The sequence below is a fragment of the Vulpes lagopus genome, chromosome 20 (genome assembly GCF_018345385.1).
Source record: "Vulpes lagopus strain Blue_001 chromosome 20, ASM1834538v1, whole genome shotgun sequence".
Lineage (NCBI taxonomy): Eukaryota > Metazoa > Chordata > Mammalia > Carnivora > Canidae > Vulpes > Vulpes lagopus.
The window spans coordinates 13,983,644-14,055,732 of NC_054843.1; the positions used below are offsets into that span (position 1 = coordinate 13,983,644).

The 72,089-nt window shown below is 36.9% G+C and overlaps 3 protein-coding genes and 1 pseudogene across 3 annotated transcripts; 2 read left to right on the top strand and 2 right to left on the bottom strand.

Moving 5' to 3' along the window:
* Positions 1 to 14,640: 14,640 nt before the first annotated feature.
* On the bottom strand, positions 14,641 to 15,219 carry LOC121479572 (keratin-associated protein 13-1-like). Its single transcript, XM_041735275.1, has one exon. The coding sequence runs from the start codon at positions 15,166 to 15,168 to the stop codon at positions 14,641 to 14,643; it is 528 nt and encodes a 175-aa protein (XP_041591209.1). The 5' UTR covers positions 15,169 to 15,219.
* A 7,828-nt stretch (positions 15,220 to 23,047) lies between these two features.
* LOC121479588 (keratin-associated protein 23-1) lies at positions 23,048 to 23,292 on the bottom strand. The gene is given in 2 exon segments (XM_041735301.1): positions 23,048 to 23,175; positions 23,178 to 23,292. Coding segments are annotated over 2 exon segments (183 nt in total). The 3' UTR covers positions 23,048 to 23,107.
* Positions 23,293 to 46,170: 22,878 nt separating this feature from the next.
* Positions 46,171 to 46,605, top strand: LOC121479587 (keratin-associated protein 13-2-like). The gene has a single exon (XM_041735300.1). It carries the CDS (start codon positions 46,171 to 46,173, stop codon positions 46,603 to 46,605), a length of 435 nt encoding a protein of 144 aa, XP_041591234.1.
* A 19,027-nt stretch (positions 46,606 to 65,632) lies between these two features.
* LOC121479345 lies at positions 65,633 to 66,193 on the top strand (annotated as a pseudogene).
* Positions 66,194 to 72,089: the final 5,896 nt, after the last annotated feature.

Sequence of the window (72,089 nt, forward strand, 5' to 3'; positions counted from 1 at the left end):
ACCAAAACTGGAGCAGGAAGAAATAGAAAACCTGAACAGCCCAATAACCAGGGAATAAATTGAAGCAGTCATCAAAAACCTCCCAAGACAACAAAAGTCCAGGGCCAGAAGGCTTCCCAGGGGAATTCTATCAAACATTTAAAGAAGAAATAATACCTATTCTACTAAAGCTGTTCTGAAGGATAGAAAGGGATTGAATACTTCCAAACTCATTTTATGAGGCCAGCATCACCTTAATTCCAAAACCAGACAAAGACCCCACCAAAAAGGAGAATTATAGACCAATATCCCTGATGCATGTGGATGCAAAAATTCTCAACAAGATACTAGCCAATAGGATCCAACAAGTACATTAAGAAGATTATTCACCATGACCAACTGGGATTCCCCAGGATGCAAGGGTGGTTCAACACGCATAAAACAAACAACATGATATAACATCAACAAGAGAAAAAATAAGAACCACATCATCCTCTCAATAGATGCAGAAAAAGGATTTGACAAAGTACAGCATCCATTCCTGATTAAAACTCTTCAGAGTTTAGGGATAGAGGGAGCATTCCTCAGCATCTTAAAAGCCATCTATTAAAAGCCCACAGAGAATATCATTCTCAACGGGGAAAAACTGAAAGCCTTTCTCTTAAGATCAGGAACAAGACAGGGATGTCCATTCTCACCACTGCTATTCAACATAGTACTAGAAGTCCTAGCCTCAGCAATCAGGCAAAAAAAAAAAATAAATGAAAGGCATTCAAATTGGCAAAGAAGAAGTCAAACTCTTCCTCTTTGCAGATGACATGACACTATGCATAGAAAACCAAAAGATTCCACCCCAAGATTGCTAGAACTCATACAGCAATTTGGCAGTGTGGCAGGATACAAAATCAATGCCCAGAAATCAGTGGCATTTCTATACACTAACAATGAGACTGAAGAAAGAGAAACTAAGGAATCAATCCCATTTACAATTGCATCCCAAACTATAAGATACCTAGGAATAAACCTAACTAAAGAGATAGGATCTATCCTCTAAAAACTAGAGAATAAAAAATAATAATAAATAAATAAAATAATAAAATAAAATAAAATAAAATAAAATAAAATAAAATAAAATAAAAACTAGAGAATACCTCTGAAAGAAATGGAGGAAGACACAAAGAGATGGAAAAATATTCCATGCTCATGGATTGGAAGAATTAATATTGTGAAAATGTCTATGCTACCCAGGGCAATTTACACATTTAATGGAATCTCTGTCAAAATCCCATGGACCTTCTTCAGAGAGTTGGAACGAATAATCTTAAGATTTGTGTGGAATCAGAAAAGACCTCAAATAGGCAGGGGAATATTGAAAAAGAAAACCAGAGCTGGGAGCATCACAATGCCAATTTCAAGCTTTACTACAAAGCTGTGATCATCAAGACAGTGTGGTGCTGGCACAGAAACAGAAACATAGACCAATGGAACAGATTAGACAACACAGAAATGGTCCCTTAACTCTATGGTCAACTAATATTCGACAAAGCAGGAAAGACTATCCACTGGAAAAAGGACAGTCTCTTCAATAAATGGTGCTAGGAAAATTGGACAACCATGTGCAGAAGAATGAAACTGGACCATTCTCTTACACCAGACACAAAGATAAACTCAAAATGGATAAAAGATCTAAATGTGAGACAAGATTCTATCAAAATCTGAGAGGAGAACACAGGCAACACCCTTTTTGAACTTGGACACAGCAATTCTTGCAAGACATGTCTATGAAGGCAAGGGAAACAAAAGCAAAAATAAACTATTGAGACGTAATCAAGATAAAAAGCTTCTGCACAGCAAAAGAAATAGTCGACAAAACTAAAAGACAACCTACAGAATGGGAGAAGGTATTTGCAAATGACATATCAGATAAAGGGCTAGTATTCAAGATCTATAAAGAACTTATTAAACTCAACAACAAAGAAACAAACAATCCAGTCATGAAATGGGCAAAATACATGAACAGAAATTTCACCGAAGAAGACCTACACATGGCCAACAAGCACATGAGAAAATATTCTGCATCACTGGCCATCAGGGAAATACAAATCAAAACCACAATGAGATACAACCTCACACCAGTGAGAATGGGGAAAATTAACAAGGCAGGAAACAACAAATGTTGGAGAGGATGTGGAGAAAGGGGAACCCTCTTACACTGTTGGTGGGAATGTGAACTGGTACAGCCACATGGGAAAACTGTGTGGAGGTTCTTTAAAGAGTTAAAAATAGATTTGCCCTATGACCCAGCAATTGCACTGCTGGGTGTTTACCCCAAAGATACAGATGCAGTGAAAGACCAAGGCACCTGCACCCCAATGTTTATAGCAGCAATGTCCACAATAGCCAAACTGTGAAGGGAGCCTCTGTTTCCACTGACAGGTGAATGGATAAAGAAGCTGTGGTCTATGTATACAGTGGAATATTCCTCAGCCATTAGAAATGAGAAATACTCACCATTTGCTTCATTGTGGATGGAACTGGAGGGTATTATGCTGAGTGAAATAAGTCGATCATAGAAGGACATTATATGGTTTCACTCATATGGGGAATATAAAAAATAGTAAAAGGGAATAAAGGGGAAAGAGAGAAAAGAGTCAGAAAAATCAGAGATAGTGAAAGAACATGAGAGACTTCTGAGAAATGAACAACAGATAGTGGAAAGGGAGGTGGGTGGGGGGTTGGGGGACTGGATGACGGGCACTGAGGGGGGCACTTGATGGGATGAGCACTGGGTGTTATGCTATATGTTGGCAAATTGAACTCCAATAAAAAATATACCCCCAAAAATATTAAGTTAAATAAGTAAATAAATAATCTCCATTTTTCACCGACATGAAGACTGTGGTTCTCAGGCATTTGCAGTTTGAATCACTGGAGAACACAGAGAAAATATTCACATAACCTGAACCAAAAATCTTTACAGCAAGGATAATTGGCTTCCTTCTTATATACCATAAAGAAATGAATTCCATCAAAACATTCTCTTGGGATTCAAAGGTTTGGCTACTTTTCCCAGCCAACATTAGATGAGTTTAATGGATGTTATTCAAGCTTTATATTTAGTATTTTCTAAAAATATAAAGCCACAAGTTAGATTTATATTTAATTTTTGTTTTATGTGCAAACCTACCAGTATATCTATATTTTATTATTTTTTTTCTGCACTTCATATATATCCACCAACTTTTGTACTTTCCTTCTCCTATGATGAGAGATGCAAGGATTCACATGATATAAAGAATTGGGCTTTCCTAGTTTTTGAGACATTTCTTTATACAAGATTTATATAAATAGAAAAAAACTAAAGATGAAAATTTTATTTCAAATTCCCCAACCTCTATGAATTCAAAGCTTACTTTGTGCAACAAATTAATCTTGTATAAATATATACATAATATATGTGTGTACATGTATATACCCAATAATACTAAAAGAAATTCCTAGTCAATAAATATGTAATAAATTATAAAAACAATATATACAGATGCCAGGATCAATATGTTTATTTACTTAAAATAATTAGATTTTTTTTAAATTGAAGGTTATGTAATAATTAAACAATTTCCATTACCAATGCAGCTATATGATTTAAAACTTAGGTTAATTGCTTAATTTTACATTTTGCAAGAACCAATCTGAAACCTAAACTAGGTGGTCATAGAGTGGGTGGGCAATTAATCTTTGGACACCTTAAAGAGCGTTGTTTCTTGTGACAATAAGATAGTTAACATTCTGCAAAAAGATCTGGACGTTCAACAAGTTATTCTGTAGAAGCCAGATCCATAGATTGGCTTCTATGGATAGCAAAATAGCTGGAGATTCCAAAAACCAAAATAATTTGGGTAGCATAATCTGGATTCACAGCCCAATGCAGGGAAGCCACAGATTCTATAATGCAGGGTTCTGAAGCTCCTGGGCCAACAGCTAAGTGAGTAGCAGCTTCTAGGTCCATAGCCCAGAGAACAGCAGCTTCTAGCCCAAAGCTGGACCCAGCAGAAGTCATCCAGGAGGGACTGTAGAGCTTGGGGGTCCTTGGGTGATAGCAGGGTGTCCTGCAGCTGGTGGGCTCAGAGCAGGTCTCCTGACAGCCACTGTGGAGGGAGAAGCCCCAGCTGGCAGGTGCTGGGAGAGCAGAGGTCAGTGCGGTAGACCAGGTTGCTGGGATAAGAAGAGCCACAGGAGGAACCTGGGTAGTGCAGGTATCCCTCATAGGAGCGGGAGAAGTTTACAGAGCAGCAGCTGTAGGACATATTCATAGGATATGTGAGTTCAGCTGAGAAAACACTGAAAATACTGAATTCACAGTGAGAATATTCTGAGGTTTATTCTACCTTCTGGACTGTGGCATTTATATACTCTCAGCCGTAGGTGTTGAAAGCAACAAAAGCTTCATCCCTATATTTGTACTCCTTCATTTGCATAGTATTAATTCAATCATCATTTCTGTAATTGCAGTTGCATAGTTTCCTATCTATGGTATTTATGAGGGCTGTAATAAATTTTTGTTATAACAGAGAGCCAATGAACTATTCTTACATCAGAAATGCTATGGTCATTTTGCATAAATGGCCATGCCATTCTGGACAGGAATGCCCCTCCTTTTCTTCCTGGTATATGCCGTATGTGTATCTGATCCTCATTTTTATGGGGTGTGAGTTCCTTCTAAGGGTGGAGATTAAATGACTCTTTCTTCTTTCTTCTTTCTTTCTTTCTTTCTTTCTTTCTTTCTTTCTTTCTTTTTCTTTCTTTCTTTTCTGTCTTTCTTTCTTTTTCTGTCTTTCTTTTAATTTGGTTGTTTGGTTATTTTAGACTTGACAAAAAAGGCTTCAAAAGATTGAAAACTACTTGTGACCATTCATTTTTGTCCAAAACTTATTTTCCAAGTATTAAATATCAATACAGAGTATCTCATGCCCAATGAAGAAGGCCCCAACAATGTTACAAATTGAATGGAGAGAGGCTAGGAACCGAAGGAACCTTGGACAAGTATTTGGAAGCAATATATAAGAGCAGTATGTTGGAACAGAATTGCAAATGGAGATCAATTTGAGCCCATGAAAAGAGAATCAAAGAGCATTTATCAACTGAGGTGAAGGGAAGAAGTAAGTGATAGAGGACAGAGTGAGACATTCAGGCTTCTCTACCTTATTTTAAATTTATAATTTGTTGGATATAAATGTTATTCAAATCAAAACACTTCCAAAAGGATGAAATTTATGAATTTTTAAATACATTACACCTTTTTACAGTCTGCCTTTATAGACATCTCGCTCTTCTGAAATAGTCCTGTTTGGGCCTTGCAGCACCATCAACTTTTCTCTCACATTTTTCTCACTTATTGTCAATCATCTTCATTCTTCCCTGGACCATCTCCTTAAGATTAGTATTCCAGTGCAGGATACCTGAATGTCTACTTCTTTTTTTATCTTATTTTATTTAAATACAATTAATTAACATATAATTAACATATAATGTAGCATTAGTTTCAGATGTAGAGTTCAGTTATTCATCAATTATATGTAAAACCCAGTGCACATTTTTTTTTTAGCCAGTGCACATTTTATTACATGCCCTCCTTAATGCCCAACACCCCCCCACCCACCTCTCCTCCAGCAACCCTCAGTTAGTTTCCTATAGTTGAGTCTCTAATGGTTTGCCTCCCTCTCTGACATTGTCTCATTTTATTTTTCCCTCCCTTCCCCAAGATCCTGTATTGTTTCTTAAACTCCACATATGAGTGAAACCATCGGATAAGGTCTTTGATTGGTTTATTTCACTTGGTTTAATACCCTCCAGTTCCACCCACGTCATTGCACACGGTAAGAGTCCATCCTTTCTGATGTCTGAGTAATACCCCATATCTTCTTCTTCTTCTTTTTTAAAAAAAGATTTTATTTATTTATTCATGAGAGATACACAGAGAGAGGCAGAGACACAAGAAGAGGGATACGCAGACTCCCAGCAAAGAGCCTGATGTGGGACTCAATCCTGGACCCCAGGATCATGCCCTGAGCCAAAGGCAGATGGTCAACCACTGAGCCACCCAGGCATCTCATACCATATCTTTTTTTTTTTTTTTTTTTTTTTTTTTCTTAAAACACTGATCCACAGACCGTACATGGACCTTTGAGCACAGGAGGTGCTGAATTCTACAAGGGAGGATGCTCGGTGGTTGTAAGGTACATTTTCTTTCTTTTTTTTTTTTTTAATTTATGATAGTCACACAGAGAGAGACAGAGAGGCAGAGACACAGGCAGAGGGAGAAGCAGGCTCCATGCGCCGGGAGCCCGACGTGGGATTCGATCCCGGGTCTCCAGGATCGCGCCCTGGGCCAAAGGCAGGCGCCAAACCGCTGCGCCACCCAGGGATCCCTCATACCATATCTTCTTTATCCATTCATCTGTTGATGAACATCTGGGCTCTTTCCATAGTTTGGCTATTGTGGACATTGCTGCTATAAACATTGGGATTGGGTCCATGTGCACCTTTGAGTCACTATGTTTGTATCCTTTGGGTTATTAGCTGGTAGGGCAATTTCTAGATCATAGAGTAGCTTTATTTTCAACTTTTTGAGGAACTTCCATACTGTTTTCCAGAGTGGCTGCACCAGCTTGCATTCCCACCAATGGTGTAAGAGGGTTCTCCTTTCTCCACATCCTCACCAACATTTGTTGTTTCTTGACTTGTCAATTTTAGCCATTCTGACTGGTGTGAAGTGGTATCCCACTGTGGTTTTGATTTGTATTTCCCTGATGCTGAGTGATGTTGAGCATTTTTTCATGTGTCTGTTGGCCAGTTGTATCTCTTTGGAGAAATGCCTAGTCTAATGAGCTCTCTAAACTAAATACTATAGGACTCTCTTTAGGTACAAACAAAATATTCTCAGAAGAAATATGGGAATGTAAGAAGAAATAAAAGGTAGATGTGTGGGTAAACATAAACTACATTTGAGTACAAATTTACAAACGAATAATTGAAATTATTTTTGGTTTTAAAACATATGTAGAATTAAAATGCACAAGGACAATAATGCTTAAAAAGAGATGCGTTTCATATAAGGCATTCTAAGGTTTTAGCATTATTAGGAAAGTTGTAAAATAATAATTTATATTAAGACAGAAATAAATCAAGAACGTACATTGAAATTTCTAAGACATTCTAAAATCAATAAAACACTGCAAATATTACACTTAAATGGGGGAAGTGAGAATATTAAGGTTTTTAACTAATATTTAAAAAGCAGAAAAGGAAAGGAATAGCAATTAAAAAATAAAATAATAGGAAAATTATAGGTTTGTAGATATAAACTCATGTATATATGTATGTGCATATATACATATGAGTATATATAAAACATAAAAGGACTAAGAGGTCCAATTCAAAGATTTGGAATGCCATATTGAGGTAGAGATAGAAAAACCATAATATTCCACTTTTAAGAGTAAGTGATAAAGAGGCACCTGGGTGGCTCAGTCGATTAAGAATCCAACTCTTGATTTCAGCTCAGGTCCTGACCTCAGGGTTGTGAGATGGAACTCTGAATAGAGCTCTATGCTGGGTATGGAGATTCTGACTCTTCTCCCTCTTTCCCCTCCCCCATTCATGCTCACTCTTTCCCTCTCTCTCTCTTTCTCCCTCTCTCTCTAAAACATATACATGTGCATATATTTATGCATATTTATGTATGTGTGTCTATATATATATATATATATATAGACACACACACATTTTTTTTTTAATGAAAATGTTGACTCTGAGTTGTGGAAATAATGGCTTCCAAATATGTATTTGATTCTTATCTCTCTATTCTACCTATTTTTTTTTTCATATCTGTGGTTTGTGGAACTATCAGATTTCCATTATATATTTTAGCTCCTACTTTTGCCACCCATTTAGTTATTTTATGGAAGTTGCTATTCAACTTGTTATTAACCATCCAGAGGATTCAACTTTGATGAATCATCTTAACAAGTAACCAGGCATTTAAAAGGCATGAGTTGGAATATTAAAGCTGATGCCATCAGATAATGTGTTATCTATTTGTTATCTAGAAAGTGTTTCTGTTATATTTGCTCAATGTAGATAGGAGTTACTTGTGTCCTGCAAAAATGGTAAATACATCCACTGGGAAGCTATACCATGACCAAGAAAGAAGTGGAAGAAGAAGGCAGCTAATATCTGAATTTCAGACATTTTGTATTGGTGGTAAAGATATTTTCTTTTTCACAGACAACTTTTAGTACCTATTTTAGGTACTAAAAACCTATTTGCAATTCTTTGCTGCTGAGATATTCTCTCAATTTTTTGTTGTCTTTATTATCTTCAATTTTAAAGCACACATTTATTGAGCACAATATTATTCTAGGATGGCATCTGTGTTCTTTCAGAATTTTGAATATTTTATTCAATCGTCTTTGTAAGTAATTCATATCTTAGTCCTATTGTCACTTTTTTTTTTTTAAATCAGCTTTCTTTCTCAGATTTCTTAGAAATGTTTCTGTCATTGGTATTCATCAGATTTACTAGTATGTAGGCATGGTATTCTCTGTCTTTAACTTTTTGTTTGCAGCCTATATTGACTTTTTTGGGAAATTTTTTGCAGTTTCTCCCCAATATATTTTCTCCCTAATTCTTTTTCTTATTTGGTTCAGGACCCCAAATACAAGTATGTTAAATCTTTTCATTGTGGTCCATATTTGCATGAATTCCCTTCTCTACATTTTATCTCCATTTCTCTCCATGCACTAGTTTAGATAAATATTTCTCTTTTAAGAGTGATTGTGCCTTCTATCCCCCAGGTAATATTTGGCAATATCTGGAAAGATAATTCTGGCTTTCATGACTAGGAAGCCTCTGATCTGCTTTGTGTTCATTTCCTTCTATTTAAAATAACCTGGATGCATTGGGTGGCTCACTTGTTTAAGCATCCAACTTTTGATTTTGGCTCAGGTCATAATCTCAAGGTTGTGAGATAGAGTCCTGCATCAGGCTCTGTGCTGGGTGTGTAGCCTGCTTAAGATTCTTTCTTCCTCTCCCTCTGCCTCTAAACAAACAAACAAACCTGAATTTTGAAAGGAGTCTTCGTCATAGATCTATTTGAGGGTCGAAGGAAATAATGAGTAAGATATTCTTTGAACCTTGATTATAGCACTATTTAGGGATAATGTCTTTTTGTAATTTGTTTTTATTACTTAGTAACCTGCTATTTTTTATCTTAGTCTTATACAAGTTTAAGTACTTGGTCTGCAAAAGCTGAGAAAATTACCAAAAGAGTAAACATATATTGTCCCCAACTTTATAGTGAGGTCTAAAATAAATAGGTCTGTTGCTATAAAGTGCTTTTTTTTCACCTATATTTAGTTTGAGCTTTAGTAAAGCATTGATAAGGAATCACACACATTCTTTCCATACATAAAAAAAAGTGTATTATGTTAGACATATATCAACGGATGTGTGAATCGGGCCATTTTTAACAATAAGATTTAGTTAAACTCATTAGAGTTCATTTAAGGTTAATATGAATTTTTAGAGTGGCCTTTTAGTTTTTCTTTCCTTTACTATATTAACTATATAAGGCTAAATATCATTCTTGTTCACAGAATTCCTGAAGAATCTGTCCACTTCATAATCACATTCCCTCTGTCGACGTAGGTAAAAACCACATCATTTTTGAAGGATTCAAAATATATCCTAATTCTCAGACCTTCCCCATAAGACTCTAAAACTAAAAAAATATGAATGCCCAATAACTATAGTTTGAATAAGAAAAATATCCATAGTCCAAAGAAATTGTATCAAATTCATGGAATGCCTGGGTACCTCAGCGGTTTAGCATCTGCCTTTAGCTTAGGGCATGATCCCAGCCTCTGGGGATCGAGTCCTGCATTGGGGTCCCTGCAGGGAGCCTTTTTCTCCCTCTTCCTATGTCTCTGACTCTGTTTAGGTGTCTCTCATGAATAAATAAATAAATTTAAAAAAAAATAATTATATCAAATTCACAAGTTTTAGACTTCCAAATTTTACTCTGAGATGCATACTGAGCTTTTTTAAACCTGTTCAATCAAACTTAACAAAAATTCTACTCAATAATGTATAAACAAAAACATATAATATTGCAGAATAAATTAGTTTATTGGATTATAATCATTTAACTTTTTATCTATTTGGAGCAGGAAATAAATTAGCATGAACTCCATCCATAATGCTGATATTACACATGTTTTGGAGTTAAGTCATTAAATCAAAAACATGCAAGAATCAGTCTGTTAGACTATGCTTGATGGAAAGTAATTGGGTAAGGAACTGGTGATCAAAGTTTAAGACAGTTATCTCTGGGAATAATGAGCATGATGAAACTCTGAGTAGACATTTTGATAGCTTTGCTTAAATGTACTAGAACTCAACAAGTTGATTAGCAGAAGCCAGATAGACAGGTAGGTTGGCAACAAATCCCTGGTGGCTACTACAAGCAAAGTCGGTTGGGTGGCAGAAATTGGATCCATAGCTCAGGAAAGAGAAGCCACAGACTGTAATCTACCACTGGATCCACAGTCCCATGAATAGCAGCTTCTCGATCCATAACCTAGAGAGAGGCTGGTGTTGGATCCATAGATACAATATAAATTGACTGGCAGGGACTGCAGAGCATGGAGATCCTTGGGTGGTAGCAGAATGTCTGACAGGGGCTGGACACCACATCGGATGCTTAGCAGCTGGTGGGCTCACAGCAGGTCTCCTGACAGTCACTATAGCGAGAGGATCCCAGGTGACAGATGCTGGGGGAGCAGAGGTCAGTGTTGTAGACCAGATTTTGGGGGTAAAGGCCACAGGAGGAGCCGGGGTAGGTAGCTCAGGACACCTCCTCCTTCCACCCCCCCCAGGAACTGGAAGGAGAATTTTCTAGAGCAGCAACTGTGGGACGTGTTGGCAGGAGATAAGAGTTCTTGTTAGTCACCATGAGAAAATTCTGAGATTTTAAGATGATTTTGTGCACTGGATATTTTACATACTCATCAGTTGATATGACACAGTTACAGATACAGTCTTCTCATATCATCTGTGCATCCTCTTCTGCATTTGTGTAATTCATTAACCTTCTCTGTCATTGCAGTTGACTAACTTCATACCTGTTGTCCTTATGGATACAATGAATACAATGATCATTCCTATCTCAGTAATTCCAGAACTATTTGTCAGTAATCCTCAACCTTCTATGGCCAGGAAAGCCTATTCTTCTCTCACTGGCTATGACTCCATGTATATCAGTTCCTGCTTTGCTCCAGGATACTTTCTGTCACTTTTCTACTATGTCAACTGCTAAGTGACATAGCTTTATTTCTTATAAGGATACTTCTAGTGATTGATTCCACTTGTCACCACTGATTTACATTCTCCAAATTTATTCTCCATCTATCACATATTTTATAGCACTTCTCACATCCAATAGAAGGAAGAAAAATAACACATAATGGAATGTGGCTAGAAATAGGAAGGAGTCAAACATTTAAAGGCAAAGAGACTCAAAAAGACTAAACAGAGGTGGAGTCACAAGAAAAGTTTGACTCAGACCATTTGAAGAGGGAGCAGAGATGATGATGACAATGTAGTTATCTAGAAAAAGGAAATGAAGAGACAGGGATTTCAATGATCTCTTCTACCTATTTTTAGCCTAATGGATCTTTTAATCTAAATGACATTTAAAACAAATAGTATCCCAAAAATAATAAAAATAATAAAACAAATAGTATCACATATTTTAATTTTACATTATCCAAATTTTTAAAGAATCTGGGGCCTCCTCCTAGAACAACTCAGCCTCTCTACTGCTCAGACTGAATGAATTTTGTGCATTTTCAAAGTCATTTCCTTTCCTGTAATTTCCTCCAAAAATTTAAAATAGGTGTCCCTGTATGGCTCAGTTGGTTAAGCAACTCTTGATTTCAACTCAGGTCATGATCTCAGGGTCATGAGATTAAGACCCCCATCAAGGCTCTATACTGCCTGCTTAAGATGCTCCCTCTCCATCTTCCTCTGCCTCCCCCACCTCACTCTTTTTCTCAAAAAAAAAAAAATATATATATATATAAAATAGCCTTTTATCACTCTTCATTTTCTTTTGAATAGTACAATAACTGAGTATTAATTTCCAATGGGTTCACTATGTCAGATAAATTTGCACTGAAATAAATACTAACAGATTTTTGGAGGGCTGAAGGAAAATAATCTTAGGGGGAAACAGTTCCAAGAAAGATTAGGCATACTATTTACTAATTGTATTCTCTAGGAAGCAAGCACCAAGACACGGATAGAAGAAAAAAAAGTTTGTAAGAGTAGAATGAAAAAAGCCATTCTACCACTGTGTTCTAGTCACTGACCAGGAACTGCCACGAGGAGAACTTAACCTTGGCTTAAAAGCTGAGGTAGAGCCCAAAGAAGCCAACAGAGAAAGCTGTCTGCTGGCCTCCCTTGTCACAACCAAGCAGCCATTCCTTTTGTGAAGTGATGTGATGTGATGTGCATTCCAGTGCAGATCTGTACCTGTTCCAGTTCACTGGTTGCACCTTCAGGGTCAACTTGTCAGGAAAGAGATTCTTCATGGCTCGGCTATGGCTCTTTTTGCAGGGGAACTATAAAAGGGCAGTGCCAGTGGCATGAAACACAGTCCCCGTCCCTGCATTTGGTCTTGGAGCTGCAGCTGCTGCTCACCATCAACCTCCTTCACTATCCATTAGAGATTTGTCTCACCCTTAGTTACTACCTCTGGTGGTCATGGTGGATTTCTTGGTGGTCTTACCCAAACCTCATTCCTTAGAAGAATGAATCCTGATAACTGTACCTTTTTTCTTCCTAGAGTTGCTGCATTCAACAAGTTATGTCCACAGGTGGATGGAAGGTTCCAAGACCCACTCAAGGAGATCAACTGAGCTTCACAAGTATTTCCCTTTCCTTCATTGTGTGACAGCAACCCTACCACTTTCTACTAATCATAATCACCTCCCCTCGGATAGATGACAACTCCTTTTTTTTTTTTTTTTCCTTTTGGTTTCTGAAAACAAGGAGCCCAAAGTGCTCAGGCAGCAGTTGTAGTTGTAGTTCAATGAGATCCTCAGCAAGTCTGCCTTTGGGCGGCAGACTTTAAAATTCCAGCTACAGAAATAGGAAGCACAAAGTTCTTAAATGGGTCTTTAGAAGTGATAGGTGGATATTTGGAGCCCAATCTTTTGAGGATAGAGCCTCCACGCTAATACTTCAACTTTACAGTCAGTAGACCAATCCAATGTACCATCAGACAGGCAGCTTCAGAGTGGTGTGGGTTTTTTGATAAACCTGTGGATCTCACTTATACTGTCTCTACTATGAAGCAGATTTCCTGAGTGGATGCTACATTGTGAGCAATCCATGCTGGTAGAACAAGATATTCATTAACTCCTGAATAATGGTGCTGCTGAGGTAAGCATAAGAAGAAAACTCATACTCTAAATACATATCTATACATTTGAGAATGAACACTGACCTTTCCAGGGCAGAAGAGGACCAGGTTCAAATTGTAACCAAGCAGCCAGTTGGTCTTGAGGACTAAAATTATGCTGGGATTTTAGCATTAGCCTCCATTGCCAAGATTGGATATTCAGAGGTGACATTAATTATATCAGCCTTGTAAGTAGGAGCTTATGATAATGGACCCATCCATAGCTTCTGTGGTTTCTTGTTCAGCTTATCAGCATCATAAGGACAGCTGACAAAGGTAGGCTCACATTAACTGTCAGAGTCGTTTTATCTACTTGATTGTTTCATTCCTCTTCCATGGTGGATGCAAAAGAAGAAACACACAGATCACACTTTGCACCCACCTGCATGTGTCTATCTACATGTCTGTAAACCAGATTTCTTTGTACCGACTTTCTAATATTCTCCCTTCCAGGTCCCTACCTAGCTGATCAGGCCAACTGTCCACGAATCTAAGATGAATCAGATGTGTTTTTTCCTTTTGTCAGCAAACATCAAGGTCCCATATCCTTTGGAGTAAACATGCTCTATATTGCTCTGAGGTTATTATTCATATACAATTTATGCATGCAAAAAAAGAATTCCAAAAAAATATTTTAGAGAAAAAATTGTCTAAAGCCTCAAATAAATTAGTTCAGGTTTATCAATCTATCAGACTTCCAGAGTTTGTTCCCAGAGACTTAGTAAACATTAACTTGAATACCCCCCCAAGAAACAAAAGAAAAAATAAAATTACCCAATTGAAGCTAACAATAAAATAAGCAAAAATTTTGGAAGCCAAAATGAGTTTATTACATTATATTCATAAATGTTTTCATCATTCTTTTGAGTAAAGTATATCAATAAGAATCCCATTAATTCATTAACATTAGTTCATGTTTATTAACATAAATTCCATTAATTTATCTCACAATTTATTTCATTAATTCCACTAATTTTATAAATTCATCCAATGAGATTAAATATATGCTAGGGACAGTTTTTTGGCCAATACTTTCTGGCTGGAAGAAAGTTGACTGGATAGTATTTCTTGAAGATCATAAAGATGATGAACTCTCTGTTTAGAGGTTAGACATATTGCTCAAAATGTCTGGACCCTCAACAAGTGGATCTATAGAAGCCAGATCCACATGTTGGTCTGTAACAGGATGACTGGCAGCTCCTGGAGGTGAAGAAGGTTGGGCGGCAGAATCTGGATCCATAGCTCAGGGAAGGGAAGCCACAGACTCCAGAACCCAGGGATCTGAAACCCTTGGATCCACAGCCCCCTGAGTAGCAGCTTCTGGATCCATAGCCCAGGGAATGGCAGCTGCTGGACCCCAAACCCAGAGACCCAGAGCAAGTCGTCTGGCAGGGACTGCAGAGCGTGGAGGTCCTCGGGCGGTAGCAGGATGTCAGACAAGGTCTGGACACCACACAGGATGTCTGGCAGCTGGTAGGTTCACAGCAGGTCTCCTGACAGCCAGTGTGGAGGGAGGAGCCCACCTGGCAGGTGCTGGGAGAGCAGACCTCAGTGCGGTAGACCAGGTTGCTGGGGTGGGATGAGCCACAGGAGGAGCTGGGGTAGCGCAGGTATCCCCCAAAGGAGCGGGAGGAGAAGTTTCCAGAGCAGCAGTTGTAGGACATGTTGGCAGGAGATGTGAGTTCAGCTGGCTGACAGTGAGAGGATTCTGATGTTGAATGTCATCTGCTAGACTGGGGCACTTTTATACTCTTAGCCACGGGTGTGGCATTTTTTTACAGTTGCCTTTCCCACACTTGGAATCTCTCATTCCATATGTGTAATTCAATGATATTTTCTGTAATTGCAGATGATTCCTTCCATCTCATACTTACATAATTCATCATGTTGTTATAGCACCAAGCCAACGAACTATTCCAAAGTCAGAAATGCTATGACTGTATGTCATTAATGACAGCTAATCATGGCCAGAAAAGCCCCTACTCTTCTCCTTGGATGAGACTCATTTTGCCTTTGCCCCTATGTTGGCTGGGGAAATGCTTAGATCTAAAGACAGACATTGAGATTAAGTCTTTTTTTTTCCCCCAGTGGAATAGAGGCACCCTATTTGTCACCAATGATTGTCTTTTTGTAAATTTATTTCTTCCCCTAAAATTCATTTACATATATTACATTATATTACATATTGCCTCTCAAATCCAATGGTAAAGGGAAAACAGATAAGACAAATTGATCGAGAAACATGGTGGATCACAGAGATGAATCAGGACAAGTATTTAAGGGCAAAATGACTAAGTAAGACTAATTTGAAAGAGTCTCAGTGGATACCAATTTGTACATATGAGGAAAATCCCAAAGAGGCAAATAGTCTTGAGGTAAGAGAAGATAACTAGTGACACCATAGATCTTCCCATTTCTGTGTAATTCTGATAAAAATGGGTTCTGGATCAATGTAGTTTATGGCCTTTCGTATATACATTATCCCTTTGTAACCTGTCATTACAATGTGTCCAGTGATCTTACTCTCCTAGAACAGCTCTTATTACATATTTTTATCTTAGATTATTTCCTTCAATTGTCTCCTTCATTGTAAAAACACTTTTTTCCTACTACACTTCTTTAAGATTATCTTTCTACTATAAAATATTTTCTTTTATAGAGCTCTCCACATGAAGCAAACCTAAGCTAAAACAAATACTTAAGTGTTTTCTCCAGTTAGAAAGACAATTACCTCAGAGGGGAACTTGTAATTGAAGGAAACAATAAAAAAGATTGAAATATAAGTGAGCTGTCTAAATATTCATTGTTCATAACACTAATAAAGTGATTTGTGGTTCTGAATATACAGGTGGAAGTAAATAGTAATTGAGAATAATCACGAAAATCTCTTGAAAACTTACTAAAAATTTTAAAGATTATAAAATAATAACTTAAAAGGGTAAAGTTATAGCTTTAATCATTTTACTACTACTCCTGAAAGTGTGAAAATTTACTATTACATAAGTAAATGTGTAAGTAGAAATCTCGGTCTTAAAGTATCGATAATTAAATATAATACACTAAATAATCTATATAAAAGACTTAGATATCATATTGGACTAGAAATCAAAACTATTTTTTTAAACATTTTATTTATTTGATTGAGAGATAGAGATCATGAGCAGGGGGGAAGGACAGAGGGAAAAGCAGACTCCCCACAGAGTAGGGAGCCTGATGCAGGGCTCGATCCCAAGACTCTGAGATCATGACCTGACCTGAAAGTAGATGCTTAACCCACTAAGCTACATAGGCACCTGGAAATCAAACCTATTTTCTACTTAAAATAGGTTTTCCTAAACATAAGAAACAGAGAAAGGAGAAAGTAAAAAGATACATCAGGAAAAAAAAAGAAAGAAAGAAAGAAAGAAAGAAAGAAAGAAAGAAAGAAAGAAAGAAAGAAAGAAAGAAAGAGAAAGAAAGAAAGAAAGAAGAAAGAAAGAAAAGAAAGAAAGAAAGAAAGAAAGAAAGAAAGAAAGAAAAGAAAGAAAAGAAAGAAAGAAAAGAAAGAAAAGAAAGAAAGAAAGAAAGAAAGAAAGAAAAAGGAAAGAAGAAAGAAAGAAAGAAAGAAAGAAGAAAGAGAAAAGAAAGAGAAAGAAAATGCTACTTCCATTTTACTAACTTCAAAGTTTGCCATAAGATATAAAGCATCATGTTATTAGATGTAATACAAAGATATTTCTTAACAGTCATTCTGTCAACCTTCCAGGATGATAGCCATTATTTTTGTATTCATTTAGAGGTTACCCCAACACCACACCATCCAACCATCCAACAGAGTAGCCACTAGCCACATATATCAAGTTCAATTTACACCAATTAGAATTAAGTTAAAATTAAAATTTGTGGGATGCCTGGGTGGCTCTGTGGTTGAACATCTGCCTTCGGCTCAGGGTGTGATCCTGGAATCCCAGGATCAAGTCCCACATGGGGCTCCCTGTAGGGAGCCTGCTTCTCCTGCCTGTGTCTTTTACTCTCTCTGTCTCTGTGTCTTTCATGAATAAATAAATAAAATCTTTAAAAAAAATTTTATTCCTCAGTTATATTAGCCACATTTCATGTGCACAATAGAGACATGTGGCTGTGGGATATCATATATTGGAAAATGCAGACAAAAATATTTTGGGTGCCTGAGTGGCTCAGTCGGTTGAGTATCTGCCTTTGGCTCAGATCATGATCCCAGGGTCCTAGGATCAAGTCTCACCCTGGGCTCCCTGCTCACGGGGTAGTTTGCTTCTCCCTCTCCCTCTCCCCTCTGCTCATGCTTACTCTCTTTCTCTCTCTCTCTCAAATAAATAAATAGAATCTTTAGGAAAAAAAATATTTTCAGCAACACAGAAAGTTCTATTGGACAGCACTGCCTTAAAGTTCACAGCATGCCTTGTTGACTTGCTAATAGAAATGAATACTTTTATTATTTCTATTTCAGTGCAAGAATGTCAGAAAACTTGAGGTCAATTATCCTTATCCCAAGTCATGTACTACTATGTTAGGATTTTCTGTAATGCAATTTCATGTATGCTTATGCATATTGATATATATTTGCCTCCATGTTTTTATGACCAAAATTTGCTTAAATTTACCCAATATATGTGTATTTTATTATATATTATAATAATTATATATATATGACCAATTTACTGTACATTTTTAATTATACATAAAGATATATATATATCTTTTGTTTACTCTTCATTTCTTCTTACATCTTTTTCCATGTTCTGGGATTATTTTGCTTCTGACTATATATAATTTCTATTATATATTTTAATTATGAAAGGCTAGTAACTCATTATTTACAGTTTTGATTATCTGAAAATGCCTACATTTCTCCTTTTTTTTTTTTTTTTTAAGGGAGCAAGGCAGTGGGGAGGCACAGAAAGAGAATCCCAAGCAGGCCCCATGCCCAGCCCAGAGCCCGACTCCAGGCTTGATCCCATGACCTTGAGATCATGACCTGTGCCAAAATCAAGAGTCAGATAATCAACTAAACCACCCAGGTGCCCCCTCCTCATTTTTGAAATATATACTCATTAGTCAAGTACTCTAAAGTTTTCTTTCTTCAGAAATTTGAGGATATTTGTCTTCCTACTTTCCTTTTTCTGTTTAGAATTCAGCTGTCAATCTTACTATTGCTTTAAATCTGTCTCTTCATTTGTGTTCATCAGTTTGACGCCAATATATTCTCTTTGTTAGTTTAAATATGTTCTCCATAACAATCTCTAATTGTCTCTCAAGCTATATATAATGTATATCAATCCATTCAACAATTTACATTTAACGTATTGAATTTTTCTTTTTCTTTTTTTTTTTTTTTTTAGGGAGAGCAAGCATGAGTGGAGGTGTAGGGAGGGGCAGAGGAAGAGGGAGAATTTTGAGAGAGAGAAGGAGGATCTCATGACCCTGAGATCAAGACCCTAGCCAAAATCAAGAGTTGGACACTTAACAGACTGAGTTACCCAGGCATCCCTCTACTTGGTTCTTTTAATATGCTTCTCTCTCTCTTAAAATTTTAAATCTTTTTATTTCTAAAGTGAATTCTACTACCTGACATATATTTTGGATTTAGTTATTTCTTCACTTATTGAAGTCTGGTAAATTTCCCTAAGGTATCAGATGATCTATATCTATGTCATCTATCTATGTATACCATCTATATACTCATATATGTATAAAACTATACAATTATATCTATACCTCTAAATCTATACCTGCATTTATAATTTATATTTATCTATGTAAAGAAATAGTTTAAGGTCGCCTCTATACCATGATAATTTTTTTTGTAGTTTCAAGTTTTTATTTAAATTCCTATTAGTTAACATATAGTGTGATATTAGTTTCAGGTGTACTATACAGTGATTTTTTTTTAAAGATTTTATTTATTTATCCGTGAGAGACACAGAGAGAGAGAGAGGGGCACAGACACAGGCAGAGGGAGAAGCAGGCTCCATGCAGGGAGCCTGACATGGGACTTGATCCCGGGTCTCCAGGATCACACCCTGGGCTGAAGCAGTGCTACACTACTGAGCCACCGGGCTGCCTGTACAATACAGTGATTTAACATTTCCATACAACATCTGGTGCTCATCACAACAAGTGAACTCATTAACCCCTATCACTTGTTTAACCCATCCCCCTGCCCACCTTCCCTCCATCAACCCTCAGTCTGAGTTCTGAATATTTAAGAGTCTGTTTTATGGTTTGCTTCTGTCTCTCTCTGTCTTTTTTCACCCCTGCATTCATCTGGATTTTTCTTAAATTCTACATATGAGTGAAGTCATATGGTATTTGTCTTTCTCTGACTGACTTCTTTTACTTAGCACAATACTCTCTAGCTCTATCTACATCACTGCAAATGGCAAGATTTCATTCTTTTTCATGGTTGAGCAATATTCCATATATATATGTATATTATACACACACACTATATCCATTCACACTATGACTTCTCTATCCATTCACACATATTATATATATGTATATATATATATAATACACATACACATACTACACACAATTTATATATATACATATATATAATACACACACACACACATACTACAACTTCTCTATCCATTCATTAGTTGATGAACATTTGTGCTTTTTTCATAATTTGGCTGTTGTTGATAATGCTGTTATAAACATCAGGGTCTGTGTATCCCACTGAATCTGTATTTTGTATCCTTTGGGTAATAACCTAGTAGTGAAATTCAAATATCATAGCATAGCTTTATTTTTAATTTTTTAGGGACCTTCCATACTGTTTTTTAGGGTGGCTACTCCAGTTTGTGTACCATGCTAATCTAATCAAGCATTGACATGATTAGGAACTTAATTTCAGTTCATAGGAAGGGATAAATATTTAAGGTTCACCCTAGTCCTAACATATTGTTCAGAGTCTCAGTTTTGGTCAAAATCATTGGAAATTTCTAACTTTCATTTGGCGTTACCTGAGCTCATGAGTCTCATCAGCCTCTCTTTTGGATTCAACAATATCCCTAATCTAAAAGTAGTCACAAATTCTACGACTTTGTTGTTGTTAAAACCTCCACGACATTTTGGCCATAGTAATTTCCGGACATTTTCACATATATTTTCTTTGCCTAAATTTTCTAGACAAAAAAGAAATTTCCAAATAATATTTTCATTTGTAAGTATATTAATTTTTATCTTATTCCCCCTTAGGAATAAGCTTTAAATTCCTAACCAATTCTTGGATGAAATATTTATCTTATAATATATTAAAGAGTGGCTAGAATAGGTGAGAAATAAGAGCAAGAGTGTCCAATCACAAAATTACTTTACTTTAAATATTTATTTATTTATGTTAGAAAGCGTAGGGGGACAGGAGAAAAGCAGAAGGAGAGTCTTAACTCCAAGCTGAGTGCTGAACCCAACCTAAGACTTGATTTCATAGCTGAGATCAAGAACTGAGCCAAGACCAAGAGTCGGAGGCTTAACCAACTGTGCTACGCAGGCATCCCACAAATTTATTTTAAAAGTTTGAATGGATGCAATGGACACAAGAATTATTGCAATTTAAAGTATAATACCCCTAAATAAGTAACCAAAATGTGGGACGCCTGGGTGACTCAGCGGTTGAGTGTCTGCGTTTGGCTCAGGGCATGATCCCAGATTCCCATGATCGAGTCCCATATCAGGCTTCTTGCATGGAGCTTGCTTCTCCTCCCTCTCTCTGTGTCTCTGCCTTTCTTTCTGTGTCTCTCCTAAATAAATAAAAAATTTAAAAAAAAAAGAAGTAAATAAAATGTAATATCTCTAAATGATTGAGGGGCAGTTACTTAACTATTTTTAACCATGTTTGTTTTTCTCACACTGTATAAAATCTTCAATTGTAAGTTAACCAAATTTCCATTCATTCCTTGAATATAAAAATAATTTTCAGTCTTTCCTACTTTGCTTATTTTATTTCATCTGCCCAGATTTCCCCTTTGCCCCTTCTAATGCTGTTATGTCTTTGCAATTCTAAATAAATTTCACCTTTTAAGATGCTATGGGACAGGTATTCTTTATAAGTTCCTTATTCTTTCTGCATCTCCCTTTTCTTGCATTTAACATAACAGATTCATAATGGGTATCTTTCTCCAAGGGCTGTTGTACAGCTTAAAGAAATAAGGTGCAGGCACATTTACTAAACATATGTTAACTCTTTTTGTTCTCAGTTTTAGGTTCTTTATCAAAATCTATTTTTGCACTTTGTTATTCCTGAAAATACTTTGCCTGAGACAACAGACAATATTACCATGAAAAAGAGAAGTAATGTTTCCCCATTTTTTGTTGAGATACACATTAAATCATCACTCCTGATGGTATCAAATGTTAATTATCTTTTAGTTTGAAACATGAGTAAAAACCAAGGTGGAAATCATCCTTATGATTTTAGATTCTTCACTCAAATTTTGTGGTATTGTTCATTACACATATGGAGATAAGACCATGTTGAATACTCATCAGTGAGATGCAGGTGTTTATTACTTTTATCAAGAAATGGTAGGTGACTTCAAGCAAAATAACTTAAAATTCATACATAATCATTTTCATTTGTCTTCTATTCAATTTTTCTTTTATGTATAAGCCTAACCATATAAATGTAAATATTATTTTTGTTCTCTGCATTCCTTATATAACTATCAGCCAGTCTGCTGTATTATGCTTGTTGGCATTCCCACATCTTGTGAGGGAATCAATTTAATTCCTGAGTCAAATTTCAATTCATAAAAGTCTATGTACTTAAAGAATAGTTTACTACTACTTGTAGTTAAAGTGAGAAAAATATCTGAGGTCCCTCAAAATTCAAATCCTCAATTTCTTAGGATTTCAAAATATTTCAGGTACATATTGATCTTTTAATAATATCATCATTATCTATCACAATCAAAAGCCTAGTCAAGAAATAACTAACAACAATAAACATAGCTGGTTATCAGAACTAGTAAATTTGTTAGATTATAATGATTTGACTTTTAATATAATTTTGAAAGAAAATCCAATAACAAATTTTATCTCCAATGCAGACTTTAGATTTTATTTTCAATTAGTGCATTAATTACAGAATTTTTCAAATAAAGTCTGTCAGCCACTATTTGGGGCCAGAGACAAGGTGAAGATTTGATAATCAAAGATCTTCCTGTAGGTGACAGAGATAATAAAGTTTATGAGTAAAGGCATTGGTGAGATTGGACAACAAGACTAGAAATGTAATAAGGTGATCAGAAGAAACCAGATCCACATGTTGGTCTATAACAAGAAGGCTGACAGCTCCTAGAAGCCAAGTTGGTTGAGGGGCAGAATCTGGATCCATTGCCCAGAGAAGGGAAGCCACAGACTCTGTAACTCATGGGTCTTAAACCCTGGGATCCACAGCCCACTGAGTAGCAGCTTCTCGATCCATAGCCCAGGGAACGGCAGCTGCTGGACGACCCCAAACCCAGAGACCCAGAGCAAGTCGTCTGGCAGGGACTGCAGAGCGTGGAGGTCCTCGGGCGGTAGCAGGATGTCTGGCAAGGTCTGGTCACCACACAGGATGTCTGGCAGCTGGTAGGTTCACAGCAGGTCTCCTGACAGCCAGTGTGGAGGGAGGAGCCCACCTGGCAGGTGCTGGGAGAGCAGACCTCAGTGCGGTAGACCAGGTTGCTGGGGTGGGATGAGCCACAGGAGGAGCTGGGGTAACGCAGGTATCCCCCAAAGGAGCGGGAGGAGAAGTTTCCAGAGCAGCAGTTGTAGGACATGTTGGCAGGAGATGTGAGTTCAGCTGGCTGACAGTGAGAAGATTCTACGTTTGAATATATTGCTCCTCAAGTGAGGCATTTATATACTCTCAGGAATGGGTGTGGCACTTTACAGGGTCATCTTTTCCAAATTTGGAGTCCCTCATTTGCATATGTTTAATGCAGTAGTCCTTTTTATAATTGGAGTTCACTACGTCTCTTCATCTTTCGTTTATGGGTTCACTCATTTTGTTTTTACAGCTCTATGTCAATGAAGTAAATCTATGTTACAAATGCTATGATGGTGTGTAATTAATATCTACTCCATCATGGCCAGGGAAGCCCCTCTGATTTTTCTGGTCATGACTACTTACATGTGCTCAGCTTTGGCTGAGGAATGCTTTCTTCCTAGGGTGGGGATTACAGTGCAGTCATCTCCCTTTTGTGTCAGTGACTGAGAAGCAGAAATCTGGTCTTAAGGAACCTTCTAAAGATTGCTCCTACATCCAACCATTGATTCACACTCTCTAATATAATTTTGCATCTATTACTTCCTACTAGAAATGCTTACTATATCCAGTCTAGAGGGTTGTTATAAAAGTAAGCCAAGAGGATTGACAGAGACAATTAGAAGTGGGCATAATCCTGAACAAATATGTCTTTGTCTTTAGTGAAAAAATGTCTTTAGTCTAAAGACTAAAAAAATTTAGTCTTTAGAAAAATGAAATCTAATCTAAAGCAAGAAGAGACCAATATGAACACGTGTGAAGAAAACTGAAGTAGGAGATGCTATTGAGATGAAATGAGGAAACAAGGGACAGTGGTAGAGAGAGGGACAAGACTGTCAAGATTTTCTTCTACCCCATTGGGTGATTTATGAATATTCTACTTCTTAGTTCAGTCATATCAAATTGTTTCAAAATGAACTTAATTCATGACTTTTGTGAAATACATTTATATGTGTGAAACATTGTGAGGGCTACCCTCCCCCAATACCTCAAAATTTTGAATGTTCTCTGAGTATTTCCAAGGTCATGGCAGATCCTATAATTTTCTCCCTACTTTTGGTACATGCTTCTGTCCCAGTTTTCTTACTAGAGGGGATCCAGGTTATGTGAATCTTGAAGTTTATAACTTGGGGGCACTTTTTTTAAGAAAAAGAATACACCATTATGAACATAATAGTAGATAAAAATATGAACACTAATTTAGAATAAAACAATATTAATAAATACAAATTACAAGATGACAAAAACAAATATCACAAAATCAAGACAATAATATGATATCGTCATAGTCATTACCATCATCTATAACATTTCCTCTATTTTTATTGGCTACATAGTCTTTGATCACTTTTACATACGACAATAATTTTATAACATGATTTTCTTTACAAAGAATAGAATATAATTCAGGTTTTCTTCTAAAATTATGAATCAAAAAATTATTTTTGATGACACAGAAAAGTTCCTTTCAATATTACTATTTATTATTAATGCCACATCTGTAACATCCTGTATAGTTTCTTCTCAGTTGGTGCTTCAATCCTGGGATTATGATTATCTCAGTCTGGTGTCCCTGATTCACCTTCTTATCCCAGTCTGCTGGCCCTAGAGGTTGTGGACTTATGTAAAAATTAGCTATAGGGATGCCTGGGTGGCTCAGCGGTTGAACATCTGCCTTTGGCTCAGGGCGTGATCCCAGGCTCCTTGTCGGGGGCCTGCTTCTCCCTCTGTCAATGTCTCTGCCTCTCTTTCTGTGTCTCTTACGGATAAATAAATAAAATCTTAAAAAAAAATCAGCTACAAATGGCTATGGACCCTTGGTTTTAGCGATCTATCAGGTAGCAGAGTAATGTCTTGGTTCTAATCCTTCTTCTTAAAGTCAAAACTCTCTGAAGTGCTGAGGTTCATCAGGTTGATTCTAGAGGCTAGAGGTAGTACAGGCAGTTTTCTGGATCCACCCAGAGCTCCAGAACTACTTAAAGGGCAAATAATTGACTCTCAGACTACAGCAGCACAACTGGAGCAGTGGATTCCTCCAAACCTCCCTTGGAAAAAGTCAGACAAAAGACGACCCTCCCACCGAAGCTTCATTAGGTTAAATCTGTCTCTATCTTCACTTAAGTTGCTCTATCCAAGATGCTTGAACATGTGCTGATCATGTTCTGTCTGAGATATCAGGGACTCACGTAGAGTGCCCAGGTCTCTCTTCAATATACTTTCCATGGAAATGTCTCTACCCAGAGCCCTAACTTAACTTTCAATAATTGTATTGTTGTGATTTGTTATTGTTTTTGTTATTTGCCTCTGGTCCTCTTTAACTCCAAGTTTTTTTTTTAAAGGAAAATATCTGATAGATTTATCACATTTTTTGAGTATATTGCTGTTTTCTGCCCATTTCAAGATGAATACACCAATGTAACATACACCAAAAGTCAATTATGTGGTATCAGGCACTCAGAAAGTATAGTGCTATGGCTTAAGGATTGAGTTGCAACTCTATTTGAAAAAATTACAATACAATTCTACTGTATTTGCTTAAATTAACAACTTTTCCTCAATGTAAAAGTAGGTTTCACTGCAATTTTACAAAAGAAAACACTGTATATAGGACTTCTATAGTCCAAGAAATGGTGAAGTAACTTCATTCACATCAAAGAAATACTTTTAAAAAGTTTATGTTATGATCTTTTAAATTTCTAGATTTTTTTTTTCCTAACGGTTTCTAGCCACTGAGATAAAAGTGCACTCAATGCTGTGAACACCATGCCTTTCTCAAATAACTGTTTTTCAAAGAACTTCTTGAAAATAGTTGTCTTATCACAAGTAAGAGTGATTTTTGCTCACTGGAGATAGGACTCTATTAACCAAAATAATAAAGTCAGCAAAATTTGTCTATGGTGACACAACCTTTTGGCTGCCCTCACAGGCACACGATGTTGTCCTCTTCTCTATACATCTGACCTTCCTCACGCCAATGTGATAGTGTTGATATTAGCTGAAATAACAAATCACAAACTCCCAGATCCTCTACCAAATCCAGCCCACACAGGTTTGTTCATCACACAAGCATGGAACCCCCCCACAGGTTTTTTTTTATTAAACTCTAAATTACTCGCCAATACTTAAAAATAAAAAAATCATGCATATATGGATTTCTAACATCTTTTTAAAATTCTGAAAATCTGGCTATGCTGGGATCCTTGCTTGCAGGTGTCTGGAACTCACTACAAGCAGTTCCATTCATAGAGGATGGGCTCCCTGAAATTCCCAAGTTCAGCTACTCCTCTTTATTTTATAGCTATGGGGCCAAATTTCAGCTGTCATTAGTCATAAAGCATGTGCTGTCATTTTCCTGTATTAATTAAAGTCTCTTTCATAAATAAGAGAACAAGAGGTAAATTGAGAGGCTTTGGGTTTTAAGATATTTTGTGAAAACAACTTCCCTGTGCGCTTGAAGGATACTCTTCTATGTTTAATAGGAAAATATAATGCGTCTGTGTTGGTGGACTGGAATATAAAACACCAATCATGAAACAAATGACAGGTCAACCGGACCAACTCACTTATGCTTATGATCCTCAATTTAAAATACATGCCCGCAGAACTTGACATGGTTTTTATATACTGGGCAATGATTTAAATCAGTGGTGTCTTACTTCTGAATATGCAACAGAATTAACAAACGAATCATTTTAGAACATACAAACCAATCAGAAAATAAATACACAATTTTATAAACCCAATGATTGTTCTCCTCCTCAGGCTGCTCCATATGTGATTCTGATGTACTACCATGGTTAGATTAATGGGTTAACAAAATTAAACTAATTAAATTAAGTTAAATTAAATTATTAAACTAAAGGGTTAACATCTAGTCAGGAGCCCACAGGAGATGCTCATAGCCGTGTGACATCATACTATATGCCTGACAACTGTAACCATCTCTGTACAGGGATCGTCTTTTAAGAATATGAAGTATAACATTACAGAGAAAAGGAAATCTATTTTCTCTTTATAACGTCATAATTCTATTGTAATGGGCAGTTCCTTCTAATAATATGCTACACCCTCTCTTCTTGCTGCTGTGCAGATATAATAGCTGTTATGAATGCTGTTGTTTGGAAATGTTGAAGATGGATTTAGTAGCATTAATATCCATCCTGCAAGATGCAGCATCCTAGGGTTTGAACAAAGGCTCTGTGTCACTACCCAGTGACATTGTGCAGATGGCCTCATGATGAGTAGTAACGACTCACCATAAATACAGGAGAGAAGAATAGCAATTTTGACAGACTGTGATAGCTAAAATTGGAAAGCAGAATAAAAAAGGCATTTGAGTTAGAAATCAGATGTTAAATGTAAGAGTGGAACTAAAATGGTCTGTGGTAAATAGTAGGCACTCTATAGACATGTTAATTGAATGAAAAGGGAAATTTTCTTAATGTTTTAAATGTCTTAAATGAACTAGATATGTCACCTAAGAAAATTATGTAAATATTAACTACTTTTGTGTGTTCTTTCTTTGATTGGCAGCTTAATGAAGGTTGACTATATGTATCTAATGGACATGGAAGGTTTTCTACTCAGATGTCACAGGTCAGCTAAGACCCACGGGCTTAAAGTTTTCCAGATGATATCAAGTCTTGACCTAGTGGAAAGTAGTGGAGGAGGAGAAAAAGCACAGGTGAGCAGAAGTGTGTGTGTGTGTGTGTGTGTGTGTGTGTGTGTGTATGCAACTTCGTCTCCTGCCACAGAAGAGTTCTGGCCTCTTCCTCATGGTGGAATATCACCATCTCCTGCCTCATTTCTCTCTTTCCCCAGACTTTACTGACTGAAGGCAGAAGGAGTAGAATATGAGGAAGCAACTCCATATTTACTCTGCATTTATTCACCTAACCTCTGGAAGGTGACAAAGGGTTAGGGGAGCTCTCTCTGGAAGGTGACATAAGGTTAGGTGAGCCTCTGGAAGGTGACATAAGGTTAGGTGAGTTCTCTGTTCACAAATTTCCTTCATCTCCAGTTCTGGGGTAGAGGGGAGTGTACCTGTGTGGGCATGGGGTATGGCATGGAGAGAAGAACAGGAAAAGAAAAGGTAAAGAAGAAGAATTATGCCAGAGTACTTCTGGATTTTCAGAGGCTTCAGTAGAGGATACTTAAGGTTTCTTTGTCCCCTCAGCTTGTCTACTCTTATAATTAGGTAGGAGCCCTTGAAAGGAAGACAGCCTGATTCTCTCTGGAGGGGACCGTTTTAGTGCTGCCCATTTGGCTGAGCTTCATTGATGGATGGCTGGAGACACAAACATAGCAGAGGTCCTGGCTTCCCAGTGTCTGTTAAGGCAACTGGAGAAAGCGCCAACATCTGGGATGCCTCCAATCCAGGGTCTTGCTCTGGTTATCTCCTTTATTAGTGGAATAAACTGCTTAACTCCATTTACTCATTTTCCCATTTCTGTGCTCAAATTCTATGATGCTAAAATTTGGTTTTGGTGCCAAGAGACTAATGGGCAAGTCTCCCTTGCAAGTTCTGCCCCATTCAAAATAGACTAAGGTTTTGACAGGAGGGGTTAAAGGCTGTAAAACAGAGTTTAGCCTGTGTATTCTTTGAGAAACGTTTATATACAGGTTCCTTTTTTCTTGTTTGCTACCTTTCTTGACAGTGACTTTTTAACTTAATACCAGAATTTGATTCATTTTTAGAGAGTTGGAATTTATCTATCATCTATCTATCTATCTATCTATCTATCTATCTATCTATCTAGATTTTATTTATTTATTCATTAAAGAGGCAGAGACATAGGCAGAGGGAGAAGCAGGCTCCATGCAGGAAGCCTGATGTGGGACTTGATTCCGGGACTCCATGATCACGCCCTGAGCCGAAGGCAGATGCTCAACCACTGAGACACCCAGGTGTCCCTAGATGGTTGGAATTTAAAACAAACAACATAATCTTAGGGCATTCTGGAATGAACTATGATTACTCAGGATCTTAAACTCCAGTGAGTTTAAGTAATGCCTATTAAAACATACATGTCAGGATGCCACCAGCACAGTGCATGGCTGTATGTGTGTGTGTGGGGCGGGGGGAAGCACTTTCGTATTTGAGAAGAAGGTAACATGGAAGCTCAAAGCCCCAGTTCTGCTGTCAGAACGCCAGGAAGGTGAACCCTGGCACTATCTTTCCCAGCACTGTGATCTTGTGCCATCAGCTTGAGCTCTCCATGCCTCACTTTTTTTTTGCTCTGTTACATGGGAAAAAATAGTATCTCTTGCATTGGGTTACTATGAGAATTAAATGAGATAATAATATAAGTAAAATACAGTATTTCCTGGCAATTAGTAAAGAGTACACGTGAATCTTTGTTCAAAGAACCGAAGAAAACACTTCCCAAGTCCTACTGAGATATCAAATTTGAGAATCACTACTGTAAATATCTTAAATACATTTTTATTGCCTGAGTCATTCTTTTTTTTTTTATTGCCTGAGTCATTCTTCAACAAAAAAAGGAAGATGTTTATAATTAAATGAGAAACTTGAGATTCCAAAAAGTATGCTTGTTTAAAAATAAGAGCGTAGCAACTATAACCCTATATAGAAAGCACAGCTTTAAACCTTCACAGGACTAATCAACACCACAAAACTCGTGATAAATGACCTCCTAACTTAATGGCTTAATGCTGTGCTCCCATGCTGTGTTTCTTATCCTAGAATGTCCCTTTCTTTCTCATTTCCATACATCCCTTTCTCCCCCTTCCTTCTGTTTTTTCCTCCATCTTTCTTTCACACACCCTTTATCTTGGTTTTAGCCTTCTAAACTGGCAATACTGTCAAACCAAAGAAATGTTTCCATTTGTCTCATTCATTAAAGTTGACTCAACACCAAAGAAACAAACAATCCAATCATGAAATGGGCAAAAGACATGAAGAGAAATCTCACAGAGGAAGACATGGACATGGCCAACATGCACATGAGAAAATGCTCTGCATCACTTGCCATCAGGGAAATACAAATCAAAACCACAATGAGATACCACCTCACACCAGTGAGAATGGGGAAAATTAACAAGGCAGGAAACCACAAATGTTGGAGAGGATGCGGAGAAAAGGGAACCCTCTTACACTGTTGGTGGGAATGTGAACTGGTGCAGCCACTCTGGAAAACTGTGTGGAGGTTCCTCAAAGAGTTAAAAATAGACCTGCCCTACGACCCAGCAATTGCACTGTTGGGGATTTACCCCAAAGATTCAGATGCAATGAAACGTCGGGACACCTGCACCCCGATGTTTCTATCAGCAATGGCCACAATAGCCAAACTGTGGAAGGAGCCTCGGTGTCCATCGAAAGATGAATGGATAAAGAAGATGTGGTTTATGTATACGATGGAATATTACTCAGCAATTAGAAACGACAAATACCCACCATTTGCTTCAACGTGGATGGAACTGGAGGGTATTATGCTGAGTGAAATAAGTCAATCGGAGAGGACAAACAGTGTATGTTCTCATTCATTTGGGGAATATGAATAATGGTGAAAGGGAATATAAAGGAAGGGAGAAGAAATGTTGGGAAATATCAGGAAGGGAGACAGAACATAAAGACTCCTAACTCGGGGAAACGAACTAGGGGTGGTGGAAGGGGAGGAGGGCGGGTGTTGGAGGGGAAGGGGTGACGGGCACTGAGGTGGACACTTGACGGGATGAGCACTGGGTGTTTTTCTGTATGTTGGTAAATTGAACACCAATAAAAATTAATTAAAAAAAAATTAAAAAAAAATAAAGTTGACTCTCCTCTGTGCTTATTTTTAAGAGTAGTTAACCATTTCTATTCATTTCTCTTAAAATGCTTGCAGTTTAATTAGTTTTGTTGGTATTTTATTTAATTTTAGATCAGATAGACATCTTTGAATGAAAGGTTTCTTTTTTTATATAAATTTATTTTTTATTGGTGTTCAATTTGCCAACATATAGAATAACACCCAGTGCTCATCTCATCAAGTGACCCCCTCAGTGCCCGTCACCCAGTTACCCCCACCCCTCACCCACCTCCCTTTCTACCACCCCTAGTTCGTTTCCCAGAGTTAGGAGTCTCTCATGTTCTGTCTCCCTGTCTGATATTTCCCACTCATTTTTTCTCCTTTCCCCTTTATTCCCTTTCACTATTTTTTATATTCCCCAAATGAATGAGACCATATAATGTTTGTCCTTCTCCGATTGACTTACCTCACTCAGCATAATACCCCCCAGTTCCATCCACCTCGAAGCAAATGGTGGGTATTTGTCGTTTCTCAAGGCTGAGTAATATCCTATTGTATACATGGACCACATCTTCTTTATCCATTCATCTGAATGAAAGGTTTCTAGTTCCATTTAAAATTTTGGAATCTCAAGGGGCACCTGGATGGCTCAGTCAGCTAAACCTCAAACTCTTGGTTTCGGCTCAGGTCATGATCTCAGGATTGTGAAATGGGAGTCCTGCATGGGGCTTCTTGCCCAGCATAGACTCTGCTTGAGATTCTCTCCCTCTCTCTCCCCTTCTGCCCCTCCCCCACTCATACATGCTTGTGTGCTCTGTCTCTCTAAAAATAAGTAAATAAAAATATTTTAAAACAATAAAATAAAATTTGGGAATCTCCATGTTATAATGTCTTTTTGATCAAATATGCCCCAAGGCACACGATTTCAAGATGATTCGCAAATATGGCCTTGATGCAACTTTGCTCACAACTGTACATATCTGGTCTCTATAGTCATTAGTGTGTTGCTCTTACAGTGTACTTTAGGAATCCTGAGTTTTTTCATCCTGTCTTAATCTCTCAGACAGAGTGAACCCAGAAAGAATGACATTCTTACTGGCTTATAGTGGACTGGTGGTAATGTTTGTGAAAAAGAATACAAGCATTCTTAGTACTGCTTTTATTATTTGTATTTCTTGACAATTGAAAATATGTGATCATCACTTCAAGAACCAAGATTCTGCTGCCTGGCTCCTTAGGACAGGAAATAGAAAAGCACAGTATTTTGTCAGTATGAGACGCTAAGGAGTAGGATGTGGCCAGGCCCTGCAGCACTGCATGGTGATTACTGGATTACTGGTGAAAATAGTCACCTCCATCCTATATATGAGAAAGGAATGATCTATGTCTCTTTAGTAAATGAATAAAACATATTCAGTCCTGTCTGTGCAAAGGAAAATCAATTTCACTTTAATTAGATAACTGATTAGTGAAACCTCAAAGGACTCTGCTGGGTTGTTTTCCTCACATACTGCACCCAATGGAAAGGGTTTATAAAGTTCCTTAGGAGAAAATTCACTCCAGTTCCTCATTAAACCCAGGGAAAACTGAAGTTTGAGATAATATCTAATAAAAATCTTAAAATGCTTTCCCCCCACACTTTAATGACTACTTGTCCTTGTTATAAGTTAAATTGTGTCCCTCAAAATTCATATGTTGAAGTACTAAACCCCAGTATTTCAGAATATGACTTTACAGGAAGATAGGGTCTTTAGAGAAGCAATCAAGTTATATAGTGAGGTTATGATGATGGGCTGCAATCCAATATGACCATTATCATAAACAGATGAAATTTAGGCACAGAGATATTCATACATAGAAGGAAGGATCTGCTGAGACGCAGGGAGAAGATGGATGCATATAAGCCAAGGAGAATCGCCTGGAACAGGTCTTTCCCTCACCGCCCTTAGAAGGAACTAACTGAATGGGAAGAAATCAGAGAGAGAGACAAACCATGAGAGACTCTTAACTCTGGGGAACAAAATGAGGGTTGCTGGAGGGAAGGTGGGTGGTGGCATGGGGTAATTGGGTACTGGACATTAAGAAGGACACATGATGTGATGAGCACTGGGTGCTATATGCAACGGATAAATTATTAAACACTACATCTGAAAATAATGATGTACTATATGGTGGCTAATTGAATTTTTGAAAAGGAATAAATAAGGATAAAGGAATAAATGAGGAAAAATAAAAAAAGAAGACTCAACCCTGCCAATACCTTGATCTAGGACTTTCAGCCTCCAGAACTGTGACATCATGCATTTCTGTTGTTTGAGCACCAGTTTGTGGCACTTTGTCAAATTAATATACTCCATCTGTCAAAAGAGAGTCCTATCTCCCCAAGAATTGAATTACCACAATGATTGGTTCCCTTTGCCCATGCCTATCAGGTTTCTGCTGGTTACCAGGGAAACTTCCAGCCATCCTGTGCCCACTTATGAGTATCCTTCCTCACATCAGTCTTTTCAGGGGATGGGACTGTGAGCTTGGGGCTGTGGACTCTGTTTTCTAGGCCAGAGGCTGTGGATCGGGGAACTTCCCCACCTCTTATGATGAATTGGGCTTCTTTGACACTCCTGTTGTTTCTCTGGGAAAGGTCAGTCACCTTTTTCCTGACCAGTATGTGTTCAGAAGTCTATAAACCAGCATGTTGCATTTCTAAGATCTCAAACAATGAATTAAAAAAAAATATTGCTAAGGAAGTACTAGATCTTCTCAAGAACCACCTATCCATTTCTAAGAAATGAAACCTTCAAAAGCCATCTTCTGTCATTAACTGAAGCATTTTAATTCATCAATAATCTATGCTACAACTAGAAATCTACAAATCATTACTTCCAAAATTCTCTCTTTATTCCATACTTCACCCCCCACTTCCTTTCCTCTTCCTTTCTTATAACACAGTTAATTTTCTCTACTTTCTAGATCATCTCTTTCTAGTATGTCACAAAGGAATAGAAAGATGTTAGCTTATTTTACAATAATTTGCTTAACTTAACAGGAATCCAGCTCATGTTTCTATTTATTTACTTCAGTGTGTTTATGTATCATTAATCAGTTTTCTTTTGCATGAAAATGCATTGGTCCTGCTTTCCCTAAGGTATATCAATGATTTAAATGCAAGGTATAGAGTTTCTGGAGAATATGCAAGCCAGGTGCCCCAGATATTGAAATCACTGCTATAGTTAGATTTTTAATTATGTCTCCTTTTTCTCTTTTTTACTTCTCTTGGTCTCTTTCCAAAATGTGAGTCCCAAGCAAGATATATTTTTTTAAGCCCAGCAATGATTAACTTCTCTCCATTCCTAGTGAGATAAAGCAGAGTGCAGCTTAAGAAATGTGCTGAGAAAAGATCTTTCTTTTGTGCTACATGCTCCATTTGAGACCTAAGTGTTATCTCAAAGAAGCAGAATCCAAAGTCAACCTAGGATCAGAATATAGTTCTTGTCATCCAGAAATATATTTCAGGCTCCTGAGAGAGTCAGTTTTGGAAAATTTGGGAATGGATTTGCTACTAATAATCAGACTGTAATGACCTCATAGACTTTAGTCATTTGCTCACTTGTTTATGTATCTATACATTAATTTGTCTATTCAGAATTAGTAAATATCTATCCTGCTCAAGTAACTCATGCTTATGCGAGCAGATGAAATAAATAGAATAAGTGAGTGAATGGAGTGAGTGAATGAATGAGTGAATGAATGAATGTAAAGAATGGAGTTTAGAGTGAGACAAAAATGAACTTGAATCTTCATTTCATTACTTAGGTGAAGTGATCTTATAAAAGTTTTGTTTGCCTCTGCTTCTGCATCTGGAAAATGTAAATGATAATGTCATATATTTCTTAGGAGAAATAATTTAGAAGTGCAAAATTTCTGGTATAGAGTTTTTTCATACATATTGACCATATGTTGTTTCCTTTCTATCTAAGTTCTATGTTACCCCTTTTCCCTTTGTTTTGATCTCTCTTCCTGGAAATCTCTATTTTACCCAGGACAACTGTTTGGATGAAATTTTCTCAACTTTTTTAGTATTTGCATCTGGGATTTCCCCCAATGAGCTTGCTTTTGATTATTAGCAGTCTTTAATTTATCTTTTTATGAATTTGTATGCTCATAATCTATGACATGTCAATTAGAAATTAAAGTAACTTTCAGGTTTGACTCACAGTAAATTAATGAATGTTTTTTAACCAAGGGGGTCTTGTCAGAGAAAAAGCTAAGAAAGCCTTCAAGGGAGCCATTATTTGAAGGAGATCTAAAGTCCAACCCTTTGGAGTTACAGTTGAAGCAAAAGAAGAAGGATATATTTTAGAAAAGATAGAAGGATTTGTAAAAGATTAAACAATCAGAATGGAAATTTTATTTTTTTTTTATTGTTGGGGAGATAGAAGATTAGAGTATCATTGAAGCCTAGGGATGGCATGAAGTTGTAATAGATCTTATTGATTTTCCTGGTTTGGATGAGTAAAGCATAGACAACAGTGTAATTAAAATTTATTTTTAACAGCACTGAATAACAGAAAACCAAAAAACAGATTGTGAGCATGCCTGAATCCTAATCATTCCAATAGATCTCATTTTGTTCTCCTAATATTTCTTCATTCCTTACCCTGCTTCCAGTCTTTCACTCTACCATCTTATCCATCATTCTTGTTACTGAGGCAGTACAGTTAAGAACTAAGAGTAGACTCAGATAAAGCTATATGGTATATGGTCTCTGCTACATTGTAGATCATCTATAAGAGGATATAAATTATTGCAGAACTGCTGTGAGTTAAATAGGATAATTTATATGTACCATGTATAATGTTTAGCACATGGCCTGGGCCCTATAAAATTATTATTAAATATTACCCACTATTATTTTATTAAGAGAGAAAATTTAGATTCTGTATTGTCATTCAAAATTAATCATTTAACTCTCTATATTACCTGCATATTAAAAACAAACAAACAAACTAGAAATGCTTTTAGGTATGTTTCTAGTTCCAGAGAATTCTTCAAGGCTTTCATATAGCTTGAATGAGTTAATGATAGCTAACTCAGTGATGTCATAGTTAAGATATAATTACAAGTATAATGTGTAAAAACTCACATCTTACAGCAAATGGCAAACGTAGTTTTACAACTTTAAGTCAACAAATACATCCTAACAAGTGTGGTTTCCTGTAACAAAGATTCATAGTCTCATGTTTCAAGTCAAGAGTTCTTAAAACAATTATACTAAACATTTCAATATTACCAGAAATCAATTTGTACTTTTGGTAAGTAAATACATAGAATATATCTGTCATTATGATAAGATATAGAGCATATATAGATTTAATTTATATTGAATGGTACTGGCTTATGAATATCTTTAACCATTCTCTTTTATAAATAGACAAAAGTCTTGCTTAAATGGTGTTTTACCTTTTCAAAACACTTGTGTTGAGAGAAATTTTGATTTCCTTTAAGTGCTGTTGAGATTTTAAAGCTTGTGATTTTAAATATAATTTAATCCAGAATGACTCAAAGATATTAAAATACCCATAAGTTCCATATTATTAATATTATTGAAATAAAAGAAGAAATAATAAATCAACATAAGGAGTAAATAAAAGGATGACAAATAATTACATTTTTCTGATGAAAGAATTGTCTGCTAACACTTTAATGTCTGTCTGATAATGCCTTATTTGCTGGTATTATATAATGCCTTAATAACTATCTGTTACAGTTAAAACTATAATGTTTCCACTTGGCTAAGTTGTGGTGTCCAGTTATTTGTCAAGCATCAATCAAGATGTTCCTGTAATTATCATATAAATCAGTAGATTTTGAGTAAATCAGATTACTTCCATATTGTGGGTGAGCCTCATCCAATCAGTTGAAAGCCCTTCAGAGCAAAACCAAGGTTTCCTGAAGAAGGAATTTTTAAGGCTGCAACATAGAAACCCTGCCTGAGTTTTCATCCTGCCATATTATGGAATTCAGACTCACGACTTCCACCACAGGATGAATTTCCAGCCTGCTGGCTTGTCTTATATATGCTTCAAACTTATCAGCCCCACAACCATACAAGCTAATTTTAAAAAAATAATCTCTCTGCTTCTGTACACACACACACTCACAAACATATATGTCACATATGTATGTGTGTACATATACATATTTAATATAAACATACTATCCATACATACACATGCACATATGATTGGTTCTGTTTCTCTGGAGAACTCTAACACACTCTCTAAGAAATAGATGACTTTCTTCATGTTTGCTATCAGTATCCTCTAACCAAACTGATCATGTATTTCTTGAATCTTCCTTTTACTTCACTAGGGAGGAATGTACCTTGTTTAATAGTTGTTCTTTGGCAACTATTAAACAACAAAATGCAGTCATATGGAAACTGATTTGGAGACTGAATTATCAGAAAGTAAATTTTACCTTAAAGTCATTGAATTTCACAACTGTCAAGACCTTCAGCACCCATCTGGTCCTGCCTCTGATCTATGTAACAACCTAAAATAAACTGCTGTAATTCAGTGTTGTTTCCACCATCATACACTAAAACTCACCTTTATCAGTATAAAAATCAGATACTGTAATCTGTGGTTTCACACACTAGCATTCCCTTGGTATGTTTGGTAATATCTGAGTCTGTAAACTCTATCTGTATTTTGTTCAATTCCCAGTTAGCCTGTGTTTCTCTTTTGTCTACAGTGCTGAATTTAAACAATAAGGAACATAGAAGTTGAATGTAATACAGGACTCCCTTTCCGGTCCCTTAATTTTTGTTTAAGATTTCATTTATTTTTATTCATAAGAGACCCAGAAAGAGAGGCAGAGACATTGGCAGAGGGAGTAGCTGGCTCCTTGCAGGAAGCTCTATGCGGGACTCCATCCCAGCCCCCTGGGATCACGCCCTGAGCCAAAGACTGACACTCAAACATGGAGCCACCCAGGCATCCCAGGTCCCCTAATTTTTGTTTTCTAGATTATGCACATCTTTGAAAACTTTCAAGATGGGGATTTGAGAACTAAAGTTTGGAAACAGATAATGAGTTGGATATTTTCTAATTCTCATAGAAAAACCAGCTGTATTTATCAATTGACCAGGAGACTGAAGACTAAATCTCCACCAGATAAACGATCCAGCCAACACCCAGGTAATGATCTTTACTTGCAAGGTGAAACCTATCACCACATTCTGCACCTAAGAAACCCACAGCTAAAAGAGGCACTGCGAGCAAAGTAGGGTAGAAAAGTGACCATGAGTGTCTGCATAAAATGATGGAAAGGAGAGAACTAGGACATCTGTTCAACTGGAGCATGTATTCTGCTTTGAGGCTATCAAGTTTAATAAGATTCAAAAGATGTTTGATTTCCTTAAAATACTTTTAATAAAGAGAAACAATAAAATTTCATTTGAATGAACATCTGAGAGGGCAGGTATATTAGTATCATGGTAGAAATGATTAGCATGAAAATAAAACAAATGAGATAATACATATGGGGTTGTTGGTTTTTTATCTTCTGGATTCTATTGTTACTCCAACTCGTATCATTGAACTCACTTTGCTTTCCAGCCAGAATGGCCCTAGCAAAGTTTTATGTTGTCCATGTGGTCATGAGACCGGTCACCACTATTTCTGCATTTTTTTTTATAACACAAGCAGATTTATATGACCACTGTAGCTGGATTCTGAGGTCACTTGCCTGGACACCATAGGTGAAATGGGAAAACTCCTTGACAGATACCCACTAACAGCTCAATCAAGAATAATGAGACATCCTGGATAGCCCTATACTTATACAAGAAATAAACTGACAATTAAAAACATTTCAATAAAGAAAGCAAAGTCCAAGCTGAGTTGGCTTCATTAGAAAATTATTCAAAGCATTTGAAAAAATCTACATAAAATATTTGGGAAAAGAGAAGCATAAATACTTTCCAACTAATTCTATAAGGCCAACCTTACTTTGGTAGAAAACTAGACATGGACACTGTCATAAGAAAATCACAAACCAATACCCAAATGCCATAATAAACAATAGGCATTTAAAAAACCTTAGAAAATATGTCAGTAAATTTACTCCAGTAATGTATTAAAAGTATAATACATCATAATCAAGGATGTTTTTCCAAGGAATGTAAAGTTGATTTATTTTTTTAAGATTTTATTTATTTATTTAAGAGAGACAGGGAGCCAGAGAGAAAGTATGAACAAAGGAGAGGGGCAGAGGCAGAAGCAGACTCTCCACTGAGCAGGGAGCCTGATGAGGGGCTCAATTCCAGGACCCCGGGATCATGATCTGACCCAAAAGCAGACACTTAATCGACTGAGCCACCCAGGCACCCTACAAAGTTTATTTAATATTCAAAATCACCTAGTGCAATTTATCACATTAAAGGATTAAAAACTCAACTATATAGTAATCTCAATAAATATGAAAAAGTATTTGGGAAAATTCAACATGCATGTACTCATCGTGAAAGCTCCCAGTAAACAAGATTTAGAAGAGAATTTACTAGACCTAATAATTGGCATTTACAAAACCATACTATTAGTGTCATAGTTAAAGAAAAACTGAATGCTCAGGAAAAAGGCAAGGGTATCTGCTTTGACCGCTTCCATTCAGCATTGTATTGGATGTTCTACCTAATAAAATAAGACCAAAAGCAAAGAGTCATACATATCTAAAGGAAGAAAATTATCTTTGGTAGATGACCTAAGACCTGAAATAATTCACAAAAATCTGCTAGAACTAATAAATGACCTTCAACAGTCACAGGATGCAAAGTCATATAAAAATGTAATTCTATGTAAAAGTGATGAACAAATAGGAACTGAAATTTTAAAGTACTACTCAAAATAGCACCAAACCCACAAAGTACTTAGCTATAAATCCAACAACATGTTTTCAGGGTTTGTATAATGAAAGCCAAAACACATTGATGAGAGATATTAAAGAGTATTCAAATGAATGAAGAGATATATCATGCTCATGAAACAAAGACTATTAGGATTTCAACTCTCCCCCAAATTGGATGTAAGTTTGACATAATCCTGATGAAAAAAAGCATCAGGTTTTGTGTAGAAATTGGCAAATTCATTCTAAAATTTATATGGAAATAAAGAGGAACTCAGATAGGCAAATACTTTTGAAAATGAAGAACAAAGTTTGGGGATTTACAATCTGATGTCAAGGCTTACTATACAGCTATAGTAATTAAGGCATGATAGTATTGGATAGAGATGTGCATTAATGGAACAGAGGAGTGACCCTAGAAATAGTTCTATACATATATTATTAATTGACCTTTCAAAGGTGTCATGGTGATCCAGTGGGAAAAGGGCAGTCTATTCAACAAATGATATCAGAATAATTGGACATCCATATGATACACGCAAAAAAAAAAAATCTTTGACTCAAATTTTGTACCATATACCAATTATTTTTTTTATAAACTGAATCTAATCAAAACAAAATCCGTCTGGTCTTCAAAACACTTCAATAAAATGAAATGACAAGACACAAGCCACAACCTTGGAGAAAACATCTGAAAAACACCTGTTTGATAGAAGCCTTGGATCTGGTATATATTACAACTCAATTATACAAAGAGAAACAACTCAAATAAATTTTTTGAATAGATACCATTGAAGGAGAAACATGGAAAGCAAATAGCACATCAAAAGCTGTACATGATTATTATCATTAGGGATATGAAAGCTAAAATCACATGTGACACCACTACATGCCTCCTAGCTAGGCAAAATTATAATGGATAATGGTAATGATAATAATAATAATATGCATGGTGCTATTGAGGATTTGGAACAACTGGAACTTTCATAGTTTGCTGTTGGGAATGCAAAATGGTACAGCCACTGTGGCAAATGGCATAGCAGTGTTTTTGTAAGGCTAAACATGCAGTTACCATGTAAACTAGCAATCCCAATCCCAAGTATTTATCCAGAAAAAAAAACCCAAAACTTTTGTCTATGAAGAAGCTTGCATGTAAATGTTCATGGCAGTTTGGTCTCTAATAGCCCCAAACTGGAAATCATCGAAATGTCATGGATGGTGTGAGTGGAGAGCATACATACAGTGAAATGCCACTTAGCAATAAGAAGGAAGGAGCTATTGAACTGTACAATAACATAAATGAATCTCAAAAGCAGTGTACTCTGTGAAGGAATCCAACCACAAAAACTGTGTAATGGACAATTCCATTTACGGTGCATTTCAGAAAAGACTGTAAGGCAGAAATTCAGATATATGGTGGGAAGAGATTGACACAAATGAGCACGAGGAACCTCTGGGTGATAATGGAAATGTCCTGTATTTCCACTGTGTTGGTGGTTACATGACTATACATTTGTCAAAACTCATTGAACTGTATACCTAAAAGAGGTGACTTTCATTATGTGTAAATTGTACCTCAATAGAGCTGAGCTTTAAAAAAAAAAATCAAACTGAGTGGAGAAGTATATTTACAACATATGGAAGATGAGGGCATAAAATAAATAATATACAAAGACTCCTAAAAAACTAATTTGAAAGGGGAAATGACTCTATAGAATAATTGATAAAAGGTAATAATAAAAGAATAAACTTGAATGAGCCTGAGTTATATAACTAGCAAATGATGGAATCAGCATTCAAATCCAGTGATTCTGAGTCCAAGATCCCTGCTCCTAATTACTGTACTAAAATTGAAAATGAAATTGAAAAATACCTAACAAGTCTACTTCTAAGTGTTTATCTGATGGAAATCCTAGATGTAGGCCTAAGTACAAGTATGTTCTTTGTCACATGATTTGTGATAGTAAGAAATCAAAAATAATAAGGAAATAGATCAATAAAATTTGGTATTATGGAAGAATTCTATACAGTAATAACAAGAAAGAAACTAGATCTTTATATTATAATAAAGTGCTTATTTGCGTGAATTCTGACAATGGTTCCAATCTCCGGGTTCAAATCCCATTTCTGCCACTTACTACATGAGTGGCCATGGGCAAGAAACTCAACCTGTTTGTCTCAACTTGATCATCTCTAAAATAAGAACAATAGCAATATTTACTGAATAGGATTGTTATGAAGATTCGAGGAACTAATATTTATAATAAAGTGCTTAGAACAGTGCCTGGCACTCAAAAGCGCCACTGTGGTGATAATAGAACTATACCCAAATATATAAATATCAACATATATATATTTTTAAAGGAATTTTTTAGAAATAAAAAAGTATTCTTTCATAAAAAGACATTTACAAATATATGTGCAATAAGACTGCATTCTTACAACGTAAAACAATAATAGAGAAACAGGGGTGCTTGAGTGGCTCAGTCAGTTAAGCATCAGACTCTTGACTACAACTCGGGTCATGATCTCAGGGTCATGGAATCAAGCCCCACAAGTTCTGCACGCAGCAGGGAGTCTAAGGATTCTCTTTTTCCTTTTTGCACCTCTCCCCACCGCTCTCTCTCTTAAATAAATAAATGAAATTTTAAATAATGATAATAATAATAATAACAACAAAGCAATAAAGTGTATACACTTATAAATATGTGTGCAGAAAATTTCCTGGAAGACTCCTTCAAACTGAATGCATTAGTAGAAAGATAGGAAAAAGCAGGAAACTGAGGTTGGCCCACCCAGGGATCATATCTGTAGTGTTGTATTTCTTTAATTGAGAGAGAGAGAGAGATGAAGCAAGTACGATAAAATGGTAACAATTGGAGTTCAGGCATTCTAGAAAACCACTCTAGAGTTTGCTTAATCACTCTACATATTCTTTTTTCCATTTTCAAAGTGAATCAGGCAAAGGCAAATGTCAGAAGATCAGCGAGGTCTGGAAGCAGAATCCAGAAATCAGCTACACTGGCTTTTTCATTTAAAATACAAGTTATGGATGATGCAGTTCTGCAGACTTAAAACATTTAGTCAGTTTGAAGCAGGAAGAGACTTGGGTTATGTAAGAGGAGCGCCAGTGCCCAGAGAGTCTAACAATGGGGTAGGATGACCTCTGGGAAAGTAGTGGCTCATGGCCATCTTGCTTGGTACTTGGGCCAGAAGCCAGAGCAGAGAGGTTGAGTGGTTTTCTTCTCCTTTACCCACAGATGGGTCTTCCAGCCTATACTTAGAGATAACCTTTAACAGACAAATCACTCCCTCGGTGAGAGAATTTGGAAAGTAAAATCCTAGTGAGCAATAGCTGTTAGGAAGAAGAACCTTTGCAGACAGGGCAATAAAAGGCCCTTGTAGGTCTTGAGGAGGCAGTTTTGAGAATATAAGAAAGAAGTGAAAGGGAAAGATAAAGGTATAGGCTGGAATATATGATTTATTTTATTTCTACTAATATTCACCTGATTTGAAAGGTATTCAAAAATTTCTGAAAACATTGCAAAAGGGGACTGTCAGCGTAAAGAGTGAACTCTATTAAAGTGATGACCTGGAAAAATAATCATGATTCAGGTAATTCAGGTCATAAAGTTCCTTGTGGCTACTGAGCCCTCTAATGCTTGTTTGTTCTATGTACTATTGGTATTTTTCCATTTCCAAAAAAGAAAAAAAAATTGCAATATAGCATTTTTCTTTTGACATATCCAGATAGTGATTTTTGTTTTCTTGAAATTTTGCCTGTGTTTGTAGAGTACACAGAGCATTTTATTAGTTTCAGGATCCACTTCTGAACTATTAAAACCACTCTAGTTTTGTTTTGCTTTTTCTTCCTTACAGAGGAACACATTTATTAGCATTTCTGAGTTATTCACTAGTATCTGTACAAAGTGCACGAATGACTAATGAAAAGTGTTAACCTAATTAGGAATGGGTGTGGGGCGATGTTAATTGGAATTGACTTATTCTCGAGTTATTTTAATGTTAATTCCCAGGCATGGGGAGCTGGCCTGAAAAAGCAAGATCTTTTTTATTTATTTATTTAGTTTTAGTAGAATCAATTATTAATAGGGAGAGAGAAATATTGTGCATTCTAAAGGAGTTTAAAGGCTGGCATTTTAAGGAATCCCATGTGTTGGGGATGGCACATATTTCTTCAGTAAATTTAATAGGTGTCCATTCATAAAGCATAACTTATTTTACTTCTGTGAATCAGAGTGATGGTTTAAGTATTGCACAAGGGCACTTCATGTGATGCATGCCACACTTTGGATTCTGCATGGGAGAGATAATCATAAAACAAAGTAACTAAGTGCTCCGAAGCAGCGTGCTTTGGAATTCAGCAAGTTAATTTTCAGGTAGTTAAGGAGCTTTCTTTTCAATGACAATTGTAAATGCCATTCCCCTTAGTTAAACCAAATAAAATGTCAGATTCTAAAGAAGATGAATGGGCACAAACCAGATAAGAAGAAGCCCTTTTTCTTCTTCCTTTTTTTTTTTTGTGTTTTTTTTGGTTTTTTTGTTTTAGTTTTGTTTTAGTTTTTGTTTTTGTTTTTCATTAATCTAAGTATGGGTTATCCAGATTCTTTTCTCTTTCTGGGCTAGAATGTATAATATATTTTAAATGGATAAAGATCAGTGATGCATGGAATTCTGTTGAACACTATTTAATGCAAATATTCTTAGGAGAGGTAAATAAGGCTTTATTGGGCTTTTATATCTTAGTATAAATAAACTTAATAGATTCTTTTCTGAGACAAGTTAAAGTTAAATTTGCTTTTATATTTGCAGAGTATTCAGATCTTGATGCTGCATAAGGAGACCATGGTTTGAGCTTCTATCTTTCTTAGCAGTTAGCAGGAATTTACTGAACTTTCTTTGGCCTAATTTTTCAATGTGTGGGTTGACCACAGATGTCAAAGACCCATGTAGCTCTAATGCTTCAAGTTAGCTGCTTCAGAAAATGTTAGACGTTAATTCCTGAAGCATAATTTCATATATAAATTAATAACTGCAACTAAGAATATGTCCCTTCACCCAGAAATAAAACCAAGTAACAACAATAAAAACTGAGTTGGTTTAGGGCATAAGCAGAGAATAATGCCTGGTACAAGATAGGCTTCTCAGAAAATACACACAGAAATTCAGTTCCAGCAAACACTTCCTTTTAAAGTCTCACTCAAAGGATTGTGTTTATTGTTTCCTGGAAGACCATCCTCTCGGGACACCTAAGTGGCTCAGCAGTTGAGCATCTACTTCCAGCTCAGGTTATGATTCCAGGATCTTGGGATTGAGTCCCACATCAGGCTCCCCGCAGGGAGCCTCCTTCTCCTTCTGCCTGTGTCTCTGCCTCTCTCTATGTCTCTCATGAATAAATAAATAAATCAGAAGAAGAAGAAGAAGAAGAAGAAGAAGAAGAAGAAGAAGAAGAAGAAGAAGAAGAAGAAGAAGAAGAAGAAGGAGAGCATCTTCTAAGGAAGCCTTTTAGGCTTCCATTCCCTTTAAGGAAGTCCAACGGCATGGTCAGCAGGGATGATATCCATACCCCTTAATTCAAGATATGAGAAAGTCAAGTGTATCACAGAAAAGGCAGGCTGAGTGCTTTGCCAAAGAATCCACAACTTAATTAAGTTAAATTAACGGATATCAGTAATTACATGGATTAATTCAAAGAGAAAAGAATAAAAGGTTCACTGCTATACTGCTAAGTATAGTTAGTATTTGGAGAAATCCATTGTGATATACTTGTGAAGAAAAGGACAAAGTATATTGAATAGTGACCACTGATGCTTCTGCTAGCCTTAAGGAAATGAAGGATAAGTTTATGCAAGTCCATTTGGTGGAATAAGGACTCACGGTCCACGTGGATTAAAAGGGGGAGGATATTCGGAAGTGTGATGACATAGGACTTCAAAGGTCAAATCACAGAGAATTCCTGGGAAAAGACCTGAGTAGCTTCTCCCGAAGTGTATCAGAGTGATTAAAGCACAATTAACTATGTGAAGATGTGATAAATTAGAGTTAAGCAATAACCTAGAGAGGCATTCTTACATAGGGTGACAAGTGAGGAGGAGGGAGCATCTGGACGGTGACACACCCACGTCCAAGAGTATATATAACTTGGAGTCCAGACCATGGCATTGAAACTCAGAGCATCTCCTCACTGCTCCTCAGCTGAACTCACATCTCCTGCCAACATGTCCTACAGCTGCTGCTCTGGAAACTTCTCCTCCCGCTCCTTTGGGGGATACCTGCGCTACCCCAGCTCCTCCTGTGGCTCATCCCACCCCAGCAACCTGGTCTACCGCACTGAGGTCTGCTCTCCCAGCACCTGCCAGGTGGGCTCCTCCCTCCACACTGGCTGTCAGGAGACCTGCTGTAAGCCCACCAGCTGCCAGACATCTTGTGTGGTGTCCAGACCTTGCCCGACGTCTTGCTACCGCCCAAGGACCTCCAAGATCTGCAGTCCCTGCCAGACGACTTGCTCTGGGTCTCTGGGTTTGGGGTCCAGCAGCTGCCGTTCCCTGGGCTATGGATCCAGAAGCTGCCAGCTGACCTCCTTGGCTTCTAGGAGTTTCCAGTCTTGTTACAGGCCAACCTATATATCAGCTTTCTGTAAATCAACTTGTTGAGTTTCCAGACCCTTTGAGTAAAATTTTTCAGCCTCTACTTAGAGCTGCTACCATAGAGTTTCTCAGGCATGTTAGCTAAAGCCTCTTATCACCAGCTCTTCACCCTTTGTCTGGCATCAAATACCAGCTGATAGATTACTTCCTTCAGACAGTGAAATTAATGAATGACCACAATATTAAGTGTGTGCCTACAATTTTAAACAATTGGCTCAGAACTACATAGATTTTTCTTGCAAAATGTATGGAGGTCCAGTTTTGTTTGACCTAATAAATTCATTCACTGTTGAATCTGATATTTTGCATTGTTCTTTATTGATTTTCAAAGTCTGATTTGTAATCTATCTTTTGGGGCCCCAGACCCTCGGAATACTTTCCCTAGGAAATGGGTTTGGATTTCCCTAGGAAATGGCATCAGCCTGATCCATGGTGAAATTCTCTGGGCAGTGTACTAAGAGTTAATAAGTGTGCATGTCTTCCAAAGCTGGTAGGATTTTTATTATTGAGAGTATGCCCATATAAAGTCAACATTCTCATCATGTTTTCAGTGAGGACACCTTATGCTTATTTGGTTTTGAGTTTACATTTTCAAAAATGTATTATAAATAAACACAGTAGCATGGCCAGTGGGAAGTCCTGTGGTCACAGTCAGCAAACCTAATACAACTAATAGCTTCTATCTTCAAGTAAGGAAGTCACAGGGCCCAACAAGGACTGATGAGTACAGATAATGTTTAAAACTGAGAACAATCCCAAAATGGAAGGAAAGGGTATCCAGTGACATAGAGGGGTCTAGTTCTGGAATGACTTGGAGATTTACCCCCAATATCATGCAATCTTTGAGGTGAGAGGCCAAAAACTGAAACAGAGAGGCAAAGGAGGGGAGAGGAAATGCATACAGTGGCATACTTTTAATATGTAAACTTTTCCAAGTATAACATGAAGATTCAGATTTCAGGGAGCAGACAAAATGAATACCCTTGGTATCCTTCATTCTCGGAACAGTGATTTTTCGCAATATCTAATTACTGCTAGTTTCTGTTTTCCACTTTTCTTTTTCTGCCTTTCTTTTCTCTCTGTTTGCCCCCATATTTCCAGCTCTGTCTTTGCCTCTCTCTCTTATATCTTCATATCCCTTTCCATATCTCTGTCCCTCAATCCCTCCATCTTTCTCTCTCTCTCTCTCCTCCATCTCCATCTCTTTCTATTTCATCTCTCTCTCTCTCTCTCTCTCCCCTATCTCCATCTCTCCCCCCATCTCCATCTCTCTGTCTCTCTGTCTCTCTCTGTGTGTCTCTCTGTCTCTGTCTCTCTCTCCCCCTCCCTCCCTCCATGACTTTTCACCTCTTATGTGCACTCTGCTTTTTTCCACATCCACCCTCTGAAGTCCTATTGAGTCTGAACACCAGGTAGCACTAGTCAATGTCTGTTGGGTGATGGTGACAGGGTGTGATGGAAGGCTGGGCTCTGTTGTTGGCTAATAAGAAAATAAGAGTGGAGAGGGGGAGCTTACTTCTCAAGCTCAGTGTGGTCATTCATAATTCCCCTACTTCTTATGCCCTTACTACATTATATGATGTCAGCTCCTTGCTCTGAATTTAGCTCACTAAATATACTTTGCACTTCAACTTTGCATTATAATTCTTTTGTGAAAAATGCTGGGAACTTAGAAAAGACCAAGACTTTTGCTTTTAAAGAGCTAGTTGACATATATTAGAGGAGACAAACTTCCTCCCATTATCTTGGGGTGAAGGGTGGGTGTAAGGGGGATACCAAGGGAGCTTCTGGAAGAGGTAACTGCATAAGCATGACACATCACTTGGAAGAATATTGTGTGGGGTTCAAGGAGGAAAACAGCAAGCTCTTTTTATTAAACTCTGAAGTCTGGGCAGCCAAAAGATAAGAGATTACATAATAATTAAAAATGAGCTAGTTGCAATCCTACAGGTCTAGAAATAGACAGTAGCAGCACTGATGTTTGAGAAAGCCTGAGCCTCATGTCTGGAATGACGAGATATCATTGATAAAAAAAAAAACAAAACAAAACAAACAAACAAACAAACAAAAACAACCTTCACATTTGATATGCAGGACGAGATCTTTGGGCTCATGTTATTCTTGGGAAGCAAAATTAGTGTGCTTATTTATGTGACTAGGGACTCATTCAGTTGCAATTAACAATCTAATAAAATGCTAACACACACAGGGTAGAGTTCAGGGATGCAGACTATAACTTGAGAGGCACTGTACTCTGAATTAAGGAAACATGAGTTGTTTCTTAAGTTCAAAATACTTAAATACTTTATGCAGCTATTCAACAGGAAATCATACATCTCATCATATCTTACCTACCACTGCCCCAGGAGCTCCCCTTATTGCCTCCTTAGGGGTTTTCGGATTTCCTAGTGTTCTGCTATGTTTGTTCTCATCCCATTGATTTGCTTTACTGCAACAACTCATTTTTAAGGAGACCTTCACCATCAAAGTTGTGCAAGGGACTGCCTTTGCAGTCCCTTTTTTTTTTTTTTTAAGACTTTATTTATTTATGAGAGACAGAGAGAGAGGCAGAGACACAAGAAGAGGGAGAAGCAGGTTCCTCACAGGGAGCCTGATGCTGGACTCAATCCCAAACCCCGGGATCACGCTCTGGGCCAAAGACAGATGCTCAACTGCTGGGCCACCCAGGTGTCCCAAGGCAAGGAACTGCCTTATTAAATGATGTACCCCAGGCCTTTCCTCACTCACCCCAGCCCCGGTCCTGGAGTGCATTTACCTCTACCCTCTAATTACCATGTACGTTGACTGTCACATGCACGCCAGCCAAGCACCGTTGCTTTCTGCAGGCCCCACCACATTTGTGACGTGGAGTCTTGGGTCTGGGGACATAATAGTTGCCACTTCTCAGTTACAGACCTTGCCTTTACCACCCAATCTACCTGCTTTTGAAATTGTTTATGTATTTTGCCAACCAGTCTGTAGATATAAATTACTTCTCAAACTGCTGCGTGGTCATATGTCTCATGCATAGACTACACCAACTTCTGGTGATGTTGAAACCTCTCTACACAGTCACAATTGTCAAATAATGAATATTCCCTTATTGGACTGTGGCCTTTTCCTGGATAAAATGTACCTGTTCTAAGGTACCCCTTGTAATTGGACAAACAACCATCTACCTAGAGAAAAATAAGTTTTTCCCATCACTCCTTTTTTTTCCCCATCACTCTTTCCCTTTGATTCATCCATTAAGAAATTATTAAATTTTAGTAATGTTACATTTGAACGCTTATCCCCTTGCAATGAAGTGGATCCTTATAAGCAAGTAGAAAATAATGAAGAAAAATGAGATTGTGGATATTTAACTTACTGGAACCAACACTGTGCACTCTATTATTTTTCATTAGTGTGTGTGGTCTGGTATATCTTTTGGGTGCTCTAGGTTTTAAAGACATACTGGTTTTTTTGTTAAAAAAAAAACACTAAATTTCCAACTTAGGAGAATGTTGCTTTATGTAGGATTACTATTGGTAGACTAAGCTTTTGAAGTCTTCTAAGTTTCTTTTGCTTTTATGGACAGACAAATAAAGCAAATAGAAAATATGTTGGAACTTAGCTTCTATGCTGGTTCTGTGATTAACCAGACCTTGATCTTGTATCCATCATCACTGCTCCAGGTATAATCTTGCATATGTGTAAAATGAGATGGTCCTTGATAATTTGTGATCTCTAGTTTCTTTCAGCATTACAGACCTATTCATATTATATGATAATAATGTCCTGTGGGGGTGGGCTGTTAATGTTCCCACTACAGTTTAGATTCTTTTATGTGGCCTGGAAAAAGGAGGAACAGAAGGCTAATGTGTAAAGTGGGATGCATTATAAAACAATAGCATTAAGAATAACTTCAAATAGTAACATCATGATTCTCATGTAAATAAAAAACAAACACGAATGAAATATCTTCTAGAACCCATTAATAAATGAGGGAACCATTGCAAAGTTGCAAGTGGCTTGAAGGAGAATTCAAGGGACATGCTGATGTAAGCTGTTAGAAATGCTGAAATGGATTTACAAAGATCAGTGTAGAGTGGCCACTCTATAGAGTGGAGATTCATGGCACTGGACAGTAATCATTTTCTTTTCTATGGACAAGAATCATTTGCATTATTATCAATTTTCTACTACAAAACACATCAAAAGCGATAAAAAGTGTAGATACTCTGAAAGGTGAGCCACGCAGGCCACATAGTAATTCATTCCCAGGTACCCTAATTCAAAGTCTTTCAAGACTTCTGACAACTGTATATGAAATCAGAATTGTTAATTGTAAGACATATTAAAACATACAATAATGTTAACAACATTTTTCTTTAATATAGAAAATAAGAAGAGGAAGTTATATACACGAATATGTGGAAGGATCCATTCTTTCAACTTATGCTTTTCTAACGGCTCTGTGCCTACCTGTGATGAGGGAAAAAAGAATCACATCCCTATGTAATAATTTACCTTTTAAGTAAAAATTTTATTCTTATTTATTTATTTATTTATTTATTTATTTATTTATTTATGAGAGAGAGCACAAGTGGGGAAAGGGGCAGAGGGAGAAGTAGACTCCTTGCTGAACAGGGAACCCAACAGAATATGGTGTCCCACCCGAGGACTCTGGGATCATGAGTCCTATGATCAGGACTTAAGCTGATGCTTAACCCACTTAGCCACTGAGGTAGCCCAGGGGTCGGATATTTTGACTTGACCTTTCTTCCTGCCCTGCCCTGCCCCACCACTCACTTCACCTCAGTTGTTATCACTGTTTGATATCATTGCTTGGGAAAAACAAGCTTTACTCTTTTAAAACCTCAGATTAAATTAAATTAAACAACATTTTGTAAACGTTAATAACCACAACAGGGGGTCCATATTTCAGACTCACAACTCTTTTAATTTTTCTCTTCTTTTTTTTTTAAAGATTTATTTATTTTTTAATGAGAGACACAGAATCAGAGAGAAGCAGAGACATGGACAGAGGGAGAAGCAGGCTCTTCACAAGGAAAACTGATGTAGCACTCAATTCTGGATCCTGGGATCACGACCTGAACTGAAGGCCGGCGCCCAACTGCTGAGCCACCCAGGGGTCCCTAAATTTTTCTAACATGAAATAGCCATTGATTAAATAGTTCTCCATCTTGATCGCAACAATGGTTACATGAGTCTATACATGGGATAAAATCACATACAAATATACATACACATACACAATGTGTGCATCTTTAAACTGACAAAAATGACAGTTTTGAGCTAATGTCAATTTCCTGGTTTTGACATTGTAGTACAGTTAATTAAGACACCAGTATTGAAAGATACAGATGCAATGAAACGCCGGGACACCTGCACCCCGATGTTTCTAGCAGCGATGTCCACCATAGCCAAACTGTGGAAGGAGCCTAGGTGTCCATCGAAAGATGAATGGATAAAGAAGATGTGGTTTATGTATACAATGGAATATTACTCAGCCATTAGAAACGACAAATACCCACCATTTGCTTCGACGTGGATGGAACTGGAGGGTATTATGCTGAGGGAAATAAGTCAATCGGAGAAGGACAAACATTATATGGTCTCATTCATTTGGGGAATATAAATAATAGTGAAAGGGAATAGAGGGGAAGGGAGAAGAAATGGGTAGGAAATATCAGAAAGGGAGACAGAACATGAGAGACTCCTAACTCTGGGAAATGAACTAGGGGTGGTGGAAGGGGAAAAGGGCGGGGGGGGGGCGGTTACTGGGTGGCGGGCACTGAGGGGGGCACTTGATGGGGTGAGCACTGGGTGTTATTCTGCATGTTGGCAAATTGAACACCAATAAAAAAATAAATTTATTATTTAAAAAAAAAAGAAAAAAAAAGAAAGAGTCACCTGGGTAGCTCAGTCGATTAAGCATCTGCCTTTGGCTCAGGTCATGACCCCAGGGCTCTGGGATTAAATGCCACATTGGATTCCCTGCTCAGTGGGGAACCTGCTTCTCCCTCTCTATCTCTGTGTGCTCTCTCTCTCTCTGTTTCTCAAATAAATAATAAATAAATAAAATCTTTAAAAAAAAGTTGTCACATCCAAGGAAACAGTAACTTTCAAGGGATTCTATGTATAATTTTTGTGACTTACTATGAGTCTATAATTATTTGCAAAAAAAATCACAGCTAAATGAAAATTAACCATATGTTGACACTGTAATTAGACTATCCATTGGTAAGATGTGTTACAAGGTTTATACCAGGTATTTCTGGAAGATTCACAGGGACACGTTAATGTCTGTGGCTAAAAGAGACAAGATGCAGTTATCATTGACATATGGAAGTTCTTAATCCACTAAGAGTAGATAATATGGGTTGTAAATGAAGTCAAAGGATTAGGAATTTTTCTTTTCTTCTATGTTTCTTCTTTTTTTCTATGTTTACCAGGTGTCTATTTCAGAATTTGTAAGGTTTCCCAACAATCCTCATTTTATTTCTTGACGGAGTCAGTAAAATTCCTCTACTCCAAATGACTAAAGCCCCATTTCCCAATGTATGTCTCTTGGAACACTGATTTTAAGGTACACATAATAGATTAGATACAATTTTACATTTATGCGATGAATATTGGACTACTCAAATTAATCAGATTTGCTTTCTTCCTCTTTCAGTTTTAAAATATGCTTAAATATATTATGAAAGGAAATAGGAAGGATTTCCTTCCAAAGGAAAGATTACTGTCCCCCCTCCCCCCTCTCCATGGTGGAATTGACAGTGACACTCCATAAGCTTTCCTGAATTCTTTAGGCCAGATAATATTATAATTTTTAGTCAAAATCAGTTTTAGTCAAAATTTATACTCCAGACAATGAGGTATTGTCCTTATTTCAGGGAATTTTTGCAAATGGATAAAATCTAAATTTGTTTTTGATATATACTCTCTTTGGTACTTTACCAGCAAAATAATCCCAGTCATGTAATTGAAAGGGAAGCTGTTATCACACTCATAATCATAAAAAGACTGAATAGTGGCTGATTCTATGTTTTTAACAGCTTACTCTTCCTCCCGGGCAAACGACCACAGAGGTTAATGTTTGACTATAAAATTGATTCCAGAGGACTTCACTTTTCTGTGTCCTATGGATACTGCAAGGTGAAGAGGTGTCATTGATTGCTCATATTCTCTAGCATATAAACCAAATTTGAAAAATGCTTTAGCTTCAACAATTTTAGGGTGATTTCTCATGGTCTATTATCATGCTAGGTAAAGCAGGAAAAACAAACAGTCAAACCACATTTAGCACATCCTCAGGAGCGGCAAACTTCATTCTGGGAGAATGATGTAGAAATGGTCTCCTAATCGATTGTCAACACATGGAGCAGAATGCTTTGTACAGCAAGCCTGCGTTTACTGAAGTCAGGAGATGGAATCCTATTCGTTTTTTTTCATTTTCACATTCTTGACGGGAAAAGAATATGGTTGGGAATTTTTAAATGACTTACTTTTTACTTTCTTACTCCATACCTTTTGTACAGGGATTAGCAATTTGCCTGGGATTGTCTCCTATCACCTCCACTTTAATTCTATCTTCTGGGGTTTTAGGTGCCAAAAAGCTTAATAATAAAATTTTATCTCAACTGCATCATGCATAGGTCATTCGCATTTGTAGCTTCATATTGTGGCTTAACAAATATAGAAGGTAAGGGTGGGTAATGAAATATCTGGAGACAGGCCCAGTCTTACTTTTTTGGCTTTATAAAGTTTTTGTTAAAAAAAAATGTTTAACACATGACTTCACATACCACCATACTTACACCACACTCTTTTTTATATGAAAAGTGGAAATAATATTAGTTAATTCACAGGACTAAGATGAAGAATGTATAGATGAGAAATTACATAATAATATAGAGTAGGAGGTTAAATTTTTAATTTATTGAAGGTACTGTGCTTCAGATTGAGCACATTCTCTTTGCTATATGATGTGATTATCAGATGCATGGCATCTGATTAATATGTGAATCAGATTACATATTAATTGTCTTTTAGCAAGTGGGAGGAGCATAGAATAGACTTTGGTCTGCATTACTGAGATTCCAAAATGTATGAAAAAGACATCACTATTTCAAGCAGAAACAAAAGAATGGTTGCTTTTTCCAACATGGAGAAATATCAATTTTGTGTCCCAGAGTTTACTTGTGACTAATTTAATTTATTTCCTGCTTAAATCTTCACTCTTTGCTGTGTTAGGTCAGAGTAAAACAAGCAAAAATGTGCAAACCTTTAAAAGAGTCCTTATTGCTGAGATACCACTTTGGATAAATCCCTATACATCAATGCAGCATGTGATGAGAGACACTGAAAAGTTACAAAAACATGACTATTGAAATAAAGAACCACCTGGCACCCATTAGCCCACCAGATCCTATTCTTGGGGATAATATTTGCAGTCATTACTCTATTAGTGATTCTGTGGGGAATGCCAAACCAAAAATTACTAATAGTCTTGAAATTCAAAATGAATGAGCTACGTAAGTTATTATCTTTGCCTGTTGAACTTTGAAGTTTCACAAATGAGTAGAGAATGAAGGCACATCATCACCTTCAAGCTGCTGAAACCATATAAACCAGCTGATACTGTCCTGAGCGCTCCTGCCTGTTTATAGGCATTTGATCCTTGAGTAGTGAGACATATTTGTAAGTCATGAATTGATTATTACCAGAAACTCCCTCTGCCCCAAATGCAATTAGAACTAGGATAGCTCCTTCCAGGGGTAGGTACAGATTTGGTACAGAGGAGTCAGGGCTCTCTTATCTGTTAATCAACTGACATTCCAACCTGTGCCCTGCTCCGGCCAACATTAAACAGTCCAAGCATGTGACTCCTGAGGGAACAACATGCATATTTGAATCCACTAGTCTAACACTTATTGGCTATTTGTCTTGTATATATTGTAGGATCTCTCAAAAATTCAAATTCCTTTAATGTAAAAAAGAGATAATGATAGTATTTGCATCACAAGTTTATGATGAAGAATGGATGATAAGATATCCAAAGCAACTAAAAGAGTTCCTTGAATATAGAAAGCACTCTATAAATGTTAACTATTATTTAGACTTTAAATATACAGAACTTATGTCCCCCAAATTTAATAAATACCTGTGAGTCCCTTGACCTAACTTGTTGCATGAACCATAAACATCACATAATTTTTATTTTTTTAAGATATTTATTTATTTATTTATTTATTTATGAAAGAGAGAGCTAGAGGGAGAGAGAGAGAGAGAGAGACATCAAGCCAGGCAGGTGAAGGGGCAGAGGGAGAGGGAGAAGAAGATTCCCCTCTAGGATCCTAGGATCATGACCGAAGGCAGACCTTAAGTGACTGAGCCACCCAGGAGCCCCCATCACATCTTTTATATAGTCTAAAACCAAATATTTATTCTATCAATTCATAAACATTTCAGATATCCACTGAAGTACACAACAGTGTACTCTATTGCCTCCCAAACATCAGAAATATGTAAATATATAAATAAACATAACATAATCCAATACTATATATACATATATTAATCCTGTATATATATATGTGTGTGTATATATATAATATATACACATTATATATATTATATATTATATTATATATTATTATGTATTATATATTATATATTATATTATATATATTATATAATATATGATCCTGCTTACAACCTAGTTCAGAATGTCCTTATAATGCTTTTCTATTCATCTTAAAAATACATACTTATTTTATACTTCTGGGCAGTCTTACCTCTTTGCCTTTGACTCTGATCTTCACTAGAGCTTGTCTGGTCTTTAAGCTACCACATTCCTCTATCAAGGTTAATCAGGGATCTTTAGACGTAATACCCACTCTCACATAACATGAAAATGTGATATCTATAACATCGCTTTGGAAATTTTTATTTGTTCAGCAATTTTCAGTGTGCTTGAGGAAAATAATTTGGTATTTGCTTTACTGCTTATAAATACAGCCTATAAGGGGCCATTAAAAATTTACACGCTACAAATTTGATGGTAGATTACTTTTTAAAAGTCTTTGGGCTGAAATTTCCATTTTCTTAGCTAATATAATTTAAGTCCACTTATATGAGACATTCCATATTCATCCAGCTGGTAAAGAGAGCCAAGCAGAATTATTTTTCCATAAAACTCATTTGATTCTCATGGAGTATCATGATCATGGAATGATCTTTGTCTTTTATGAACGATTTCTGTCGCACACATTAGTTGTTACTGAACATAAGTACATGCTTTATAATATGGCAAGCCACATTAGGAGTGACTGAGAAAAGAATCACAACAAAATATAATACCATAAGCTGAGAGGAAAGAAGACAGCTCTATCTCAGCATCCTGTAAACGAGCCTCCGAGTCCAATGAAACCAGGGATGATGACCAACTGCTTTGAGTATACAACCATCATCTGAAATCCAAAGCAAAACTATAAGCTAGCTTTTACCTACAAAATACAAGTAAGCATAGGTATAATAGTGTTATTCTAGTTGTTTAAAATTAGGCAATACTCTGAGGCTTTTATGCAAATGGTAGTGTAAGAAGGATATTGAAATTGGCTGTCAAGAATGTCTCACCAACAGAGTGAGCACATAAGCTGTCTAAGCCAGTAGAGAATATTCAGACACTCTTTAACATTGATAACAAATGAATTAGGTATAATGATAATATGTTTCAACAGCTGAGTTGGAAATTTCTCTTCCTTTTCTCTTACAGAATTCATCTACCGCATCTTATCTTGTGGCCCTTCTTACCCCAGCTACTATGTCTACCTACTGATCTCTGTTCTCCCAGTCTCCACCTAAATAGGTCTCTCTATAGTGACCTGAGAGAGAGTTGCTAGAAGCCCACCGGCAGCCAGTAGCCAACCTTCTTCCAGAGACTATGAATTCAATGGCTTCCAATCTTTAAATTACAGATCTTATGACTTCAAAAACCTGAATTACCATCCAGCTTCTACTGTGAAAACTACTTTGCTACAACTTAATACAGACCAGCCTGTAGGACCGGCTTTTATAAATTAGCTTCATGCCCTTTCAAACTCCTATGGGAAATGCCACTATTATATTTGTTTACTACAATGCCTCACTTCAGAAATTGACTGGCCATCAACTACTTAGTTTCTCTGAGAGATACATGCTCTATCATCATTTTACAATCAAGGAATAGTCCAAAAAAAAAAAAAAAACAGTCAAAGTTGGGAAACTAACTATGTCAGATGATAAAATCTATAAAAGAAATTATACGGTTATTTCATATTCTTGTTTTACAATGTGACAGGTATGTCTCTGTTTACTAAACTAAACTTTTATGGATTTGGAACATATTCATGTTTTTCTTGGACTTTTTAAGATTTACTGGCTTGCTGGAGTTGTTTTTATATTACAAATTACTATATGGATAGCTTTGGATTCTGATATTATATAAATCAGTAAGGACAGCCTATTTGTAAGGAAGCTTCACTTGCAGTGAACAGAGAATAATACATAAACTCGTGGCATCATAATGTGGTAGTTGTGAAATTAATGTAACACTGTGTGTGGAGTATACTGATGAGTAAAGAAAGGGTTAAGGGTGGGCAGGGAGAGATAGGACGCCCCTGACTCCCTGGACTAGGCCCGCACAGGGGACTACATGACTAGGCTCACAGAAATTCAAATGTGGAGAAATGCTGAAGCATTCAAAACCAGAACTAAGAGAACAAACCAGACCGCCTGGCCATAAATGTTAGAGAGTATTCTTTGTTTTGTTCTGTTTTGTTTTGTTTTTTTTGGAAGCTACATTGTAATAACAGAAAATGACCAGTCCTCAAAGAAGTAAGCCATTAAGGATATTATCAATACTTCCTGCTCAAACCAAGATAGAACAAGAATTTCAAGGCCACAAGCTTCCTGGTCAGTTCTGAAAAAAGACTGCCACTAAAAGTGCTCAGTGGTAACCCCTTTAGGACCCTTCTCACTCTAAAGAGCTTTTTTCTTCCCCTTCTGTTCTCACTCATTTTCACTCAATAAACTTTCACTTCACTTCACCCTGTTGTGTCTGAGAGATTCATTCTTTGGTTCCATGAGACAAGAACCCAGTGACCCTGTAACACTAAAAAATAAAAATAAAAACAAACAAAATCCTCCAAAGAACAGTGACACTTGAGCAAAGACTTGGAGGATCTGAGGACATTAGTACTATATACTAACTGTTTCCCTTTTTCTTTGACATCTAAGAAGATTAGAACTGAATATGAGGCACAAGCCTGGCACTCCAGAGGCCCCTGTGGTCTGCAAATGTGTGGTCTTTTGTCCCTTGGAGAGGCAGGGCAGGACAGTGGTTAAGGGCATGAGTTTCAAATTCCAACAGGATTCAAGTATTGGTTCTACAGTTCTTTAGCCACATGACTTTGGGCATTGTATTTAATCTGGGCCTCTAAATGATGATAATAATAGCACTTACCTCACAGAGCTCTTTTGGGAGTTAAATGAAATAATGTACATAGATTCCTTTGCATTCAGGAAGAACTCAATAAAAATAATCTATATATTAAAAATTGGACAAGATGGTTCTGTTTAACCAGTGTTTATTCAGTATCCTCTATGTACCCACTGTTGAAATTGTGGCCATTTCCAAATAGAAAGAAGAAAAAGAAGAAAAAGAAAGAAAGAGAAAGAAAAGAAAGAAAGAAAGAAAGAAAGAAAGAAAGAAAGAAAGAAAGAAAGAAAGAAGAAAGAAAGAAAGGAAGAAAGAAGAAAGAAAGAAAGAAAAGAAAGAAAGAAAGAAAGAAAGAAAGAAAAGAAAGAAAAGAAAAGAAAAGAAAGAAAGAGAAAGAGAAAAGAAAGAAAGAAGAAAGAAAAAGAAAGAAAGAAAGAAAGAAGAAAGAAAGAAAGAAAGAAAGAAAGAAAGAAAGAAAGAAAGAAAGAAAGAAAGAAAAGAAAGAAAAAGAAAGAAATGTATGGAGTCTCCCATGGAGAGATGCTTAAAATCCAGGGGCAGCAGCTACCTAATTACTGCTTTCCATCATTTGATGCTTTTTTTGACTGCTTCCCTCTATTTGTAACATATCTTCAAATTGATTTTGTTTGTTACACTCCAGATTTTGCTTTTACTTCTCTGGCTATTCCCTCTAGGTCTTTCATGGGCTTCTCTTTGCAAATTCCTTAAACATAAGATTTCTCAGGATGCCATGATAGGCCCCTGATTATCTCATTCTACCTGTTCTTGGGCTTTAATCACATTTAAGGGAGGCAGCCAAGCACTGTGGTTAAGAATATAGGCTATTGAATCATATTGCCATGTTCCGAACCCTGGGGCCCACTCTTCCTCCTAGGGGATCCTCTGATCCATTCTTTACATTGCAGCCAAAGTCATCTTACAGGAGGCAAATTTGATCTAGTTGCACTCATATTTATAACCTATGAATGGTTTCTCACTGCTACAGATTCATATTCCCTTGTCTAAGCCAATGAGGACAAATGAGTTTTGGAATCCAGAGTTTTTCTGATTTTAGAAAAATAATAGAATGGATAAGCTGTATATTATATAATGCCTCAGGTAGTATCTGGGACAACATGTTATAATCAAATATATTAATTTCTTTCTAAGGCACAACATAAGCTATCCACACTAAGAAGAAAAAATAATATACATAGTTTCCATTAGTTTGAGCCATGTGATTCCATCTGAAGAGAATATATCATGTTGTCTTTCACCTCCAAATTAATTGCAAAGAATTTTTGATTTTCAGAGACTTGGAGACCTTTGAAGAATGTCCAAACCCCAACTGTGGCTTCCAGAGCCACCTGAAATCTGGCTCCTCTCTCCAGCTTCATCTTCCAATTTCTCTCTTCTAACATTCTTTGATGAAGCTGAGCGTCTTGAAACAAGACCCCTTTGCCTGACTAACTTTTCTGCCTTCAATCCTTTAACTGAGCTGAAGAAATATGCTATCTTAAAAAAAAAAAAAAGAAAGAAAAGAAAAGAAAAGAAAAGAAATATGCTATCTTTTGAAGATAAAATTAAGGCATAAAGGTATTGAGTGTGAGACAATTAGTAGCCAGATCATAGAATAACTTTCATAAAATACTTAGAAAATTGAATTTAGATTTGCAAAAGGTTAACCTGGACTTTTAAGAAGAGCATTCAGAGAAATACACAGGACACCAAGCTGAGAGAGGCAAGACCAGAGGCATGGGGCACACTGAGGACCATGTCTAAGAACAAAAGCAGAATAACTGAGATGCAGCAAGATAGGAAAGTAAAGTGTTCTAATATGTCTCAGAGATTAAAAAAAAAAATAGGAAAATCTGCTCATCTGAGATTGGAGAAAGGAAGTGAGGAAAAGGTAGGTCATAGATATCTCCTGGGCATCCCATTTTCAGTGTGGCATAGATGGTGTAGTATAACTAAGGTGGGTGCAAAGGAGTAGAAGAAAGTCTGGGCCAGAAGATTGTTTACAAAGGCAGTTGAAGCTTCTGCTGGGTTTGCTGTTTTTGTGAAATACCCAAGGTGAAGCAAGGAAAAGTTTGGAAGTCTAACGACAAAATAAGATAGATATTTAGGTAGTATAAAACCACCAATTCCCTAATTTATCCATTAAGGAGGTATTTAATGAAGAACAACTATATAACTTAGATTGTTTGTGAGCTGAAGATTCAGCATTGGACAAAAAAGAAAGATTAGAATTATCGACTACCCGCCTTCCCACTCCCCCGAGATTACAGCAGAGATGTGCCATTCAAAGAGTGAGTGATTTAACAGGGTAAATCAATGGTGTTACAAAACCTATGATTTAGTTAAGCTGACATTTTTAATCATGCAAGACTTCTTAATGTTCTTAATGACGGAAGCGATGCATTGATTTACCTGTTGGTATACATTATTTATCTCATGGCAGATAGTAATGATCTCCATGGACTAGTTGTTTTCAGTAGCACTGCCCTAGTCAGATAAGACAGTTTTAAAAAATAAATATGTTATAAGGGTGATAGAATTAAGTATAAGGATGATATAGATATCATAAACAGAAGCCTAATTTATCCTGGGATATGGTGGTTATAAAGTGAGGAAAGACTTAATTATCTTAATTATCCAGATGAAGGAAGAACATGCAGGGCAGAGAAAAATAGCATGTCCTTGTGGTAGGAGAAAGCTGGAAATAGTTTAATTGTGAGAGAGGGAAAGGATCTAGCGTGCAGATGAAGTTAAAGACATGAGCAGGGACACTACGGTGCAGCCTCACAAATCATGTAGAGGATTTATATTTTAGCACATGTGTATTAGAAAACAATGAGAAAGTTTCATTAGGAGAGTGATATGACCAGTTTTCCATTTTAAGATTTTCTTTTTTTTTTTTTTTTCGAGATTTTGTTTATTCATGAGAGACACAGAAAGAGAGAGGCAAAGACACAGAGAGAGAAGCAGGCTCCTTGTGGAGATCTTGTAGCAGGACTTGATCTCAGGACCCTGGGATCACACCTGAGCCAAAGGCAGATGCTCAACCACTGAACCAGGTGCCCCTTCATTTTAACATTTATCAGTCAGGGGTAGGGAGCAAAGAATGGAGGGGACAATTTCTGAAAATGAGACAGGCCATGTTGGCACTATTCCACAGCCCACCAAGAAAGGAAACTACTTTGAACTAGAGCAGATCTTCTTTTCCAAAAACTACTTTTGCCCCCATGCAACTTTTGGAAGCATATTTAATTGTTGTGGGGTGTGCGTGTGTGTGTGTGTGTGTGTGTGTGTGTGTGTGTGTGTGTGTTGGGGGGAAGAGCAATGATTCCTCATCTAGTGGATAGAGCCAAGAGTACCACCAAATACCTTACAATGCACAGAATAGTCTCTGACAAATAAGAATTACACATTCCAAATTGTCAGTGATGATGGGATTGAGAGACTCTAGACTAGAAGGTAGGCAGTAAAAGGAGTAGATAGATTTATGGAGAGTTTGGAGGATAGCATGGGCCACATTTAGGATGGATTGCATATATTAGGAGGATTCCAACTAGACGCATGGAAATGCTGCTTACTCAGATAAGAAAAGAAATATTTTATTCTCCATAGTGAAGAGCAAAAGTACAATTTAATACACATAAAAGTTGGACACCCTCACAAAACCTCCAAATTGAAATATCTAGTAAGTAATTGGATATCTGAGTCTAGAATTAAAAATAAAAACAGGTGTGCATGGAAATATACATTCGAATGACACAGAATATGGACAGTGTTTTAAGCCATAAATGGGAGGGACCTCCCCTATAGAGAGAATATGTCAAGAGATGAGCACCAAGTGTCAAGAAACATTATGCCCAGGAACCCAAACAAGGGTACAGAGAACTAAGTGGAAAATGAGGAGTGGATGTCATGCAACAACACAGATGAACATGTTTCAAGACCAAGGGCACAGTCACTTGTGTTGAATGTGACTAAATGTTCACATAAGATCATCCTAAAAGTGTCCATGCCATCTAGCAGCAGAGAGCCATTGCTGAGCATGGCCATGAAATCTCCGTTGTGTGTTAAACCAGATAGAGACAATATGGTCATTGGAAAGAGAATAAGAAGTGAGATAGTTGACAAACTTCTTTTTTTTAATTTTTTTTATTATTTTATTTTTTTTTTAGTTGACAAACTTCTTAGAGGATTCTATCTTTAAAAATTAGAAAAGCTATATCGTCATGAAGGAAATGACACTGACATATTTGGACTGAAGAAAGTTGACTGTGTCACAAGACTGAGAAAACAGAACCATTAGAATGGATGAGAATGAAGCTATTTGAAAGAGAAAGAAATAATAACTGATCAAGGCCCCAAAGCCAGCTTCGTGTGGAGTGAGGGTGGGTGACAGATATCTAGGGTCACTTCATGCACTGAAGTTGTTATGGTGAACTTGAGTATTACATTTAATTATGAAAGAGATACTTATTTTCACTTAGCATTTTCTTAAGGGTAAATTTAAAAGAAAAAATAATTCACCTGCATATATTTATTTTGCAGAAGTATAAGGATAGAAAGTTAATGATTTGATATATTCTTTTAGTTCATAAATAATTTGGAGTACCCACCATGTGTCTGTTACTGGGTCAAAGAAGACTAAATCCTGTTGCTGATCCTGAGGTACTTCCCCCACATGTGACTCTTCTGCAAATTTAAAAGACTGAAGTAGGGGCTGAGTTGGGTGAGCATGTGCCTTGGGCTCAGCTCATGATCTCAGGGTCCTGGGATCCAGCCTCCAACAGGGCTCCCTGGTCAGTGGGGAGTCTGCTTCCCGCTCTCCCTTTGCCACTCCCCTGTTCACGCATGCTCTCTCTCTCTCTCTCTCAAATCAATAAATAAAATCTTAAAAAAAAGGCTGAAGCCTTATCCATTCTGCATGATCCATATCAAAAGACATCCCTTGCAATTTCTCCTCTGTATGTGTGTGGGCACCAAACCAATAGCTTAAAACATACTAAAATTCCTGTGTCAGAAGAGTCAAAGCTTAGCTGAGCTGAACATCTGTCAAGATAGTAGGAATTTGATTGAGCTTTAAGGGATGAAAAGGACCTGGAGAAGTGAGCAAAACATTTGGTCAAAAGTTGTAAGCAAAACAATGGGCAGACTATTCTACTGGTGCCAGATAAGCAAATACTATAGGAGATTAGAAAAAAAGCAATCAGCTGGGAAACAAATAGGAAAGATCAAGTTACATAAATAGCTTTTTGTTTCCAAATTCTAAAAGCTGCTTTAAGGCAGAAGTTGGATATTATAATAAGTGGGAAAAAAAAAAAAGACATCTCTAATTCCAGGACTTTTCTTTATATCATTGATTTTTTTATATAGTGATAGGGATGATTTTAACTACTTATTATGAAGGGAAGTTTTATGCTTCTTTGTCTTCCTAGAACGTTGAGCAAAAAGAGAAGCTCAGCAGGGAGTGAAATGAATCACTCTCTGAGGTGTCTCATTTCTCACTCCCAACTGAGTTGGCAAAGGTTAGCATACTATTAAAATTCAAGTTTTTGCAAATATATTTCATTGGTAGTCAACTCACTCGAAAGGTATATCAGTTTTTAGCAATTATTCTCAGTGATAGTCTAAGTGTTTGCCAAAGAATTCTCTGCCTCACCTGGAAAAAGAATCCAATAACTCCATACTAGATAAAGCATGAGTTGCTTGTTGATGATAAGCTAAATGAGAGGACAAATCGAAGATAGTTTGAAACAACCATCTCCATGGTAACTTGGCATACTAAAAAATATTAACTAAAAGAATTAAGAAATTGTTTCTTCAATGACTACATTTCAGAATTTCATAAGAGGTAGAACTTCATAGGCGGGCACCTCAGATAAAATGCACATGTTATCACACCGAAATGTTGTTTCCCACCTGGCCATTCACCGTTCATGTGAGTCTGGGAGTGGAAAGGATACGCTTCTCAAGTTGTTGGCATACCTAGGTGGTTCCTATTGGCTTTGAGGACAGGCATGCATAGGTTACTAAATTAGTGATAATCCCTATCTCATAGGATTGTTGCAAGGATTAAATGATACCATAATTTTCAATGTTTCACACATTGTAAGTTCTCAATAAAACAGACACAAATATTTGGGAGGCAGGTGCTGATGACTGTTAGGAGTACATTGCTGGCTGGCCACAATTTATACGTTCATGCTCGAAAATCCCCAGAGTCAAGCTCGTGAAGAAGGGAGGGCATTATGTGCATCATGACAAATGTCTTTTGAAGACAAACCACATCTTATTTCCAGAAGAAAAAAAAAAAAATAGGTGAGGCGTGCCTTCTATAAACCAGAATAATTAAACAGCAGTTAAGAACACATGAATGTGTTCAGTTATAATTATAGCCTAGGTTAATTAGTCATTTTCATGACGAGACATGTATAAGAATGGGGAGGGTCTGAATCACATCTACTCCGGTTAGGGTACATATATAAACACGCCTGGGTAAAAAGAGAGGATATAAGAACATCTTCTCACTGTCACTCAGCTGAACTCACATCTCCTGCCAACATGTCTTATAGCTGCTGTTCTGAAAACTTCTCCATCCGCTCCCTTGGGGGCTACCTGCACCCCCTAAGTTCCCCTTGTGGCTCATCCTACCCCAGCAATCCAGTCTAAGGCACTGACCTCTGCTCTCCCAGCACCTGCCAGCTGGGATCCTCCCTCTACAGTGGCTCTCAGGAGACTTGCTCTGAGCCCATCAGTTGCTAGACATTTTGTGTGGTGTTCAGCCCTTGCTAGACATCCCACTACTGGCCAAGGACCTCCATGCTCTGTGATCCTTGCCAGTCAACTTATACCCCCAGCTGTTGATCCAGCAGAAGTTACTGCCTGGGTTATGAACTTAGAAGCTCCTATACCCTAGACTGTGGACCAAGTGGCTTTAGACCCCTAGGTTATGGAGTCCACAGCTTCCCTTTCCTGGTCTATGAATCCAGATTCCACTGCCCAACCTACTTGGCTTCTAGGAGCTATCAAACTTCTTGATGCCAACCAAACTGCAAATCTGGCTTCTCCCACAAACCAACTTGTTAAGGATTCTAGACCTGGACTTCACAGTTCCTCAAAGTCAATCTCGGTTATTGTCTGGCTAGAGTCTATATTCTGCTACCTAGAAAAGTATGATTAAATAAAAATCCTATTAATATGAAATCATTTATCTCTTAGATACCTATTCTGTTTTCCTTCTATTTTCTTCTATTTTCCTTCTTACTTCTTTAGTTAAAAATAAACCAAGAGGTCTTTTTTTTTTTTTTTTTTTGCCTTCCAATAAAATCATGTAATTTGATATTGCCACAGGTCAATATTAATTTAAAGAAAAAAGGTATCCATTGGGAATTTCAAACTCACTGTTCTCTGTCTAAAAAGAAACATTTCAGAAGTAGGTTCCCTGGTAGGCAAAATTCTCTGACAACACAGAATTAGTTCCCTGAAATTTTTGGCAAGTGGAATCACAGCTTGGGCAGGGAGTTATTCTAAGCACTTCTCTGTATAATCATTTCAGCCTTATTAGGTACCTTGCTTTGGTTAAACTACTAATAAATCTAATCCAAGAAGAAAAGTTTCAGAGACAGCAGCGGTGCTTCAAGGGCACTATCCTGGCTACTTTAGATGAGGAAATGTCAAAATAGTTGTCATGAGTCCCTTTTGCAGACTTAAGCAAGTGGTAATGGAATATTAACTAACAGTAGTAACTGGTATGATGAAACAAACATCCAAAATAAGGATAAAATTAAACATTTGTGGACTTTATCATAATACAATTAATTCAATTTCTAAGACTTATTTCTCATCTCGGTGCTTAACTCTCTCCTTCCTCAGTTTAGTCACTCTTTACCTGAGAAGGAGGACCTCTTGATATCTTGGGCTTAGATCTGGATGTGATAACTAGATAGTCTACTAAACTCTTGTTTTGGGAAACACAGTCATTAACATTTGAAAATATGTTAAGTGTGAAGAAAATATCTAAGTAGATACAGATACTCATTGTTCATTGCCCTCACAAAGTATTTCTCTCTCGTCTTCTCAAAAGAATTGGGTTTTGTTTCTGTACCCCCTCTAACCTACACATGGTCTTATAAAAGAATGTGACTATGCTCCAGGTTTCAGGATGGAATCTGCCTAGTTCTGGGGGACACCCCGAATCTTCCCTGAAAGTGATTGGTTCCGGATGGAGCATGTGATCTGACTTAAACCAATGTGAAACAAGGAGTGATGTAAACAGGTGCTTCTGGTAAAGTTCTTGTGCAGTTTTTTTGAGCAACCATCTCTTCCTCTGGATTTTGTCATATTAAGATTTTATTTATTCACTTGAGAGAGAGAGAGAGCATGAGTGGGAGAGGAGAGGCATAGGAAGAGGAAAAAGCAGACTCCCCACTGAGCCAGGAGCCCTGCTTGAAGCTTGTTCCCAGGACCCTAGAGATCTTGACTTGAGCCGAAGGCAGATGCTTAACCATTTGAGCCACCTAGATGCCCCTGGACTTCGTTGTATCATGTGTGGAATGCTATATCCATCTTGTATAAGACCTAAAAATTAAACCATTACATGAAAAACAGCAAAGCCAAGAGAAATGCAAGGAGCAGAGCCCAGACCACCTCGTTTCTGGATTTTAGTAAATATGAGCCAATAAATTTTTCTTATTACTTAAACCATTTTGAAAAGCAATGCTTTCCTAAATGAGACACTCATTTAAAAGGTGAAACAACACTCTTTCCCAATAAAGGCCCTATGTAATGTTAAAGGTTGTTTGCAACCCACCTTTTCCCCGTCTTAATTCCTCTCCTCACTACTCCCCACATGCATTCACTCCACCAATGTGCACTCCACTAATGCTATCTACTCCTGTTTCCTGAAACACATTGTGGAGAACTGAGCTCTTATACAGTCTTATACCTTTTAGAAGGAGTGTTATGTCTTTCTAACCCTTCAAAACCCACAGAAATATTATCTCTTCTCTCACTCCTTTTTGGTAGACTCCACAATCAATAGAGTTGATTATTTCCTACACAATGTTAGCACTAAATTGCTTATATTTTTGTTAATTACAAATTCACTATTTTATATTTTATTTAAAGATTATTTTGTTTGATCAGTACTGTTTATTTTTGTTATTACCTTGATGGAATCTTAGCTAATGGGTTCTAAATAGTAGTAAATACTCAATAAATATTAATAAAATAGATGAATGAATGAAATAGATCTAGAGTGATAGTCTCCAGGATGTATTATGTCAACAGAAACAAGCATTCATTCATTTTTGCTAGTTAAACTCAATTTGGATAAGCTAGTTGTCAGTAATGTAATTAATATCCTAGTCAGCACATTATAAAAAATGATATAGTACCATCTAATGCTATTATCACAACAGTGGTAGCTATAGGATAAGTTGGAGAACTCAAAACAAACAAATTCCCATTTCTGGATCCCACAAAGGCAGAAAAACAAGTTCACCAAAAGCTAACCTCAAAAAAAAAAAAAAAAAAAGCTAACCTCAGAGACAGGCCAGAGTAAATGCATCTGGGGAAAGGAACAAAAGTAACTGCATAATTACTATAATAAACCATGACACTTTCACATCCAAGACATAATGGAACAAAGGATTCAAAAAGATGGGAGTTAATGTTCAAATGGCCAAGATAGTATGATCCATTCTTTCTTTCCAATGACTCTTTGTTAAGGGCTACATAGTCAGTGAGTAGTACTCTAACTTTCTCTTTCCTTCCTCCCTTCCTCCCTCCCTCCCTTCCTTTCCTTTCCTGGCTATTTGAATCAAAGTCTGATGTCATAGCTTTGTAAAATATCAAGAATTATCCCAAGAAGCAAAATTATATAGAGATAGTCTCATAGAAAATAAAATGATATTGCATGTGAATACTTTTATTACAGTGTTTTATAAGAATCTATTTATCATTAGAAACAGATAAGGCTAGCAAGAGAGCATTTCCATATTCTATATAGTATCATTATAATGGATATAATGGATATCTAATTCTGAGTATTTCGGAGACTAAAATTTTTTTTCAGTATTCATTACAGTGTCTGAGAGGGGTTATATGGGACTTGACTTATTTTACAAAATTTTATATTTAAAGGAAGTTGGTCATTCCCCTTGGCACATTCTTTTGAGGTGGACCAACGAGAAACATACTTTTTCTTTATTCTCAGAGTTACCCTCAAATACAATCAGACTATTCATTTTAAGTGATGGATTTCTACCAGCATGCATGACAACTAATAGCTTACTGACTTCCGTCTTTGTTCTGTCCTGTTAAAATTTTTATAAGTAATCTTAATAAAAATTAAATGGCTTAAAGGAAAGCACAGATTTCATTCAGTAGGTAGATTTGACAAGATGCCATTTCATGTCCTTTTCAACTCTAGGATATTAAGATTCTGATAGAAAATCATAGAATGTGACACCTAGAAAGGACCTTTGAGATCTTCTCATCTAAAGTCATTATCTTAGGAGATATCCAAAGAGGCAGAGTGACTTGTCCAAATTCATGCAGTGAATTAATAGAACCAGGGCTAAAAGCCAGATCTCTTCACTCTTGGTCTAGCATTCTTTCATCGCTATGCAATCTATCTATATGAGTGACTTTCTGGTTAGAGAAGAAGAATAGATTTAAATTAACTTCAGTCATTTGGTTTGTAAAATAAAACTAAGGCAAGGATAGAGGAAATAAATTGTGGGAGAACTGAATTGAATTCTATTTTTTTTAATTTATTTATGTTTTACTTTAATACAGCTGAATAAGTGATTAGAAGTCCAACATAGTAACCTAATCAAATATAAAAGTAATAATATACACTGTTCAACCTTATCATCGTCAAGTTCTAAGCCCTTGAGAGATAGAAACAGGATGACTAGACATTTAATGGGTACGATGAATACAATCCAACCCTTAGAAGAATGGAATGTACAACATTTACGGACACAAGAAACCATAATCTCAAACATACAGAAAAGATACTGTTTATTTTACCTTATAGTTTCATATCAATCCAAGATTGATGGTGCCATCAGAACATTTTTGTTTTCACAAAGATCCTTAACCTGATCAGAAATAATTGCTACTTTTATTCATTTACCATTCCAAATGTGGCAGGCAATCAGGTATCATATATATCATCTCATTTCATCTATAAAACCATTTTATGAGGCTGATGCTCTTACAACTTTCATTTTAAAGATGAAGGATCCAAGGCATAGACATTTAAGGGAAATGTTCAAGGTTTGTTATTATAGATCTTGCTTTGAATCCTAACTGGAGAACTCTTTCTCGTATTTGATTTCTTCTTCATGCAATTTTTGATATTCCACCCTCTGGTGGCACTGAAGTACTACTGCAGCTACAATCATTTTTATATTGTTAAGACTTGGAATTGTTCAACCATTTAGCCCAAAGTATCCAGTCACCATAAGCAATCAGGTGACTATTTCTACCTATTTGGCAAGAAAACTAGAAGATAGACTACATAATTATCATTGTTCAAGTGCCTATAGAGTGAACACTTAGTTTTTAGTAGGTTGCTTGAAAACAATCTGAAGGTGATGGGTTGTCCCAGCAGATGTCATTCCACAGTAATAAACCTAGTAACTCTTTCTATAAATCCAGCACCAGCTAAAAATCTGTGTTTACTCATTGAACCAAAATTGCATGCTGAAGCACCTATTAATTCAGCACTCACTTAAATAGCATGTGCAAGTTAATGCTTCAACCCAAAGAGAAAAGAATTCATGTGGTGGCCTTATTCACAAATGACAGACCTAGCATCACTATTTGACATTTGGACATTGGAAACTGCACAGGTATTCATTAATTTGCTATACATTGTGAGATTAATAAGAAAGCAGTCTGTTGGAGACAATTATGTCAATGCTGGCCTGGACGATGTCCTGCCTCTGTTCCCCCACCCCTGAATCTGGCAACAGGGCTCTGTTGTGCTGACTGTGAAAAGTGGTACCCTTTTTTTCATGGGAAGGCTTTTTAATACATGCTTCCATATAATCAAACATTATTTTGAAATAATTGACTCAGTTTGTGCCATGCTAATAAGTGGTTCCTTAATGATTTTGCTCTTATTTCATAAAGGAGTAGCTGAAAGGTAGGTACAGGTTTTTTTTTGTTTTTTTGTTTTTTTCCTTTAAACTCTGTACCCTGGCCAATTCTTGAAAATCTTGGGTATGTCAAGTTTTCAGAACTCTATCCATTCAGACATTAACTATAATTTGAATACATTTAGCAACTTCCATTTATTTAGCAGCTTCTGTTCATTAATTTTTCAAACTACATTTTTGGAACTCTCATTATATGCCAGCCAGGCCCTGTGCTCAGTGCTGGAGATACAATAGCAAGGGAAATATACATACTTTTTGCCTTCATGGAACTCAGAGTGCAGTGGCAAAGGTATAGTGGAGAAACAAATAAAATCATTTTAAACTGAGATAAGTTCTTTGAAGGATGAAAAACAGACTCTGAGATGGAATTTTCTCTCAAACAGGGTGATGAAGGAAAGCCACTATTCAAGGTTGCTCTTATGCTGAGACACAAAAGATGAAGAGAGGAGCTGCATGTGGAGGAGACGGCAGTGAAGGGATGAGACAGACAGGCAGCTGCACACACAAAGTAATGAGGCAAAGAGAGGCTTGACATGCTCAGGAGCCCAGTAGAGGCCTGTGTGAATGGAGGATGTGGAGCAGAGGGAAAACACAAGATTTGGAGTTAGAAAAATAGGCAGCACCCAGGTTTTGCAAGCACTGGGTAAGCCAGGCTAAGGACCAGGGATCTTATTTTCAGGGTAGTGAAAATCCATTTAATACTTCTAAGCAGGAGAGTTACAAGCAACAGTGGAAGCCTCTATGATGATAAATACAAATATGCATATGATTTAAATGGGGTGTTGTTGGGGTCATGTGGAGGGCATACT

What these genes read in the sequence shown, in the direction of transcription:
- LOC121479572 (XM_041735275.1), bottom strand. Translation starts at nt 15,168, where the DNA reads ATGTCCTACAACTGCTGCTCTGGAAACTTCTCCTCCCGCTCCTTTGGG.
- LOC121479587 (XM_041735300.1), top strand. Translation starts at nt 46,171, where the DNA reads ATGTCCTACAGCTGCTGCTCTGGAAACTTCTCCTCCCGCTCCTTTGGG.